The sequence below is a fragment of the Elaeis guineensis genome, chromosome 13 (assembly GCF_000442705.2).
Source record: "Elaeis guineensis isolate ETL-2024a chromosome 13, EG11, whole genome shotgun sequence".
NCBI classification, from domain to species: Eukaryota; Viridiplantae; Streptophyta; class Magnoliopsida; order Arecales; family Arecaceae; genus Elaeis; species Elaeis guineensis.
In genome coordinates, this window is record NC_026005.2 from 64612317 (window position 1) to 64684405 (window position 72089).

The following is a 72089-nucleotide window of genomic DNA, read 5'->3' on the forward strand; positions in this document are numbered from 1 at the left end:
ACCTAGAAAGACTCTTGATTCTATGCCAAACTTGGCCTCCTTATCAATTTGGGCCACCCCTTACTCTTTTCTCATGCACAAACTAGATGGGACACATGCCCTATCTTTTCCTTCCTCATCTTGTCGCACAAGATAAAGGGGCGCCAATAATTGGCACCCCTTTGGATCCAATCCAAATGGGCACGAGCTCATTTCCTCCACACTTTAATTCAGATGGGAGCCCAACTATTGATGCCCCATCTTCCATGCTTTTGACTTGGGTCTAATCCCCATCCCATAGGGATTCCAAGTCTCAAGAGGAATTGTATTTAACCATGTGCTAGCATGGTATTCTTAAACCCAATAGGACTTCACAAATTTTAATCCAATTAGAACCACATGAGCCCAATTACACAATCCTAGACCTATTCCATTTGTATGTGACTCCATAGCTTCAATTTTGTCTGGTAGTGAGATATATTATGATCTCCATCATCAATATCATTAAAACTCCTTTCAATAGATTGAAATACCTTCCAAGTCAATCAATTGAGAATTATTGATCATCTAAATAATTCTTATTGATCTCACAATCTACCAATGACACCTAGTAGTATGTAGTAGCAATCTAGTAGAACTGAAAGAATAAATCTCTAGGTGCAGTTACTGTGTGATTCGATTCTTCTATTATGAGTCTCGATGAGACAGAGGTTATGGATCACTCATCAAACCTCATCTCTGTCATATGTGAGATTCAATCGACTTGAGTTCTTTATGAAATCTTATGAAAACTTCTTTCCATTATTCACACTACCATGGCCATGGACTTCAAAACTTAGTGTCATGAATCATATAGGACTTTTTCTTATCTACCAAAGTTGATAGATCTTATTTCGATGCACACCCTATTCCTACAATGAACCTATTATAGCCAACATACATCTCAAGATTTTGTATGGCTAGGAGACCGAGTTATAGTATAGTCAAACTACAGTAATCTCATTGTAAATAGCTAAGGCACCGCACATTAAAGAACTATTCACACTACTGCAGCATTGAGTATGTCACTGATGAGAAGGTAGATATCCAAGTGACTACTCATGTTGGTCACGCTTGGTACCTTTGTTCTCTAACAACCATCTGTACTCTTGCTTTAATGTCTCCACACTGTAGATTCGAGACCCATCTATTCTAAAAAAAAATAATCTATGCACCAATCTATTCAAATCAATCATCATCTCTGTGATGATCTAACGATCAGGAGTAATTTGTGAATTAATCATTAATGACACATGTCTCAAATTCTTAATTCTTAAGAATATATGTTATTATTGTTATTAATTCATTGGATGATTCATAGACACATTACACAATATGAATGAAAAAATCAATCCAATTTTATTTCATTAATAAGTCAAAATTACAAATTATGCCCTTAGAAAGATTATATGTGTTGGTCTAATTTGCTTCTGGGGCATATATCTAACAATTTTTCACTTACACTAAAGCCAATTGGCCACAAATCTAAGTCCCATCTTCTCAAGATAGACTTCGATTTTTTGCTAGCTCAGTTGCTTAGTCAGTGGGTCAGCCACGTTGTCAATGGTGTCAACTCTCTATACCTTCATGTACTTCTTTTCGAGGTAATCACGGATAAGATGAAATATCACTCAATGTACTTAGACTTCTGGTGAGATTTCGGCTCTTTAGCTAGGGCTATGGCACCGTTGTTATCATAATAGAGTGGAATGGTATCTGATAGCATCACATTCAGCTCTGCGATAAATTTTTTGAATCAGAATGCCTCCTTTGCAGCTTTCGATGTCGTGATGTACTCAACTTCTATAGTGGAATCTACTATGACAAGCTGTTTGAAATTTTTTCATCTCACAGTACCATTATTGCATAAGAAAATACTATCTAATATCGACTTTCGATTATCAAATCAGTCATAAAGTCTGAATCAGTATATCTTTGCACCCTCAACTTTTCTCCTCCAAAGAGGAAAAAATATATCCTTAGTCCTTCTCAAGTACTTAAGGATATATTTTACAGATATTCAGTGCTCTTCATCTAGATTATACTGATATCTATTTGTGACACTCATGGCATGAGCTATATCAGGTCGTGTACATATCATGACATACATCAGATTCCTTATAATCGAAGCATAAGGGATCTTGATCATGCATTCAATCTCTTCCGATGTATTCAGGCACATCTTCTTGGAGAGATGAATTCCATGCCTAAAGAGCATAAGTCTCTCTTGGAGTTTTTCATGCCAAACTTTTTCAGCACCTCTTCTATATACATCCTCTATGAAAGGTCTAGCATCCTTTTAGATCTATCTCTATACATCTTAATCTTCAAAATAAAGGATGCCTCCTCAAGATCCTTCATTGAGATTTTCTTAGACAATCATAACTTGACTGAGGTCAATATGAAAATATTATTCTCAATCAAGAGAATATCATCCATGTACAGTACGAAAAAAGTGACAGTACTCTTACTGATCTTTTTGAATACACATGATTCTTCCTCATTTTTGATGAAATCAACTGATTTGATTACATCATTAAAATAGATGTTCCAGCCCCAAGATAGTTGCTTAAGTCCATAAATGGATCTTTGCAGCTTGCAAACTTTATGATCTTCATCACTGGACGTGAAATTCAAAGGCTACTTTATATAGATATTTTTCTTAAGATATCTATTTAGGAAAGTAGTTTTCACATCTATTTATCATATCTCATAATCATGATATGCTACAATGGAAAGTAATATTCGAATGGACTTTAGCATAGCTACTGACGAAAAGGTATTCTGATAGCAATGCCTTCATGTTGATTATAATCTTTAGCCACAAATCTTGCTTTAAAGGTCTCTACCTTTCCATCCGAACCAATCTTTCTCTTGTAGATCTATTTACACCTAATAGATTCAATATCATCTGATGGATCTACTAAGGTCCAGATTTAGTTTGAGTGCATTGAGTCAATCTTTGACTTCATTATCTCTAACCATTCTTTGAAATCGTTATCTGATATTGTCTCGTCATAGGTCTTGGAGTCATCTCCATGTACCCCATTTTCAATGAGGAACATTTTCTCTACATTTTCTGTGATAATACCTAAATATCTCTTAAGAGGATAAAAAATCCTACTAGATCTACGAGGTGAAGGAGGAGATGCATGTATTGACTCTAGTTGAATAGGTTCCACAGTTTTTGAAACTCGTTGCTCTTCAGAGATTTTTTTTTCGAGTCCAATCTATCTCCTAATACCTCCATCTTGGATAAGCTATTTTTCAAGAAAGATGACATGTTGGCTCGCAATCATATTATGATCCTATGCGAGATAGAAATAATATCCTAAAGACTCTTTAAGATATCCTATAAAATGAGCTTTCAAAGATTTGGCCTCTAACTTGTCCATCTGTTGTCTTTTTTGACATGGGTTGGACATCCCCAAATTCTGAGGTGATCCAGACTTAATTTTTTACCATATCATATCTCATACTATATGGTGAAATGATTTTAGAGAAAATCTTATTCAACAAATAATTTGCTGTAAGTAAACTATGATCCCAAAGAAATATAGAAAGATTGATGAAGCTCATCATGGACCGAACCATATCTAATAGGATTTAATTTTTCTATTTTGAAATCTCATTGAGTTGAAGCATTCTAGGTGGAGTCCATTATGAGACTATGCTATATTCTTTGAGATAACTGAGAAATTATCTATTAAGGTATTCACCTCCTCGATTTGATCGAAGAACCTTTAGAGATTTTTTAGTTTACTTCTCTGCTTTATTTCTGAATTTTTTGAACCTTTTAAAGGCTTCAAACTTATGTATCATAAGATACACATACCTGTACTGTGAATGAGCATCGATAAAGGTAATGAAGTAGAGATAATCTCTTTTGGCCGATACATCAAATGGGCCACACATATTAATGTGTACCAGAATAAGTATTTCAGTGATCCTTTTCTCTTATCCTATAAAAGACAGCTTAGTCATCTTTCCTTAAAGACAAGATTCACGATCGGATATAATTCAAAAATCAATGAGCCTAATAGCCCATCTTTCTTCAATCTGTTAATTCTTTCTTCTCCTATATGACCTATCCTAATGTGCCACATATACTTTATGTCAATTTCATCTCTTGATCTTTTAGATCCTATGGCACTCACTTCCTGCTCGATAACATTCACAGACACATCAACATGTAACTGATAGAGAATATTTATTAAAAAATCACTTCCAATCATTTTATTTCTAAAGTAAATGGTATAGTAGTCCTTTTGATAATTAATTACATAGTTGTCTTGTGCTAAACAAGAAATAGAAATCAAATTTCTACTAGCAGTAGGTACATAATAACAGTCCCTAAGAATTAAACTAACGTCAGATAATAATTGCAGAGGATAGATCCCCACAGCCACAATAGCAACTCTTGCCCTATTTTTGACTTGTAGGGTCATTTCTCCTTCTCTCAGCCTTCTACTATCCTCAAGACTCTGCATAAAAGTGCTCAAATAAGCACTAAAACCAGAGTCTATAATCCAACTGGATGTAGAAGAAACCACAAAGTTAGTTTTGATAATGAGCAGATCAGACATACCTTCAGAAGGTGTGCCATCCTTATTCTTCAGGTTTGCCAGGTAAGTAGGGTAGTTCCTCTTCTAGTGGCCGTCATTGTTACAGTGCAAATACTTTTCTTTCTATGCAGCCTTCTTCTTGGGAACTTCCTTCTTCGACCTATTCTCCACTTTCTACTTCTTCATGAACTTTTTTTCTTCTCAATAGATTTTCTCTTGGAAGATGAAGTTCGCTTCACAGCTAGAATAGTACCCCTTAAATTCTTCAAAGTCCTTTCAGTAGTAACCAGTATATTCAACAACTCGATCTTAGTGCACTGAGTCTTATTCATATGGTAATTTACAATAAACTATGCATATGAATCAGTAAGAGACTACAAGATCAGATCAATTTGTAATTTCTTATCCATGGATATACCAAGCTTCTCAAGCTCTTCCATGTCCTTGATCATTGTCAAACAATGCTCATGGATAGGCTGTTCATCATGCATCTTCGTCTTGGAGAGTCTCTTGGATACTTCGTAGTGAGCTGCATGGCTCTGCTCACCATACAATTCTTGTAGTATACCCCTAACAGTCTTCATATCCTCATGCTGGCATTGAAGTTTATTAGACATAGATGCCAGCACGCAGCACCAGACCTTATTGTCATCGTCCCACCACTTTTCATGAAATGCCCTCTGATCAGGGGTCGGACGAGCTGATAGGGAGAGAATTTTTTGGTCAAGTATATAGTTTAGCTTCTCATAACTTAAGACTATCTTCAAGTTTTGGAGCCGATCTTTGAAATTAGGCCCAATCAATTGGTTGGTCTCTAGGATTAGAGCAGGGTTGGAAGCAGATATTTTCTAATGAGAGAAGAAGATTCTAGTTAGATTTTGTATTTTACTTCTTTCAATTTATTTTAAGACTTTATTTTGAAAATAAACTTGACTTCCACTATTTTCTCGGATCTCCTACACTCTTCGAATGGAGAAACAAAAATCTCTACAATTAGGATTGCAAGTGGATATGCGGTCTCGCCGATTGGCACATCACATCATCTGACAGTTATTGGTGATATGTCAATCAATGAGTGGATAACTCTTGTCCAATATTTTTTAAGCAAATTACAGTGGCCACCTGTCTCTAAGTTCTGAAGCCTCATCTGACAGTTATTGACCTCATTCCTTAGTTAGTCAGACTCACTGTTCTTATGAAAGTGAAGCCGTCATTAGAACCCTCACCTAATAGTTATTAGGTCCAACCCCATCTCCATCCCATAGCATCTCATGCTTAATAGAGTGATTGCATCTTTTCGATGCAACTAAATCACTGTATTCAGTCGAGAATAATCAATATTAGGAAGGGCTCGCACATCTACAATGGTAAAAAATCGTTCAACTTAATATTTATGAGGAGATTTAATTTAGGTCTTCTTTAGGTTTCAATTATTTATTTACATCGCATGTAAATTCACAATTACATTAGATCTACTAAAAAGATCGTATCTTGGTTCACCAAGATCGGACTTGTGGTGCATTGCGGATGTGGTGAACTCAATACTAAGCACTCCAAAATAGAATTAGATCAACCAAAGTGGCCAGATAAGTGAAGATTTGTGGGAGGCTTCCCATGCAGATGCAACAGTCTTAATTAAGTAACCACCTTTCAATGCACTTGTCTTAGACACCAATAAGTTAACCTATTCCAAATCGGGCTTGACCTTTGGTTCCTCACCACAGATTGTGAAATTGCATCCATCTATATGTATATTCATGATACACCTTACACCAAGGGTTGTAGTGACTCAATGCGATCACTATATATATTAATGAAAACATAATGCAATTATCTCATAATCAGATTTAATTTAATTAAGTCTTTTTTTTCTCAAAAAGATGACTTTTAATTAAAGAATCTTATCACTTATCATCCTCAGACAATCTTAATATAACTTACATTATGTCATGATAACCTTATGTCAGGATGAACTTAGACTAATCCAAAGCTTATCAATTAGATCTCTAATCTAAAATTTCAGATCCAATCTAAATTTTAGATATTTGATTAAGGATTTTATCTCTTATCATCTTAGGACAATCTTTCAGCATACTCCAATCCAAGAGCTATCGATTCTCCTCACCCGAGATAATAAATAAGGATTTGGATATTTATGTCAGGATGATCTGAGATTAATCTCAAGCTAATCAATTAAATTTTGATTTTTTAATTAAAATTTTTGATCTAAAATTTTAGATCTAATCTGAATTTTAGATTTAAGCATAAAAATTAAAATTAATTAAATAAAAAATTAGATCTAATCTAAAATTTAGATTTAATTAAAAATAAAAATTTTAGATCTAATCTAAATTTCAAATCTAATTAATAAATAAAAAATTTCAAATCTAATCTGAATATGAGATCTAATGGAAGCATAAAAATTTAGATCTAATCTGAATTTTAGATCTTAAGAGTATGATATATACAACCTAGCTCTGATACCGGTTGAAGAAAATTCTAGAGCATGCATGCTAGATCAACATAAATTTTTATACAGCGAAAGATATCTAATCTAACATGCATCTTTGAGATCACATCTCATAAAGCTAAGTCTATCATGTCCTTAAGATCAAAACACAAAATAAACTAACTTAACCATGAAGATCAAATCTTTATCTTAGTGCGGGTAGATATTCACCGTCATTTGATGATCATGGATATCTTTTCAAGTTCGTTGCAGAGCCACATACGTGTTCGACCTCTACAGGTATCCATGAAAAAGATCTAAGATACTCCTCTTGATTTTTTTTTTCAAAAAATTAGCATGCACCTTGCAGAAAGTGAAGAGAAGAAGAAGAGAGAATCCCTTCTCTCTTGGCGTGGAGGTGGGATGCCCAACCAACCTTCAGCATGGAGATAGGTGGGATGCCCAACCTTTGGGTGTGAGGGAGAGAGAGAGGAAGGGGCATGAGGCTCGGGAGAGGAGGTGCCTTTTGGTTCTCCAAAGTTAGGATTTAGAGATCTCATCTCAAGAAGTTTAAATAGACCCAAAAGGATTCCTAATAGGTTTTAGACTATGACTCATTCAAAGCCTTAACCTAGAAGGACTCTTGATTCCTTGCCAAACTGGGCCTCCTTATCAATTTGGGCAGCCCCCTCCCTCTTTTCTCACACACAAACTAGATGGGGCGTATGCCACATGCTTTGCCCCGACTCCACTTGAGTGAACGATCAAAATCGGAAGGCAAAGAGCGGTGGTGGCTGCAAACATGGAGCAGCACCCCCTCGGGCTGGCCAGTTGCCGTGGCCCACCATCTCTCTCCCTCGATACAAAATTGCAGCCCTACTCTCACCGTCCTTCCCATTGCCGCCACCCTCACCCAACCTCTCACCCGCCGGAGTCTTCTGGACCGCACCATCTCTCTCTCTCACTAATACAAAACCCTAGCCCCACTCTCACTGTCTCTATCATCACCACCACCCTCAACCGGCCTCTCGCCCATCGTAGTCTCCAGGACCACACCAACGACGTCAGAGAGGGAGCATATAGGGAGGAGGAAGGAAGGCGTGGGGCCCAGCTAGAAGAGAAGAAGGGGAAGAGAGGAAAGGCCTATATCTAAGGCTTTGGAGTCTAATGGTTTATGACGCGCTGAAAAATTCTTTGTGCACCGCAATTTCTCATGACGCGCCAGGAGAAGCTATGATTAAGAGGCTGACAAATGAAAATAAATAAGTAAAAAAAAATAATAAATAAAACTAAAAACATTTATAAGCTTTCATGCATCATTAATAATTAACAATCTTGCTTGCCAATACCTTAGATAAAAGATACAAATGTGATTTTATATTAAAAAAGAAAATGCCAATTCCTATTCAGGACTATGTATTTACATTTGCTACATATAAAATGGGGAAACAAGTTGTACTAAACCTGCACGCTTGTGGTAGTGAAATGTTTTCACAAGCAATGTAGAACACCATTTCAATTTTGATGCATGGCCTCTCTGGACTGGATACAGGAACTATATGTGTATCTATATATGTAATCAGAAATGCATCCTGTTGCAGTCAAGTGCTCGGATTCGATTTTCCATCACATGGGTCTTGAAGCATAAGAATATATAAAGAAAAAAAAATTTGAAGATCCAGACCTGTTGATTTCCCCTGCACAAATTACAAAGCAAAAAAAAAAAAGAAAAAAAAATTGAAACCCCACGCGCTATGCATATGAGGCAGAGGGGGAGGAAGACTGTTTAAAAGGATGTTGGAGGGACGGGGAGCAGTGGGGCTTTCCCGGCTCTTCACTTCAAACAAACAACAGACCCTTTTTCTGGTTAGGTTGAGATCATGTATGCTTTAACATGCTTAAACTTTTTTTTTTGGAGAATGCTACTTCATATTGGTCTCACTACAAAAAATATCATTTTTTACAATGAATTTATTTACGACAGAAATATATTTCATCGCAAATAAAGATATTTACGATGAAAACCAAAATTCATCGCTAATAAATATTTATTTATGATGAAAATTATTTTTCATCGCAAATAGATGTATATTTACAATAAAAAGAAATTCATCATAATTACACATTATTTACGACAAAATTAATCATCGCAAATAATAAAATATTTATTTTAATTTTAAGTTTTCAAATATTAGCAACAAAAATAGTTTCATCATAAATAATAGAAGTATTTGCAATGAAAATTAAATTTTCATCGCAAATACTCTTTATTTATGATGAAAATTTTTCATCACTAATATTTGAAAAAAAATAAAAAATTTTAAAAATTCAACAATTAAAGATTACTTGCAATGAAACATTTACGTTATGAATAATAAAGTATTGGTGACGAAAACTTAATTTTCATCACAAATATTTAATTATTTACAGCAAAAATTTTCATCTCTAATACGTAAAAAAAATAAAAAATTTAAAAAATTCAAAAATTAAAAATTATTTGTGACAAAAATTATGCATAAATTATGAAGTATTGGTGATAAAAATTAAATTATTTATAATAAAAATTTTTCATCTCTAATACATGAGAAAAAATAAAAAATTTTAAAAATTTAAAAATTACTGATTAGTTGCGACGAAAATATTACGTCATAAATAATGAGTATTTATGATAATTGCTTATTATTTACGATGAACAAGACTTTTCTATCGTAAATAAATTTTATTTACAACTAAATTTTTTCGTCAGTAATAAGACAAGAAAAATTAAAAATTTCATATTTTTAGATATTTACGATGTAAATTTGTGTCACAAATAATTCAACTATTCACGATGAAATTTGATTTTATGTTGCAAATAAAAGTTATTACCGATAAAAATTTCATCGTTAATACATTAAAAAGTTAGATAAATCAAAAACTTAAAACATAAAAATTATTTACGATGAAAAGATTAATGTCGTAGATCATCAGAATATTTGCGATGGAATACTAAATTTTCATCGAAAAATGTTGAGAAATTATGATGAATTTTTGCATTGCTAATAATTAAGAAATTAAAAAAAATATAAAATTTTAAAAAGTTAGGTATTTGTGACTTAAGAACAAGTTTCATCGTTAATAATCGACTTTTAACGACAAAATTTTTTAGTTGCAAATAATTAAAAGATAAAAAATTAAAATAAATTACCAAATATTTATGATGAAAATATTTTTATCGCTAATAATTTCAGTATTAGCGACGCAAAACTATATTTCCGTCGTCAATAGTTAATTTCTTAAAGAATAAAAAATAAAGATAATTTGTGATGGAAACTATTCATCATGAATAATGAATTATTTGTGATGATAAATCATAATATCATCATAAATCATTGGTTATTTATGACAAAAATTTTTCGTCGCTAATAGTTAAAAAATATAAAATTTTAAATTTGAAAAAACTAAAGTATTAGCGACTTAGAAGGAGTTTCCGTCGTTAGAAGTGGTTTTAGCGATGTAAAATTTCGTTGCTAATGTTTAAAAAATTTTTAAATCTTCATTAAGTTTTCATATTGAAGGATATATATTATAATAATTTTTTTTATATTTATAAAAAATTATAAGATAATTTTAAAAATAATATGTTCAAAATAAAGAAATCTTGGTGCAAATGGTGGGGCACATGAAAAGTCGTATATAATGTAACTTCAACCAAAAAATATTCATGCATCTAGTTATGTAAATATGTTACCATTAGACTCTTGAAATTTATATAGGAATCTTTACTTGATTTCTTTCATATATGAGCTCTGCAAGCTGGGGAACGTAGTGCTCTAGTAAATTACATAATTTGATTTCGATGATAATCGGTATTTACATAATTTGATTTTGATACCACATGACTGATCAAATGGGTAGGATTAATTTAGATTTCCAACTAAAAGAATAATCGCAAAATCAGATCAAATTTAGAACAACTCCAAACCATAATAAGATTAAATTAGAAGTGTTTTGGACTTCTGAGCAGATCTAAGACATATGCAATCAAAGAACAACTCACTAATCCCCATTAATGCTCTCATCTTCGGATACTTGTGGATCTTCGAAGGAAAATAGAGAAAATGACCGCATCACTGACGACAGTGGACTTGACGACCTAAGCTATTATGAAGCATCGATTTCCACTGACTCGATAGTCATCGGTTCCATCTCCGCTAAACCCAGCAGCTGGAGCTTGGGGGGAAGGGAGGCAGGGGCGGCAGCGGTGGCGGAGTGGCAGACAAACCCTAGGGAGTGGACACGGTTTGGTCTTGTTCCAGGAGTAGGCATTGAGTGTGAGATTGGGATTGTTGCTTCGTACCAAGAATGTATACACACATATATACACACACACACATATACATACATATCTATATCTATATATATATACACACACACATATATACATATTATTATTGCATTATCCAAATTAAGAGATGAATGAAAAATGAATGGAAAAAAATAATATGGGGAACAAGACATATTTTAAATTTTTTATTTAAAAAAATTCTTCTTTGAATGAGAAAATTTTTTTTGTTGATTATTAGCAATGAAAAATAATTTTCATCGCTAATTATGTAATTCATGATGAAATAATATTTTTCATCATAAATAATAATTTCTCGGGGCATTACTTTTCCAGCGAGAATTTTTTTTTTGGCAGGAACTATTAGCGATGGAAATCTTTTAATTTTTTATCACTAATAAGCTAACTAGTGATGAAAATTTTATTTTCATCGAAAATAATAATTTTCAGGGCGTGAATTTTTTCAGTGAAAATTTTTTTATGGCAGGAACTATTAGCGATGGAACTTAGTTTTCATCGTAAAAAATTATTCATTCAAATTATTGATGATGAAAAGAATTATTAGCGATGAAAATTTTCATTGCTAATACCCTGCATACTGTCAAGTCCCATCGGAAAACCATTTTTCTTCCTCTTCCCCCTCGGGCATTTTCTCTTCACGCGCATGTCTCAAGCTCCTTCCCCTCCAGCGTCGCCTTTGGCATCCCGAGCTCCTTCCCCTTTGGCATCCCCTCTGGCATCCCCCGTGCCCATCCCGACCTCCTCCGCCGCCACCGATGGTAAGTATCTTTTTTTTGGGGGGGGGTGTGCCGCGGCTGGCATGCTGCGGCCAGAGGCTGGCGGCCACGTAGGGCCTGCGGGCTACTGCATGCCGCGGTCGGCATGCTGGGACAGCAGCCCGTAGCCGCATGGGGCCTGCGGGCCTGCAGGCCGTCGCGTGCCGCAGCTAGCTGCCTGGGCCGGAATGGCGGCCCGCGGCCGCATGGGGCCTGCGGGCCGCCACGTGCCGTAGCCGGCATGTCGGGACGGTGGCCCGCAGCTGTGTGGGGCTGCATGCCACGACCGCATGCTGGGACGATCGCCTAGCCGGGATGGCAGCCCGTGGCTGCATGGGGCCTGGGGGCCGTCGCATGCCGCAGTCGGCGTGCTGGGATGGCCGCTTGGGTCAGGACGGCGGCCCACGGATGCATGGGGCCTGCAAGCCGCCGCGTGCCATGGCCGGTGTGCCGGCACGGCCGCCTGGTCGGGATGACGGCCCGCGACCGCGTGGGGCCTGCGGGCTACGTGTCGGGGACGGTAAATTTGAAGCGACTGCATGGGCCTGCGGGCTTGCATGTCAGGCCTGGATGGGGCCGGTCTGGTCGGGTCCGGTCAGGCTGGTGCGGGTTAGGTTGGGCTGGGGCGAGTCGGGTGGAGCTAGGTCAGGTTGGGTCGGTGGAGCCGAGGTGGGTCGGGCTAGGGCCAGTGATGGTGGAGCTGGGGCGGGGCAGGTCGGGCTGGGACTGGTCAGGTGGAGTCGGGTCAGGTTGGGGCTGGTCGGGTGGAGTTGGGTCGGGTCGGGCTGGGTCCAAAAGGCTGGGGCAAGTCGGGTGGAGTCGAGTTGGGTCAGGCTGGGGTGGGTCGGGTGGAGCTAGGGCGAGTCGGGTCGAGTCGGGTCAGATCGGGTCCGTGCCGAGCCAGGCTAGGGCACTCGAATTATTATGATTGTTGCATATTATTATAATTATTGCATATTATTTTTTAGTATTACTGCTGAAGTTAGTTAATTATTTAACTGATTATTTTTTCACTAACACAATGCACATTGCTGTTACTTGTTATAATTAAATTATTTTATGTATTATTTTATATGCTGCTGAAATGATAAATAAAAAAGATATTTCTATTTTAAAAAAAAATTCTATTGAAATTTTTGATCAAGAAATTTCAATACGAAGTTATTCGTTTTTGATAAATTAGAAATTCATCTTCGAATGCACGTTCAGAGATGGTATTTAAATTACTTTGAGCCGTAGATTCTCATTCAAGTTTCGATCTTCATCGAGATCAAAACTTCGATATCCCATATTCGGGCTTTTAAAAAAATAATATTATTATTATTGTTAGTAGTTGATATTTCATTTCATTATGTGGTATTCAATAGTTATTTGTCTATTGTTCTCCGAGTATGTGATGGATAGGGTGCGTGGGCACCATATTCACATCATATACTTGGAGAACTATGGGAGATGCTGTCGAAATTTTTATAAAAATGAGATAAAATATCTACTAATAATAATAATGAGATTATTACTTTTCTGAAAGAGATAGGGTCACACCTGTTAGTAATGAATTGAAAAGGATGGGTTCATACATTTTTACATCATAAAGGGATAGGGCCACACATTTTCTGTGTTAATGTTCAGTCTGCTTGTCTTTTTTAATATGTGTTATTTTGTATGAAGTGATCCGGATGTGGATCTGAGTCTGAATTTTGGCTGGAATTCAAAACGTGATTCTGTTCGAAATTCAGATCAGGATCCTGAATACCACGAAACTTTTTTTGATTATTAATGATTTTTTGTTTATTGTTAGATGAATATCAACAAAAGTTGGATGAATGTTAGAGAAATTTTTTTGCCTGAATACCGAAAAAGAGTTCGAGATTTTATTGATTTTGCATGGCATAAGGCTGACAGTGCTAGTCGAATAAAGTATCCATGTAAGAGATGTGTTAATATGGTATATCATCACATAACACTTGTTGAGGAGTATTTGCTACAATATGGTATGGATGAGAAGTATACTTCTTAGACATGGCATGGAAAGGATGATCCGAATAAGGTGGTGTGCGGTGATGACAATACTGAAGATGATAGTGATGCTAATGGACCTGTCGAGCATACGGGTATAGGAGAATTGTTACATGATTTACATCAAGGTGCTTATTCGAATGTATAGATGAATACTGCTGCATCTGAAAATAATTCTGATCATGAACATAATATCCAGCTTGAGGTAGAAAGAACCTCTGAACAATTTGCAAAGCTTGTAAGGGATGCACGAGAGCCACTTTATCCAAATTGTACAAAGTTTTTAAAGTTAGATTTTTTGATAAAATTGCTTCATATCAAAACTGTGAACCGATGGAGTCAGAAGTCATTTGATCAAATTTTAACATTGATTAAAGCAGCTCTGCCCAATGGAGAGAGATTGCCAAAATCATATTCTGAAGCAAAAATATACATGCGAAAAATTGGAATTGGCTATACTCCTATACATGCCTGCAAAAATGACTGCATATTATTTTATAAGGATAATGAACAAGCAACTGAATGTCTGAATTATGGTGAGCCTAGATACAAAATCGATAATAGGAAAGGAAAAAAGATACCTCAAAAGATTTTGAGATATTTTTCATTGATTCCAAGACTTCAAAGATTATATATGTCTATAAAGACAGCTGAAGAAATAAAATGGCATTATGAGCAGCGGATTTCAGAGGAGGATATACTTAGCCACCCGACCAACTCTTTAGTGTGGAAAGACTTTGATGCAAAGTATCCATACTTTATGAGTGACCCGCGCAATATCAGGCTTGATCTAGCGATAGATGAATTTAATCCTTTTAGCAATATGAGTATCTCTTACAGTATGTGGCCTGTGATACTAGTTGTATATAATGTATCACCTTGGAAGTGCATGAAAGAACCATTTATTTTTATGTCACTATTGATTCCAGATTCGAAAGCACCAGATAATGAAATTGATGTATATCTATAATCTTTGATTGATGATCTGAAGGAGTTATAGAAAAATGGAGTTCAGACATATGATTCTGTGAGTCGAAGTAATTTTAAGTTGCATGCTTCGATATTATGGACTATAAATGATTTTTCGGCATATAAAATTTTTTTGGATGGAGTACCAAAGGATATCTAGCATGTCCAATATGCAATAGGGATGCATCCTTCTTACATGTAAAGCATGGATGGAAAATATGTTTCATAGGTCATCGGTGGTTTCTTCCTACTAATCATTCTTGGAGGACCTATTATAATCAATTCTTTGATGGTAAATCCGATCGATGTCCGCCACCCAAAGAGTTAAGTGGATTAAAAATTTTAGAACAACTTGAAGTCATTGAAAATATTCGATTTGAAAAAATATCGGATACTCGCAAGCGGAAGCGTACTAAAGCTGAACTGAATTGGACAAAGCAAAGCATCTTTTTTGAATTATCGTATTAGAAGCAGCTACTACTTCATCATAATCTAGATGTAATGCACATTGAAAAGAATATTTATGATAATATCATTGGTACTATCTTGAATATTTTAAAAAAATTAAAAGATGGTACAAAAACTCGTCTTGATCTATAGAAATGAGAATTCGACCAGAGTTGCATTTAGTTCGTCGAGATGAGAGATTTTTTATGCCACCCGCATGTTATTCATTGTTTGGAGAGGAAAAGAAGAATTTCTGTGGATGGTTCAAAACTGTAAAATTTTCTGATGCATACGCTTCAAACGTATTGCGGTGTGTTGGAAACAACAATGGTAATATCTCTAGCATGAAAAGTCATGACTCCCATGTGATGATGCAACGTTTGCTTCCTATGATCATGCATGGCTATTTGGGTGGTGATGTTCAAACCACATTAATTGAGCTGGGAGTGTTCTTTCGAGAACTATGTTGTCGAAAATTGAAGATTAACTTACTTAAGAGATCAGAGAAGGATATCGTACTCATTTTTTATAAGTTAGAAAAAAAATTTTCACCATCATTTTTTGATATTATGGTGCATCTGGCTGTCTATCTTCCAAAAGAAGCTCTTTTAGCCGGATCGATATATTATCGATGGATGTATTCTATTGAAAGATAAAGAAGTTATACGTATTTTGTCATATCAGTTATAAGATATAAATATATTTCTAAAATTAAAATTTATTTTTATTTGTAGATTCTTGTGCACCTTAAAAAAGTATGTGCATAATAAAGCAAGGCCTGAAGGCTCTATAGCGGAAGCATATGTAGCTACTGAGTTTGTCACATTCTGCTCAATATATTTTTATGATATCGAAACAAGATTCAATCGTGCAGATCGTAATACAGACCATGAATAGGGTGACAATAAACTGACGTTATCTATATTTAAACAAACGGCTCGACCTATTAGTGCAAGAAAATTTAAATTTATAGATGTGAACGAGCTATCCAAGGTACACTTTTACGTTCTAAATAATTATAAAGAAATTAAAGATTTTATTGAGTAAGTATCATCTTACGATATTGTTTAATGATCAAAAAATTTTTTTATGTCGGTGTAAAATTAAAAATTGTAACTTCTTACAGTGAGCACAAGAGTATACTACGTAGAGAGAATAATATGGATTCTGATGATCGACATAGGAAAAAATTTATAAAATAATTTGGTGATCTTGTAAGTTGCATTAGTGATACATTATTTATTTACTTATAAATAATATTATTTCAATCAACATAATTTTTTATTTTATGATGCAGATGAAATATAAGTATTTCAATAAAGAAGTGGGTGCAACCGATGAGTTGCACGATTTAGCTTATAGTCCCGATTGAAGGGTTTATCACTACACATCCTGTATCATTAGAGGAATAAGATTTTACACAAGAGAGCTTGAAATGCAACGACGGACCCAGAATAGTGGAATTGCTACAGCAAGATATAAAATAGAAGAAAAGATTGATTATTATGATGTACTGGTAGATATCATAGAACTGAAGTATGGGTCCAGTAATTCTGTATTTTTGTTTCAGTATGAATGGTAGGATATTAGTAATAAAAAGATCGAGATTCATGTCGATTTATAATTTATCAGTATAAATCTTGCACGAACATGGTACCAAAATGAGCCGTATATATTAGCAACTCAAGCGAAACAAGTAATATATTTGAAGGACCTAAAATATCGAGGTAATTGGCATGTCGTACAAAAAATAATACCTATAGGCATATATGACATACCAACTCGATTAGAGATAGATGAAATTTTAGATTTACATAAAAAGAAAGCTTTTCAGCAAGAAGAACAAATATCAGCCAAATTTTTGGTTGATGAAGAACTTGTAACGACACCTTTGAATAGGGCTGATCTCCCATCCAACGAAGTTGAAGCTGATTTTGTATCTAATCTGGATGAGTCGGAGGGCGACGATCAGTTCATAAATGACGATGAGATAGAAGATGATACATATATCGATTACTGTGATTCAGATGAGGATCTACACATCAAGGAAGATACGAATATTGATGAGTAGATCTTTATTTTTTGTTCAATTTTGTGTTGCAATAATGGTATGTGATATAATTATATTCATTAGAATGTTATTTAAATTTTATTATTATTATATAATATTATATTTATTTACATCTCAATTCTTGCAGATATAGCACCAGGAGATAGACGATGATGGTCGCGTTCACAGTTACCTGCAGACATCTCGGAGGGTGAGGCACCTTCACCGATCTCCATTGCCTCACCGACTCCAGTGTCAGAGGGTCCTGCACTGACAGGTCCCAGTGAGCCGACTACGAGTGAGCCGGGTCCTAATGAGGCAGGTCCCAGTGGTATTAATCATTACACTTTATATATAATCAAATTTGATTCTTTTATTTGGGTCATACTAATGATTTATTTATTGTTATTTCAGATCAGTCTATATCAGTGGTCAGGCGAGGACCAGGTCCATCGAAGAACCTTGCTTTAGAGCATTGGAGACGTGAGCACCCGGGACAGCGTCTCCGGATAGAGATACCGGCCGGCTACACCAGACCCATTAGGGGATGGTGTGAGCCATGGCAGATTGAGCTGGGCATCATATGCCCCAGCTATGCCCCGGTGACGCTCTTCGATTAGCATCATGTTGTTTCGCTCAGAGACAGATTTTCTACATCCACTTACAGATAAAATAAATTATATTATGAATATTTAATTTGTATAGTATTCTTCTAATATTTGTTATTGACAGTGTTTTGACATCATCAATTTCGAGGATGATTGTGTGAGGCGAGCGATTGATACCTATCTATCTTTACGTTTCAAGGATTATCGCATTACATACATCAGCATTGATATCGGGTGGTGCAAGCTTATGGGCAGGAGGCAGCACGGCTGCAGCCCTACGACAGCATCATCATGGACGATTGGACTACCATATGCCGGCATTACGAGGATCCAGCATATCAGATTATACATCTAAATTTTTTTTAGATTTTAATGACTTAATCATTTATTCTTAAATTATATTTATTATCTACTAATTTTACTGCTAATTTTACAGAGACGATGTGCCCAAAATGCGGTGAACCAGACAAGACAGACTGTGCTGCATTGTGGGGGTTCGAGATCATTTGCTCGCCACATAAAGCACATAGTATATATTTTTTAAATTTCTAATTATGATATATTTCTCTAATTATTTAAATTCTTTTAAATAATTTTTAAATTGCAAAGAGATGCTGAGAGTGGTAAGCTTCCTGGTAGGATCGATATCTACCAACGAACCCACCAGCGACGGTCGGAGGAGTGGATGATGGGGAGCTAGGAGCTCTTTGTAAATTTTTTTAATTAATTTTTATTTATAATTTTATCTTTATTAAAAAATTAAAATAATTCTAATTTTTATTTTTAGGATCGTATGACCGACATGAGATTCCAGCCTATCCCTGAGGGCTCAACCGCACCCACAGATGATGAGATCTGTGATCGGATGCTCAATACGAGATCCTGTTATATTAGGGGTTTAGGATATGGGATTACTGCTCCTTCATCTTCATGATCATCTAGGGCTGAGATCCATTTTACATGCCAGGCTCGGTTGATGGAGGTGCAGAGGTAGGCTGTCAAGGATCGACAGCAGGCTGAGCAGCGAGCTCAGGAGCTGGCTGCATGCATCGACTAGTATCACAGCTCCAGATCCAGATGATGGAGCGGATGGCACACATGGAGCTGACGATCCAGATGCTGAGCCAGCAGCAGGCCAGTCCGAGCTCCGTCGAATATTCCCCATCCCCACTTTGTTCTCCACATGCTGATATGTGATGGCTCTTTGATGTATTTTTTTTAAACTCTTATAATTTTAATTTGATATAATAAAATAATAAAATTTATTTATCATTTTATTATGTAAATATTTTATTCAAATTTCTTAATTTATAAAAAAATATTATACATATAACATAAAAAAATATATCCAAATTAAAAAAAATAATTAGCGATGGAATTATTACCGATGAAATATTCATCGCAAAAAAATTACAAAAATGATTTAATTTTTTAAAAAAATATATAATTAACAACAATGAAAAATTTTTCATCGTAAATAATTATTAGCAACATAAAATTTCATCAAAAAAATATTTATTTACAACATAAATATTAGTCGCTAAAGTTTTTTAATTTTTATTTTTTAATTAAATAAAATTTTTGGCGATGAAAAATTTTCGTCGCTAAAAAGTTCTAAATAATAGCGACGAATATGTTTTCATCGCTATTAATTTGTTATTTATTAGTGACTGTTATTTTCATCACAAATTATTTTTTTATGAATAATTTTTTTTATTTTTAATTTTTTACGATAAAAATATTTCGTAGCAAATTATTTTTATTGCGATGAAAAAAAATTTCGTCGTAAAATATTATCAACGACGGTATTTTTTGTGATGAAATTTTAGTAATGAAATTTTCATCGCTAATTATTATTAGCGATGAATTTGACTTATTAGCGATGAAAATTTTTCGTAGCTAATAACTTATTTTCTTGTTGTATCTATCAAATTTAGAAACAAGGTTTTGTGGCGAGACAATTTTTCAAGAGGAATGGTGAAACTATATTGGTATCTCATGATAAATTATTGTTGTTTAGGTTTGCTCTAATTATTTTTCATTAAAGAATCTAAAAGTTAAGAGTGGCAACTATGCCTTGATATAGTATTTAGGATGGAATCTTTTCAGGTTACCATTTAAGCCGATCACTTGGATTGTCTTCTTTGTTGATCAAATCATCTTGGATCTGAACACAAATATGGAGCTAGGCCACAAAAGACTCATGGAAAATCCCAAATTTAAAAAAAAAATAAAATAACTTATAAATAGCTTATAATCCATATCATGCATAAAATATATATATTTTTTATTACTTTAATTATTTTTGAAATATATATAGAATGGATATTAATTCATAAATCCAATTTTTGGAAGATCCGGAATTGTTGATTTTTCATGTACGGATCATAAAGCAAAAAAAATATATATTTTTTTGAAAACCGGACCCTTCAATTTTATTGATACGAATCACAAAGCAATAAAAAAAATCAATATATATATATATATATACATTAAAATGCATGTCTCTACATTAGCAGGGCCTCCATTTGACAATACGTAAAAATGTAAAGCCTCCTTCGCCCACGCCGCAGTGCTCGCGGAAGCTCCCTCACAATGCTCGCGGAAAAGTTCAGAGGATTAATTATTGTCCTGTTCCGATTTGGGATCTTGCTCTCTTAAATGGAAGAATCATGTTCTTTGCTCAATCTTCTCTCTCAATCTCTCTCTAATCAGTCTACAGTTTGTTCTATTCAGATCTGTGGTCTTGCTCTCTTAATCAGATTTAGGGTTATTGTTTAAAGCGTTCATAGTTTTTGTTTAGGATTTGATGAACTATGGCTTCGTGAGCATCAGTTGTAGCCTCTGACCTTCGATCTTTGAAATGTGCTTTAGATCATCTGAGAATTTTGAAAGGTTCAGAAGAATCTTTAAAATCCAATGGCATTGTTTACAAGGATGTTGGAGGGACGGCGAGCAATGGGGCTAATTTCCCAGCTCTTCGCTTCAAGCAAACAACGAACCTTTTTTCTGGTTAAGTTGAGATCATGTATGCTTTAAGATGCTTAAACTTTTCTTTTGGAGAATGCTACCGCACATTGGTCTGTCGAACTTAGGAACAAGATTTTGTGGTGAAACAATTTTTCAAGAGGAATGGAAAAACTATATTGGTAGCTCATGAAAAATTACTGTTGTTTAGGCTTGCTCTGATTATTTTTCATTAGAGAACCTAAAAGTTAATGGTGGCAACTATGCCTTGATATAGTATTTAGGATAGAATCTTTTTAGGTTACCATTTAAATCAATTACTTGGATTGTCTTCTTTGTCAATCAAATCATTTTGGATCTGATCACAAATATGAACCTAAGTTGCAAGTGACCCATGAAGAACCCCAAATTTAGAAAAAAAATAAAAAAAACTTATAAATAGCTTATAATCCATACAATGCACAAAATATTTTTTATTATTTTAATTATTTTTAAATATATATAGAATAGATATTAATAAATTAATAAAATAAAATATTTTTTAAAATAAAATTGCATCTCGTAAATTGCAGAGGGTTATAAACTAGTAGTAGAAGAGAGTTAAGAGCGAGAAGGGCTCGAATTGGCATTTTAAGAGACTTATTTGAGTTTTCCTACTCCTCTTGATTTATAGAGGGAGATCAAAGGCTATTCCCACCATCAACAATAGCTATTATCAGGAGAATCATGCGAATCACACTAACTATGATCTTGCCCTACTTTTAAAATGCGAGCTAGGCAAGCTATTGCCTGGCTCTTAAGTTGAACCATCCCCTTGATTGTGAGTATCATATCTGTCCAATAGTGATCACGATAAGTATAACTATCTTTGAGAGTTGCAACCTAGCCAGTTTCGGGTGGCACTTCCACCATATATGTGGCCAATGTGATCCACCATGTACGTGGCCAAGATGATCAAGTTAGTGCCTGCCGATCTCAACGACCTCGGATTATGCTGAGATCAAAGGGAATATTTTCAAATCATTTGCCCCCTACTCTTGAGTCTGACTAATTGTGGAGGTTGCACAAAGGGAGTAGGAGCCACTAACCAGGGCCACCCCAATGTCTGAGCTGAGCCATCCGTGATAAATACTTTTTAAGAAGGCATCGCAGTGGCCCAAGGTGCCGCATGTCACGATTCCAATTGTCCAAACAAACCATCTCATTGATTTGAGCCCCTCATTTTCCCGATCCATGACAATCTGATTCCACCAATCTTAAGCTACCATGCGACAACTATCAATGGTGGCTAGAAGAACTATTGCTTGAACTGACATGGGGGTTGGCAAGGCCGAATATTCACCAAAACAGCTTTTTGTGCTGTGAAGTGATTTACCTCATATCTTGATCAAAGTAAAGGTCCTTCCTTTCTTGTTAGGAGATCAGCTCGGATTTAGCCTATCTCTCCAATACGAGCTCCACTTCTAAGGATTGTTGGTAGGATTATTTTCCACCTCAATTGATCAAGATCGGATTGGTCTTAGCTCGACCCATATTATGGGACCATAGCCTCTATCCAGTTTTCCAAAAGACAATTGCCCAAGAGAAGGTGGTTTTATTAGTCTTTATTAAGAGTATAGAATCATATGATAAGCATATAGATGGGTCTGAGGGGCTTCGCATCTGAGTTGACCCACATGAACCAGATCAACCTCAAGCAATAGGCTATGCGGTCAGTCTTATTTCCTCCAAACCAAGAAGGGATAGGTCAACCCCCAAAGATGTTGCCAAATCACACAGCCACCTTCGGACCAACAAACCCTCTTTGGGTCCTACCGGATGTGCATTGCAATATGGCCAACAATCCCCCCCCCACAACAACACCCAAGGGTCCTACCAGATTTTGAACCGACAACCTCACTTTGATACCACTGATTGGACTGTAGCCTCTAGCCAATTTTCTAAAAGGCAATTATCTAAGAGAAGTTTATTAGTCTTTATTAAGGGAAAAGAACGCCACAATAAGCATATGGGCAGGCCCAAGAGGCTTCACATCTGAGTTGATCCATATTAAGCAAGATCAACCTCAAACGGTAGGTTTGTTGGTAAGTCCCATTTAATCCATATCAAGAAGGGACAGGTTGACACTCCGAGTCGACCCCTAAGGATGTTGCCAAATCACATAGCCACCCCCCAGCTAGTAACCCCTCCTTTGGTCTTATCGGATGTGTATTGGAATATGGCCAACACAACTCCATATAAGGAGCACGTCATCTTTTGGCTCTGTTGACTCTATGATTAATTTTGATGATTATCAAATTTTAAGCAATTATGATTCTAAAATTATGTATTTCAAAGATGGATGTAAGATTTTTCAGATGCTTAAAATGATGAATTCATCCATGAAAAAAATCTCCTAAAGGAAGCTAAGTCCAAGCAATTCCAAGAGAAATTTTCAAGTTTCTGACTTGGAGAAGTTGAACCTAGATGGTTAGGAGCTGACCCCATAATTGAAATAGACAGAAAATAGAAGAATTTTAAGTTTCAAGAAGTATAGGAGTCAACCCTAGAAAAAAAAAGAGTCGACTCTGATATGGTTGGAGTAGATTAGCACGTCTTTGAGTCGATTCATGATAGATAAGAGTCGACTCTCTCAGAGAAAATAGAAAACTATAATTTTGAATCTCTAGTTCAAATCGGGAATAATCCCTCAAAAAATCTCTCGTAAAAATAATTTTCAAAGAATTTTTTGAGGAAATATTTTCGATCAAAATTTTTTGACTAAGACTCATTTATGAGGAAAATATTTCTCAAAAAATCTCTCACAAAAATAATTTCTAAGAAACTTTTTCAGAAAAAGTTTTTTGTCAAAATTTTTCTCCTAAGAACTCATTTATGAGAGACAAATCACTCAAAAATTTTCTCATAAAAATAATTTTTGAGGGATTTTTTGAGAAAATATTTTTCATCAAAATTTTTTAAATAAGAACTCATTAATGAGGAAAAAATTCTTAAGAAATTTTCTCATAAAAATAATTTTTGAGGGATTTTTTGAGGGAATATTTTTTATTGAAATTTTTTTCTAAGAACTCATTTATGAGGGAACAATCCCTTCAAAAATCTGTCACAAAAATAATTTTGGAGAGATTTTTTAAGAAAATATTTTTCGATCAAAATTTTTTGACTAAGACTTATTTATGAGGGAAAAATCCCAAAAAAAATCTTCAAAAAAATAATTTCCAAGAAATTTTTTGAGAAAATATTTTTCATCAAAATTTTTCTCTTAAGAACTCATTTGTGAGGGATAAATCCCTCAAAAAATCCCTCACAAAATATTTTTATGAAGGATTTTTTGAGAATAATTTTTTTCTTGGAAAATTTCAATAGTTAGTATTTTTTGTTAGAAAATCCCTCGAAATTGCGAGTGTTTTTTTTTCTTTTGAAAATTTTCTTGATAAATAATCTTTTTTTAATAGTGATTGATCCCTGAAGAGATTGAGTCGACCCTCGGATGGATCAAGTTGACTCATGAAGATGATGAGCCAACTCTCTTAGAAAAGATAGAATATAAGATTTTCAAATCCCGAGGTTGAGTCAACTATCATTGGTTTGGGAGGAGTTAGCCAAACTGATCCAAGCACTCACTTCTATGAGAGAGGATGTTCGTGATCGGGACCAACCATCTAGAGACATTAGGCCATCCTCTCCTTTTAGTTAGCCTGGACCCACATCTTAGGATGCTAGGATTCATTTCTTAGAGCCTTAGTGTGATCCTAGCAATCCATCTTTGGCATCTGTAGGATATAGCCTCCATATATCTTGTATGCTTTTTATGTTTATATCCTTTTTGTAATCACATTTTGATCATCAATGAAAATTTGATCCTTTTTGCACTATAACAAAAATGACCATTAGCAGTATTTTTAAGTACCACTATAGACTAAAAAAAGTATCGTAAATATCTTTAGCATCATTTTTATGATATTTTTTTATGTGCTATCTTAAGATGGTGTCAGTAATTAATTATCGGTATTTAAAAAAATATATCGATAAATTTTTTTTTTATTTTAGTAGCATATATAAGTGCCTTTAAAATTTTAATACCAGTATTTTTTATATATCGATAAAAATTATCAAAAAATAAACTATATGTTCTAAAATTAGAACAAAGATAGGATTCGAATCAATGATCTTTTATTTGAATAGCAAGCTCTTAACCACCAACCTATAACTTATAATATTAACATATAAGTATAGTTTATTAACTTATAAACATACATTCATGTCATTAAATAAGTAATGTTAAGAATATATATGTATAATAACATATTTTATGAGATCAGTATAACTAAATCAAGTTTTATATAAAATTAATAATTTAAAATTTAGCTATAATTTTTTAAAATTCTATAAATTATGATATTATTTATTGGTATATTTGTTAAATGCTATAAAATATAAATTTATAGTAGCATTTATAATAAAGTACCATAAAATATAAACTTATAGCAGAATTTATAATAAAATACCATAAAATATAAATTTATAGCAGTACTTATGATAAAATGCCACTAATAAAAAAATATTTCTTAAAAGATAGTTGTTATTTTTTTCAAAATACAATAAAAAGGAAGATTTTAACAGCATAGAATAAGAAATGTCATAAGTAATTTGCCGCTAAAAATCATTTTTGTTATAGTATTAGAAATTCAGTGGGTTTTATGTTTATACTTATATATTTGTTTGATTGAAAATATGCTTTGCTTATAAAACTAAGGGGGAGCAAAATATGTTCTTGTCAAGTTTACTTCTTTAAAATTAAATGAATATGCATGATTTGAAAGAAAAAGAAGAAAATTAAGAAAAAATAATTTTTGGTATTTACTATTAAAAATAGGATGAGATATCATCATTAAAAAGAGAAATCATTATTCAAACCAACAAGAGAGATTATTGAAAAACATTTGTATATTGATTTATTTGAATATTTCCATTGCTTTGCCTATTTGATCTATTTTGAGAAATTATTATTGATATTAAAAAAGAAATCATTGATAAATATTCATATTTTTGCATGATCCTGTCATCATTTCTATTGATGTTTCGCTCCATAGGTTTCTTTTCGACAAATGAATTCAAAATTTGCTCTTCTTAAATTTTTTATTGGTATCAAGAAAATTTTTTGAGAAAGTTGCTATTTGGTTTGAATTTCCAAACAATTGGCATCAAGAAAAACTTTTAAGAAAATTGCTATTTGGTTCAAATTTCAAAATAATTGGTATCAAAAAATTTTTTTTGAAAAGTTGTTACAATTAAATATCCTCAAAGAAATGAACTCAATTTTTTTTTTCAGGTAGTATCAGACAACCTACTATTGCCCTATACCTATTTGCTTTATCTCTTGGCAAAATGAAAAGAATATTTTTGTCTCAAGTATATTTTGCTCTGATACCATATTTTGTTTTGATACATTCGTGATATGATTTCAGAATTTAATTGATTAATACTTATTAAGAAAAAGAAGAGATGAATTTCATAATATCTTTATGCTTGACTTTGATATTTTTAATTCTTTATTCTGAAAAGCACTATCCTTTTTCAATCTTTGAAGTTTAAAGTAATTCTGCAATTGAATTTGAGAATTTATTTTATGCATTAACCTTATTCAAAAAGGGAGAGATGTGTTTTTAAATATATATTGTTCAAAAGAAGAAAAAATCCTTTTAAATCTATATTGTTCCAAAATTGAATCTAAATTTGCTGCAAACTTTCAAAAAGGGAAAAGTTTTAAAAAGGGTGAGAAGTTATAAAATCTGAAGTTTGAATCCAGATTAAATTTGAAAGGGAGTCAATTTAAATCAGATTCATAAAATTGAATGTGTGTATATTTGAATTTGAGTTGATTTTGATGATATTTTTTCTTTTCCTTGTGCTTTTGGATGCTATCAAAAATAGGGAGATGGTGTATGTTGAGTTTATGCTTTAGCTGATCACATGCTTGAAATGCTCATTTGCTCACTCAAAAATCATATGAATTGAGTATATATGTTAGATGTATGCATTCTTGAATATCATGTATCAAATATTTAAAATCTAAATTTAAGATAAATTAAACATAGATTGAAGCATTAATAAAATATATGCCTATAAGTGTTTAGCTATTCACTTCATGATTTAGATTAATAAATTAATTGAAACATATTATATATTTTTATTGTGAATATACTGAAAATTTTATCATCATCATGAAGGAGAAGATTATTAATCCTATGATTGATTTTAATAATTATCAAACTTTGAATAATTATGATTCTAATCATGTATTTTAAGGATGGTTGTAGGATTTTTCAGGTGCTTGAAATAAAAAATTAATCCATGGGATAAATCTCCTAAAGGAAGCTAAGTCAAAGCAAATCAAAGAAGAATTTTCAAATTCCTCACTTAGAGAAGTCGACCCTAGAAGGTTAGAAGCTGAACCATGAACCAAAACAGGTACAAAATAGAAGGATTTTAAGTTTCAAAAAATTCAAGAGTTAACCTCAGAAGAAGAGTCAATTTTGACATGTATAGTTGGAGCAGACTGGCATGTACTTGAGTCAACTCATGATAGGCAAGAGTTGACTCTCTCAGAGAAAATAAAAAGCTATATTTTTAAATCCCTAGTTCGAGTTGATCTCTAAAAAGCTCGAGTCGATCCCTGGACAGTTTGAGTTAACTCATGAAGATGGCGAGCCAACTTTATCAGGAAAGACAAAACATGAGATTTTCAGACCCTAAGGTTGAGTCAACTCCTGAAGTAGTCGAGTCGACTCATGAACAGCTTAAGTCAACTCTTAGAAAATTCGAGTAGATTCATGATGCAGAAAAATTGTAATGATTAGTTTTTATATACTTCTCCAATGGATATTTCTCCACTCCAATGGTTAGTTGAAGCCTTCCAATGGTCAAATCTCCCTCTCCAGGCACTTTCAAGCTTATTAAAGGCTAGAGAAATATTTGGAAAGTAAGATGAAGGGGATTAAAAAGTGAAACATTCAAATTTGTGAGTGCATCATTGAATATTCATAAGAAGAAGAAAAAAGAAAAAAGTTGTGCATAGAATTTAGTGGGCTTACACAAATAATCTTCTCCATCATCAATAACATCCTCCTAAGCATCAAAGAAGAGAAAGTTTAAGATTCAAAGAGAAATCTTGCAACATCTTCATCAAGCATTAAAGACTTTCTATTTTCTGTTTTGATTGTGTCGAAACTTTTATTCATTATATCTTATTTTTTTTACAAGTTTTTTCAAGATGAAAGAAACTTGGGTTAAGTCTATCCCAGTCCAGAATTAGATTTGTAAGATTTTGGTTGAGGATTTTGCAAAACCAACTGGGTTTAATTGTGATCCTAGAAAATAAGTGTATAAGATTTTGGTTGGTAATCCTATAAAACTAACTAGATTTGATTGTAAGTCTAGGTAAAACAATCACACCGTAATCAAATTGATTATAGTAGAATTTTCAAGAAAACCTTAGAGAGTGAATGCAGATGCGAGGTTGCACTGAACCACTATAAATTTATATTGTTTGTATTATATTTTGTTTTCCTTACTTTACTTTCTTACTTTATTTTCATTATCTTAATTCCACTGTTGCTCATAATATGCACCTTACAATCATTTAAATTAGCTTAAATTGAAGCGCATAATTATCTTAAATTTAGATTTAGTAAAAATTTATAAAGAATCCAATTCACCCTCTCTCTTAAGTTGCTAACCTTTCTAGGCAATAGGCTCAACTCGTGTCTAGCATGAGAAGTAGTGGGGTCCCTCTCTAAGTTATCCCCTCCACTTAGCCAAGATCAGCCTCTGCTCAGGTCATAGCTCATATGAGGGGTGCATCATCTTCTCACATCTAGCATGAGGAGCATTAGAGTTTCTTTTTGAGTTATCCCCTCTATTTGGCCAAGGCCGACCTCTGCTCAACTCATACCTCATATGAGGAGTGCATCATCTTCGACTCAACTCACATCTAGCATGAGGAGCATCAGAGTCCCTCTCTAGGTTATCCCTTCTTTATCTAGCCAAGGTCAGCCTTCAATCGGCTCACATCTTGAATGAGGAGCGCATCATCTTGGGCTTGCCTACATGTAGCATGAGGATTGTCGGGTCCCTCTCATGGTTATCCTCGCTTTCACTTGACTCTTATCTCATATGGGGAGACATCATCTTTGGCTCAACCTACATCTAGTAGAGAATGTTAGGGTCCCTCTTCGGGTTATCACTCCATCGGGCCAAGGTTAGCCTCTGCTTGACTCGTATGAGGAGCTCATTATCTTTGACTCGATCCATTTTTTGTATAAGGCGTGTTGGGGTCCCTCATCGGGTTATGCCACTTTCATCTAGCCAATATTGGCCTCCATTTGACTCATATAAGGAGCGCATCATCTTTGGCTCGATTTTGATTAGTGGGTTCAATATATTTTGACTTAAGGGAGTTAAAGGAATGTCAGACTAAGAGAATTTTTATTTAACATAATCAAAGGGTACAACTTACATCACTAGTAGTAAATTTATAAGTTTTTTGAGCTCCAAGTTCAAGGTACTGAAGTCCCATCTATGTGACGAATTCGATAAGCTTCGATCACACAATTTTGTCAACCTAGTATAGGCCTTCTTAGTTTTGCAATAACTTCCCTCATTGTCCAAGTTGAGACACTTTAGCTCTCCATAAGATGAGGTGCACCAATAGTTTCACTTTAACCCACTTCATGAAATAATTGATGGCGATAAGAAAAAATTTCTTTTGCATTGATTCCATAAGAAGGTGCCGAGAATGTCCATCCTCTACTGTGCGAAGGGCCATAGAGTGGTGATTGGTGTTGGGAGAACTGACGGCCAACATTGGATACTTGCATTCTACTAGCACTAATCACATCTGTGTACGAGATCAGCCACATCTTATTGTAGGGTCGGCCAGTAGTATTCTTGTTGAGATATCTTATGGGATAGCAACTTATCCCCTAAGTGATTGCCCATCACACTCCGAACCTAGCACTCCGATTGGATATGTGATGGCTATACACTCTCTAGGACAAAATCTTAAAGAATATGCAAGGCCTATAAAATTTTTTACAATACCTCTATATCCATAAATAAATAATCTACTTTTATAATAATGAGCAAAATTTATATAATTATAAATTTAATTTCTTTTATCATCTGATTGGATATCAATAATACTCTATCTATTCATCCATTCATCTATGATCCCAAACCGTAGCCTATCATGAAAATCCTGCAACTCTGAAAAGAAAAAGAGACGCGGACGGGGTCAGCTTTATAGTCCAATAAGAATCTTCACACATTCACACCAGTATAATAATATAATTTAAAAATAATAATAAACATAAAGCATGAAATCTCATATCAAATATTCAGAATAATGCAAATATTCATATAAACATGTGTCAAATATCTATCTTGTCAAAAGAAATGCATCACCATACATCAACAAATGAAATATTTTATTCAAAATCAATTTTATATCTTGTCATCTGTTTCTCTTATCACATATCTAATTTTCTTAAACCTTTTCTCTTTCCAACTTTGGACTAAACCAAGATCATGCGACGATCTTTATTCAGATCAAATTTTTATAATCTTTCTTGGATCAAATTTTTGTGATCTTTCTCAGATCAAGTTCTTATGATTTTTCTTGGATCAAATTCTTCATAATTTTTTTTGGATCACATTCCTACACACAAGCCCATGGCAGCTATCCAAGCATAAGCTCCTGATCAACTGTTCCTCGATCTTTATTGGATTGAATTTCCATACATAACCTCATGAAGGTTGTTCCACATGATGAGGCTAGTCCAAATCATATCATTTCCATCTAATTATTATATATTGATTTTATTAAATCACTGTTAGCTCACAGTGTGATCAAGGTAAGTATATTATACCCATATAAGCATACCATCGATCACTAATACACATATGTAGTCGATAAATAATGTATTCATGCTGAAAAATCATACAAGAAACGATAGTGTCTCCAACATGAAAAATCCATTAGCATGAATCCAGCGATGCAAAATTAAGGATATAAATCCAATGATAAAAAGAACATATTTAATGGTGATTATGTATAGATATTCTTACCTCTATCGATGATTGAGCCAAATATAGAAATCGATAAACTCCTTAATCTACAAACTCGAAATCAAGATATTTTGCTTGATACCTTCTTGTACAAATAATTATATCTCTATATGATTAGAGTTAAACATAAAAAAAAAATCATAGATGATTAGGGATAGTAAAAAATTATGGTGAAAGATCCTAATATCAGAAATTCAGGATCCCTCCTAGGATCAACTAAGATCTGGATTTATCTAAATTTCTGGATACTCCATTGATCCATAAGACTCTTAGAGAGAGAAACCCATGAAGAGAAAAAAATTTAGGAAGAAAAAATTTTAGAGAGAGAAAATAGATAGAGAAACTTGTAGAGAGAGAAAATGAAGAGAAGGTAGAGAGAGGAGATAGAGAAGAGAGACAACTTTCTCTTTTCTTTTTATTTTTCTTTCTTTTTCTTTTTCCCTCCTCTCTTTTCCCATTTTCTTGTTCGTGAAAATATGGGAAGGGAAAAACATGAGGTCGGTCACTTCATGGCTGAGAACCTCATCAACAGTAACCCCCAACAACTCCGATTGGGTGGCTCTGGCCTTCGACGATCTGAGCAAGCCATCTTCGACAACAGCGGCCGGTCCAGCGGAAGAAAAATCAATAAAAAAAGATGGAAGATTTGGTGTTCATGAAATCGACGACCGACGATGAAATCTATCGGCTAACGGCCACATTCGGCCATCAAATGCCTTGTGGGGTTCGAAAAAGAGAGGAGGATGGAAAAGAAGGGGTCCTTACCTTGTCTCCATGGAGAAATCGATGGTGATTCATCAAGGAACACATGACAGAGAATGGTAAAAATTGCACAGCCTCCCTAGTGATTGGCTGCAAATGTGGGCAATGCATTGAGTAGGATGGGAGGTGGGATTTATAGATAGGAGATCGAGGGTCTTTGCTAGAGTTTCATCTACCCTAGACTCCCTTTTTTGGTCAAAATCGAAGAGAAGAAGGACTCCTTCGAAAGTCCTCTTCTTCCGACTCACACACTCAGCACATGAGATTTTTTTTTTGTTCTTCTGGATGAGTTATTACATTCTTCCCCCTTAAAATAATTTCATCCTCAAAATTAGTATACTATAAAGTCGAAACCTTGAGGGTACAAACTTCTTATCTTATCCTCGAGCCCCTAGGTAGCTTTCTTCACTTAAAATAAAATTTCTATCCTCCATCATTACATCCTTTGAATTAGAACAAATCCTTTTGATTAGATTTAAGTGATTTAAACCACCACACTTTCATTGTGCACGCTGATCTAAATCCATCGAATTTATAGAGTTTTGCTAAATAACCTCCAAACCAATAAGATTAGCCCAAGTGTTATATTTTGTTATTTTTCTTACATCTCTCTCCCCACACCTCGAAAGCTTGAGTGATGAGATAGCTCTGCACCTCAAAACTATTCTCAGCCATCGGGTCATCTGCTCTTTCCTTTTCCTCTGGATTGTAGTTCATCCCTCATGGAGATCTCTCCCTCGCTCGTGTACTTGAGCCCATTCTATTCAATACTGCTTTCTTTACTCGACTTATCTAATAGTCCCATTGCATATGGACTCGACTAAATTTATCAATCTCTCAAATTATAACCCAAGATCCCAGTTATCCATTGAAATCCAAATTCTATAAATCACCTTAGTCACAATCCTTAGCAATCATAACTGTATGCTCAATATCCATTTACAATCCCTAGAGATGATAACCTTAAGCTCTGATACTATTCTATCACACTCTATTGATCATAACCTAAATTTTGATATCACTCATGTTTACAATCCCTAGTAATCTTAAATCTAAGCTCTGATACGACTCTGTCACATCCAGAACCCGATATTCAGATTGGATACGTGATGGCTGCACAATCTTAAGACAAAATCTTAAAGAATATGCAAGGTCTATAAAATTTCTTACAACATTTCAATATCCATAAATAATAATGATCTACTTTTATAACAATGAGTAAAATTTATACAATTACAAATTCAATTTTTTCTATCATCCGATTGGATATTAATAACGCTCTATCTATTCATCCGTTTACCTGTGACCCCAAACATAGCCTATCTAAGCATCCTACAACTCTAAAAAGAAAAAAAGAAGTGGAGGGTGAGCTTTATAGTTCAATAAGAGTTTCCACATATCCACATCAGTATAATAATACAATTTGAAAATAGTAATAAGCATAAAGCATGAAATCTTATATCAAATATCCAGAATAATGCAAACATCCATATAAATATGTGTCAAATATCTATCTTGTCAAAAGAGATACATCACCATATGTCAACAAGTGAAACTTTTTATTCAGTATTAATTTTATATCTTGTCATTTGTTTCTCTTATCACATATCCAATTTTCTTAAACCTTTTCTCTTTTCAACTTTGGACTAAACCAAGATAATGCGACGATCTTTATTCGGATCAAATTTTCATGATTTTTTTTGGATCAAATTTTTATGATCTTCCTCGGATCAAGTTCTTATGATCTTTTTTGGATCAAATTTTTTATGATCTTTCTCGGATAACATTCCTATGCATAAGCCCATAGGGGCTATCCCAAACATAAGCTTCTAGCCAGCTGTTTCTCAATCTTTATCGGATCGAATTCCCACACATAAGCTCATGGAGGTTGTTCCACATGAAGAGACTAGTCCAAATCATATCATTTTCATCCGATTATTATATATATATTGATTTTATTAAATTATTTTAGCTTACAGTGTGATCAAGATAAGTATATCATACTTATGTAATCGTATCATCAATCATTGAAACATATATATAGTCGATAAATAATATACTCATGCTGAAAAATCATACGAGCAATGATAGTATCTCCAACATAAAAAATCCATCAACATGAATATAGCAATATAAAACCAACAATACAAATCCAACAGTAAAAATAGCATATATAATGATGATTATGTATAGAGATTTTTATCTCTACCAATGATTGAACCAAATATAGAAATCGATAAACTCCTCAATCTATGAACTCGGAATCAAGGTATTTCACTCGAACCTTCTTGTACAAATAATTGTATCTCTACATGATCAAGTTAAACATAAAAAAATCATAGATGATTAGGAATAGTAGAAAATTACAGTGAAAGATTCTAATATTTGAAATCTAGGACCCCTCCTAGGATCAACTAAGATCTGGGTTTATCTAAATACTTGGAGCATCCACTGATCCATAAGACTCCTAGAAAGAAAAATTCATGAAGAGAAAAAATTTTAGAGAGAGAAAGTAGAAAGAGAAACTGATGGAGAGAGAAAGTGGAGAGAAGATAAAGAGAGGAGAGAAAGAAGAGAAAGAAGAGAAAGAAAATTCTTTTTTTTTCTTTTTTTTCTTTTCTTTTTCTTTTCTTTTTCTTTTCTTTTTCTTTTTCTCCTCTCTCTTTACTCATTTTCTTGTTTATGAAAATAGGGGAAGGGAAAAACATGAGGTCGACCACTTCAGGGCTGGGAACCTCATCAACGGCAACCCCCAATAACTCTGACTAGGTGGCTCTAACCTTCGACAACCTGAGCAAGGCCATCTTCGACAACGTTGGTCGATCCAGCGAAAGGAAAATCAACAAAAAAAAGGGAGAGGTTTGGTGTCCATGAAATCCAACTGTCGGTGGCTAAATCTAGCCATCAAATACCTCATGGGGGTTCAGAAAAGAGAGGAGGAAGGAAAAGAAGGTATCCTTGCCTTATCTCCGATGCGAAATCAATGGTGATTCATCAAGGAACACACAATGAAGAATGCTAGAAATTGCGCGGCCTCGTTAGTGATTGGCTGTGGATTTGGGCGATGCATTAAGGCATATGGAGGGGGGATTTATAGATGACAGATCTAGGGTCTTTGCCGGAGTTTCATCCACCCTAGACTCCCTTTCCTGATCGAAATTGAAGAGAAGGACTCCTTTTCTTTGGACTCACATGCTTAGATTGTGAGATTTTTTTTTTTGTTCTTCCGAGCAGGTTACTACATTGTCATAGATGCCTTTATGGACTTTCCAAAGCACATGATCCACCTTGGATGGGCGCAAACACTTGAGCATGGGCAGGGAGTAAAAATCTTATACAACTTGTCATCATTGTGGACATAACGGGACACTTGGTACTTCAATTTCCTAACTTTATTTTGCTCGATCAAGAGCATTCTTTTTCTTAGACATTCAATGATAGGATCAATCCAGCTCAACTCTGAACTCGCATCACCGCTACCTGCTCCTCAATACTTGACTTCTCTAGGACCTCAAAATAAGAGCTTTTCTTGAGGTCACAAGCTCCATAGGTGGTGAGCTTTGATAACAGGTCGGCCCTAGTATTCTCTGACATCGAGATTTGCTGGATGTCAAGGCTCATAAAGGCAAGGAGAGGTCTTTGACCCTTTGTAGATATCTAATCATGGTAGGCTCCTATGCTTCATATTCACCTCATACTTGTCCAATGAGAAGCTACAAGTTCCTATAGACCTTTGGATGTTGTACTTCTAGCTCCTTGGTGATCTTGAGCCTAGTAACAAGAACCTAATGTTCTATCTTGTTATTCGAGGTTTCAAACTTAAACCGAAGGACATATTGGGCTACAACCCCCTTCGAATAGTTGAGGATTAATCTAGCCCTGGATCTCACATGCCAGAGGATCCGTCCACATGCAAGCTCCAAAACTCGTTAAGCACCTACTCCCTTGGCTCAACTTGGGGCATGTCCTCCTTTGGAATGGTGCATTCCAAGATGAAGTCAACGAGCACCTATGCCTTAGTTGCTGGCTGAGGATGGTACCTTTTGTCAAACTCCTTAAGCTCAAATGCCCATTTAGCAAGCCAACCCAAAGTTTCAAGTTAGTGGAGGACTGTCCTCATTGATTGATTTGTCAACACAGCTATTGTGTGAGCTTAAAAATATGGGTGTAGCTTCCTCATTAAGATCACAAGGGCATACACGATTCTTTCTAACTTCAAGTACCTAGTTTTCGCATCATAAAGGACTCTGCTAATGCAGTAGATAGACTTTCTACAACATCCTTTCCTAGCAGATGAGCGCAAGTTAACCACCATCGACAAGACTGCGAGGTACAAATATAGCACCTCACTTGGTTTAGGTTTGCTAAAGACTGATGGTGAGTCGAGGTACTGCTTAAATTCATCGAAGGCAACTTGACATTCCTCAGACTGCTAAACACTTTTGCTTTTTTAAGGACCTTGAAGAATGGTAGGCTCTTCTTTGTTGACCTGGACATGAATCTACTAAGGGCGACTATAATCTTTATCAGGTGCAGCACCTTCTTGATGGTTCTTGGTGGTGTCATCTTCCACAGTGCCTGAAGTTCCTCTGGATTCACCTTGATCTCTTATTGCAACACCATGAAACTAAAGAACTTACTAAGTGTGACTTTGAAGGTGCATTTAATCAGATTGAACTTCTTTTGGAATGATCGAAGCATTGCAAATACTTCCCCAAGATCAACAATGTGGTGGCCTGTAGCTTAACTTTTAACCAACATATCATCCACATGGACCCACATGTTTCTTCCAATTTTCTCCTTGAAGACTTTGTTCACCGGTCTATAATAGGTTGTGCCTACATTTTTCAAGTAAAATGACATGATCCTATAACAAAAATGACCTTTATCAATAGTAAAGGTGGTCTTTTCTTTATGTTCAGGTGCTATACGAATCTGGTTGTAGCCTGACATGCCTTATTGAGCTCAATATAGTCGATGTAGAGACAATACTTGTCATTCACCTTCTTGATGAGGACTACGTTAGCAATCCACTTGAGGTAGCTCACTTTCTGAATGAAGTTAGCCTTCACGAGTTTGTCCACTTTGTCGTTGATTGCCTTTTATCATTTTGGGGCAAAGCTCCTCTTCTTCCATTAGATCGATCGGTGTCCTAGATCCACATTCAATGGATGTACCATTACCTCCAAGTTATGCCTAGTGTGTTCGATGTCAATCAAGCAAAAACATCTACATTTGATTGGAGGACCAACGTGAGCTATTATGGGGTTACCCTATTCAAGTGTGAGCCAATCTGGATGATTTTGGTTGTGTCACCTTCCTCGAGAGATACCAAGATGAGGTCTTTGATCGGTTCTTCTCTCTATTCTTTCAACTCATCTCATACTTTAAGTCCCTCAATAGGTAGAGCCTTTGTAAGATTTTTTTCTTGGAGGGTCACCATATAGCACTACCTCACTAGGGCCTGATCCCTATTCACATCCCCGACCCCATTTTTCATTGGAAATCTCATTAATAGGTGGTATGCTGACACAATAACTTGAAATGCATTTAGCCCTAGTCAGCCTAATATGGCATTATAGGCTGATGGGACCTTCATGACCAGGAAGCTAAGTTGCATGGTAGATTGTTGTGGTATCCAACCTACTGTTACTGGTAAGGTTACAATACACCATGGAAACAGCATCCCCCAAAAACCCATGAGGAAAGAATTAAGTTGCCTTAGTCGATCTTAGTGCAATCCTATTCTCAAGAAAGTATTATAAAATAAAATATCAATTGAACTTCTATTATCTACCAAGACACTTTATACATGGTAAGTTATAGTTAATAAAGACACTACAACCGCATCATTATGCTAAGACTAGACTCCTTAGAGATCGGCATTGGAAAAGATTATCACATCCTCTATTTTCTACCTCTTCAAAGCATCTTCCTCCTCTCCTTGGTTGTAGCCTTAGGTCAGGCTGTCGATCTATCATCAAAAATGGTGCTAATGACATCCACTATGGATCAGTTGTCAAGATTTTCTTCAAGTTGCTGCAACTCGACTTGGACCTTGTTCCAATTCTGTCACCCATCCACATACCGCCTAACTCATCCATGCCTGATGAATGCCTTGATTCTGTCTCAGAGCTTCACGCACTCTTTTATGTCGTGGCTGTGAATTAGTAGTATTTTTTGATGTTCCATTTGTAGTTCGGGGTTAGCATCTTCCATGGTCATGGTAAATCATCTTGGCCTTTGATTTCCATCAAGATTTGAGAATGTAGCGCATTGAAGAGATTATAAGTTTCAAATTTTTGAGGTACAGTTCGAGATTGGTGACCATGAGGAGTCCTAAATTGATGGTTGCAAGGATGAGCTCTAGATCATGTGAGTTCTTCCCACCTCCGTGGTTGTCATGTTTTGATTCGCCTTTCTTTCCCATGCTTTCTTCTTTGCCGTGCTTTCTTTAATCGGTGACCATGCTTTCTTTCCCATGCATTTTGATTTATGTACTTCTCTGCCAAGGCCAACATCTTAGCAAAGTCCTTTAGTTGTCTCTTTTCTAGGGAGAAGAGGAATGGGTTGTTTTAAATGAACTAAAGAAAAAATTGAAAAAAACTTGCTAATTTTCTTTTTAATACAACCATCGACTCTATCTGATATTTTCTAAAGGATAAGTTCTATAAAAAGATATTGAACCTGTGGATCTATTTCTTATTTTTGTGGAATAATGTAGATTTCAGACCGAGAAGGAAAGGAATATAGAAATAGAATAAGGGTCCTTTTAGGATAAAAATGAAAAAAAAAAAAAGAAAGCCTTGGTCTCCCTCCCATATATTTCATCCGGAATTGCAAATCTATTAATATTAAAGGTTCTTCTTTGGAGGTTTACAGTTTATTTGTTCAAGAAAAATGGATCCTTCATGATTGATCATCCCGAACAATCTTTTTAAGATGTAAATAAGTCTTAAGCAAACTTATTTATTCATCTTTTTTAGAAATATATTTCATTCATTGGATAGAATATAGAGTTAAATAAATTGGATTCTTACCAAGCCTTCTCCGAACAAATACTTATCTATATATAGATAGATAGAAAGTATGTATTATTACATATCGGTATACACACACTGATTGAACCAACTAATTGGTCCAAGTCATAAACTTCTAGGATGGCGGTTTTAAAGCAGCTCACATACTTCTTGAGAGATTTTTCTTCCTTCTGCTTGATATTGACTACCATGGTGCTATCTTCAGTTGCTGATGAAATGCATCACAAATTCCCAACTAAGTTATTCGAAGGAGTGGATTGAGCTTGGTTGAAGGCTCAAGTATCATTATTGGGCTACTTTCCAAAGAATGGATAGAAAAATGTGATAGAGGATGTCATCAATTGTATGTTGGAGGAGTATGGGAGCCTTAAAGCTCTCTAAGTGGTCGATGGAGTTGGTGGTCCTATCGTAAGACTCCAATTGAGGTATTTTGAATTGAGGTAGGATCGGCTTATCCATAATTCTTTTGTTAAATGATGGTTTGGCATGGAAATTAGGCTCACCATTTTGGGGCTGAGTTTAGCCGTGAAGTGCTTCAATTCATCGATGCATCTCCTGAAGCTTCCAATCTATGTCATCGTCCCAGATGGTGTGATGATCTAGGCATCGAGGTGGGGAATGTCCCAAGATAAAGTTCTTGCCCTATCACAAAGTTGAGGAGCACCTCTAATGTCCATGCTTAGGGTTCCCAAATTGACTATGCTAGCTAGGGTGCTTCAGCCCCGAGCAATGGAAATGAGAGTGGTGATCTAGAGGTTGAACTACAGCACATTGCACAATGCCAAGTTGTGGCTAAGTTGCAGCCACCAGTTGCATTGCTCGAACCGTGATGGCTAAAGTTTGTACTCATTTGATGAATAGATTGAGCCACTCAAGGGTCATTACTAATATTTGTTGAAGTGGAGATGGTGCCTCAGCTAGTTCCGATGTGGCAAGTTTCGATAGGGCACCATTAGAGCGGTGCAAAGCATTAGATGCCCCCTATGTGACCTCGTGATGAACTCTCTTCTGAATTGGGTTGCAGGCCCTCCTAGTGCCAATTTGCTACTATCGATTAATAAGCTGAGGATGAGGTCAGAGCAATCTATGAGGGCTAGCAGTTCAGCGATGAGGCAGACACCAAAAAAGGAGATGCAAACCTATAAAACAAGTCCTTGCCTAGAAATTATTCCTGTGGAGATCCTCCGATGCTCAAGTCAATCGATGATCAGAGAATAATAAAAGAGAATTAAGAGGGAGAGGGGCTCGAATTGGTGTTTTGATAGACTTATTTGGAGTCCTTTTCTCTACTCAATTTATAGAGGGTGATCAAAGGCCATTCCCACAATCGACGGTGGCCACTACCAAGGAAATTGTGTAAATAACACTAATTGTGATCTCGCCCAACATTTTGAATGCGGACAAGGTAGGTTGTTTCCTGGCTATCGAGTTGAGCTATCCCCTTGATGATTTTGAGCGCCATATCTATTCTGCAATGATCACGACAAGTATAATTACCTTCTGGAATGCAACATTGCCATATTTGGGCAGCACTTCTACCTGCCCATGGTAAGGTTGGAACTGGGCTCGAGCGATCCGAGGCCCATTAGGCTGGGCCGACTTTGGGCCAGGCTTTGGGCTCGGCCTGAAATAGTTCAGGCCAGATTTGAACCTCAATATAGGGCCCATTTATCTTTCGGATCGGGCTTGAGCATATCTTTGACCCGACCCAATCTCGACCTGGGCCCGAGCCCGAATCTCAGCCCGATCAATAGCCTGAAAAATCCTATTAAAAGCCAAATAGCCCAATCAAGCCTAATTCTAAATGAGTTTAACCCAATCAATAGTTTGAGTCCAATCTTGGCCAATTAGAACTCACCTTAAAATTTTAAAATGATTCATCCGTTCGGTTGCTTAAAATCTCTTCTCCACCCGATGCACTCATCTTTCAATCTTCTCCCATCACTCTCTTCGCCCTAGCTTCATCCGTCCACTGCCAGTCTCATCCATCCGCCGTCCTTATTCATTCGTGGCCCAAAAACTACCCCAACCCACCCTCATCCAATTCTTGGGAGATTGGCAGAGCAGAGAGCACCACGCGATCCATCCTCCGATGGCATTCGATCCTCTGACATCCATCCTCCATGCAGTCTTCACCTTCGTCGGCTGGCTCTCCATCGCCGTGCCCTCCAATGGCATCCGATCCCTCCTGGAGTTCAAAAACGACATCCACACCGACCCCCCTCCAACGTCATCGACTCTTGGAAGCACCCACCGAAAGGATCCTCCACCTGCCCTTGCGACTAAGGCAAGATCTCCTGTGATGACTCCAGCACCATGATCTCTCTCACCCTCGACGGCCTCAACCTCACCGATAGGATCTCCTACGATGACTTCACAAACTCTTCCTTTCCGACAGAGGGGAGGAGAGGGCCGGTGATCGGGGAGGGAGGCAGCAAAGCGTATGGAAGTTTTGTGAGAGAGAGAGAGGGGGGAAGGAGAGAGAAACAAGGGAAAGAGGGAGGGGGTTGGGCCGGATCTCGGGCTTGGGCTGGCTTGATTGGGTTCGGGCTGGGCTTGGGCTTGGGCTGGGGCTCAGGTTGGGCTCGGACCTTATGTTTTAAATTTTTTTCAGTTCTAAGCCCGACACAAAGTCTGAAAAAATATTTTGGGTCGGGCTCGAGTAGAGGTGTAGCCCAGTCCAACCCGACCTATTTCCAGCCCTACCCATGGCAGAGGTGATCAAGTCGGTGTTTGCCGATCTCAATGACCTCAGATTATGCCAACGTCAGAGGGCATACTTCTACATGAGCTAGTTATATGAGGCACAAGAATGAAGATGAGCAGCACATATAAGAGGAGAGACTACTCCACCCCAACTAAGGGTGCAAATGAGCCAAGTGGCTTGCTAGCTACTTGTGCTTGATTTGATTTAGCTATTATCAAGCTCAAGTAGCAAGATACTTAATTTGAAAGCTTGAAAATCTATTCAAATTTGTATATATTTTAATAATATTATTTTTATTTATAATATATATAAATATATATTATTCATAGGCTAAGGCTTGAATTCAAGCTTGAGTATATATGGTTCAGTTGATATTCAAGTCCAATTGATCTCAACTATTGTCTTTTTTTAATTGAGCCAATGTCAAGCTTGAAATATTAAGACAATCGATCTCGAATTAAGTTCCGAGTCCGAGTATTTTGAATCAGATTGAGATCAAGCTTCTAGCTATTTGAGTCTACTTGGCTTGATTGCATCCCTAAATAGTCCTAGCATCATATTTGATATAAGAGGAAATATTCGATACATCTACTAAATAAGAGGAAATACAAAAACGTATTAATCTAACAAGATCATATTCAATATATCTAGTGAATAAAAAGGACTTGAGGACATTTACATGATAACTTTGTCCACATCATCTTGTAAGGAAACTCAATAGAAAATAGGTTAGGAGCAACTAATGGAATTTTAATTATTAAGAGAATAATACATATACTTAATTCTAAGATGAAATGGTTATTTTTGCAAATACTAGGACTCTTGAAAATTTGGAGAAAAGTCCCTTTTTTGTTGAGACCATATTGTTTATAAATGATCCGTTTGAAAATTTATTTGGATGGTTATACCTTTGTCTTTGCATATACCTCTATTTGCATTTTGTATGCAATAATTAATATAAATATATGCATATTGAGAGCCCCTATTTTCAAGAGTTTCAAAGGTCTGATTTCCTTTCTTCAGTGCTACCTTTTTCTTTCCAAGAGATGGGGTTGGGGTTATAAAAACCTATCTTTTGAGTATGCACAGGAACAACTCCCAGGTCAGTTAAAGATCAGATGTTGGAACCTCATGGGTAAGGAGAAGGTAATAGAATTAAGGACTCGTTTTATTCTTAGGAAGATCTTTTCATTCCAAAAAGTTACTTTTTAAAAAATTATTTTTTAAAAAATTATTTTCTAAGAATATAATTTTAACATATTTGATTGACCATAGGAAAATGACTTATTATCGAGTAGCTTATATTTGGTTGAGCATCCATATTCCTGAAAAAAATCATATAAAATACCTATTTTATCCTTAAGAAATATTAGACGATACTTTTTTGCTTCTAAACTTAATATAAATATTAATATTATATTTAAATTAATATAAATATCATATCAATATATTATAATATAATATTAGATCATAATAATTTATTTTGTTAATATAATATTAATATATATTAATATTATATTAATATAGTATTAATATTTAATATAATAAATTTATTAATATAGATATAAATATAATATTAATAAAAAATATTATATTGATGTAAATATTAAAATATAATAAATATTAATATCAATATAAATATTATATTATATTTATATAAATGTTAGAATAATATTAATATAATATTATCACTATTCAGTATTTCATCATAACTATCCATTGATATTTTGCAAAATCATAGTCATGGACCTTCAAAAGATATTTTTGGAAAGAAAAATGCATCATTAATTTTCATTCCATAAGAAGTGCCAAAATCTACCTTTTCCACAGATTTTCACTTCTCATGAAATATGAAAAATATCTTTCCATGGAAAGAAGTTCTTCCACTCTTTTTTCTCTTAAACTCCAATCAAATAAGAAATCTTCTCTCTACTTTTCAGAAACTAGCTCTTCCCTCCTCCACTTCCCACAAACCAAATGAGTCCTAATTGAGAAATTCATAGACCTTGGTGGGATAGGAGAATTAATAAAGGGGAACCTGTTGCCCTCGATGAAAGTGGCATAACCTCTTTTCAAATGAATCGAAGAAGAGATTGCACCCAAATCCTAAGAACGGGAATCAAGTTTGTCAGAGCCTGGGTAAGCATTTTCTAGTTGGCACATTGGCCCCTTTTAATAGAGGGTAATTTTAGTGGAGACATACATATTGATGATATTTGGTATATCTATATATAAGATAAGTCAATGTCTCCTTAAAGATGCTCTATGGGAGTATTTCGTATGAAATGAGCACCCCCACGATAAAAAATGATATGCATGAAGATAATGAGATCATCATGTTTAATTACATCATGATGATTCTATATGGTAGTAATCCTAAATCATCTATACTCTTCAAATCGCCATCTAATCTAGTGTTGGGATATTTGACCTTAGAGGTCGGAAATCCAAGATCACCCCAAGACAGCAATCTTGGGCTAAAATTTGATGACGAGAATACCTCTCAGTCCAATAAAAAGATTAACATATCAATATACAGTTAATATATTATATCAATATTATATATATGATATTTTATTATATTGATATTATATATTATATTTATAACATATATTATATTGTAGTATATTATTAATCATATTATTTTTATATTATTATTCAATGTTAATATTAAATTATAGGTAAATATATGATTGCACTTTATATCAATATAATGAAATTATATATATTACTTCTATTTTCTTTATTTTTCAAATCAAAATAAATATTAATTTTAAAATAATATATTATAAGTAAAAATAAAAATATTAGTTTTGTAATAATTATTATTATATCTTTATTGGATTAATAATTTATATAAATATATTTTATTGAATATATTAGCAGTTAATATATTAATAAATATATTAATATTTATCATGATATATTTATATGATTGATAAATATATTTTATGGAATATAATAAAGATATTTTGATATTATATGATTAGTAATCTTGTATTTCCATGAAACATCATATAGATTAGTTGTGGAAACCTAAGGATGTTTAATCATTGGATCATTGCCTACCAAATGCAGTGATCTTAGATCACTGAAGATTAAAGCACATCTTATGAGATTCATGCCCACCCATTCCAAAGCTAATTCTGAATATATGAACATAGGCTTAGACCAGCATATAATTGTATGATCTCATTGATTGTACTGGCCTAACCTATAAATCTAATAGAACATTCAGATCAATCAGCTTTTGGTCAAGTCGGAGACCCTTCTATTGGAAAGGTGAATGTCATTGGTGAAAGAAGGCAGTACTTGACCGGAAAGTGCTTTGAAATAGCTCATTCTTCTCTTTTCTTCAACCGGCCCTCAACAGGAAGTGAACTACGACTTCTGTGTTGTATCTTCACTCTTTCATTAGAACTTCTCAACAGAATAGCGCGTGGAAAAATGGTGCAGAAATTCTCTGACGGTTTCCTTTCCCACCATCATCCTCCCAAACCCCGGCGCGGTTGCCGTCTCATTCCATTCCAAGCTTCTCCAAGTTCTTTATATATCGTGAATAATGATCTCAAACAAATCAGGAAGAGCAAACGATCGAGCAAGCAAGAGAGTATTCTAGTCTTAGAAGTGGTTTGAAAAATGATTGGATATATGGTGGGATTGCTTTGTCAAATCACCACCATTGGGATGGAGCCTCTTCTTCAGCTCTGCTTGATTGCTGTGGCATTGCAATCCATATTCCAGTATTGTTTGTTTCGGCTTGCAGATCAGGTACATCCTTTGTTAACGTAATACCGTGCAGTCTCACTCTATTTCCATGTTTCAGGAGAGGATCGACAGTAATTTTTTAAGGTGTTGTGTGCGATCCATTGAGTACAACTTCTTTAAGCTCATCTTTCTCTGTTCTTCTCCAGTTATGATGATGGTGATGGTGCTGGAAATTGAGGTGATGGAGGGATAGGGTAGAGGCCAGGGTGGTGGGTGATGGAGGTGGCGAAGCATGGGTCGGAGATTAAGAGAGAGAAGTTTAGGGGTAGTAGAGAGTGGAGGCAGGGTTGCCATTCAGGATATCCATATTGATATTGCTACCGTTATTTACAGTTATGGATCACTTGATAAGATTTTGGGAGATGTGTCAAGCCCGATACTGGTGAGTCAACGGCTACTAGAATCCTTGCACGACTCTTCCATCCAGGTAGACTATATCAAGACAAAACAACCCTAAGAATTACCACGTCTCACCACCGTGCACCCCTTCTCCAATCATCGCCATCCGATGAAGATCCAATGCAAACAACCTTCCCGCCACCCTAGGAAGAATCAAGGAAAACAAAAAATATCAAAGTCCAAAGGCTGGTAGGGAATTGATTCTCGATGCCTCACCTGTTGGTCTCAAAGATATCAAGGTTATGTTCAGTTGGGAGACCGGGGCTCTAAAATGGAAAAAAAAAATGAAAGGGTCCTATATCAGTGGCTTGGTTGGAGGAGTTCTATTCTTATTCCGATTTCAAAAGAAATAGGAATTATCTCAATTCTTCAAAATCTAATCTCTACTCTATCTTAGTATTCAAATTTTATTTTAATTTAACTTTTAATTATGATCGTGAACCAAATAAATCGGAAGATATTGTCATTTCAATTTCCATTTCAATCCATTCTAATTCTAATTCTGATTTTAATTTTAGTTATTAACCAAACACACCCTCAGTAGAAGAATTCTAAATAAAAATTCTAACCCTAACCTTAATTACAATATGAATTCGGTTCCCTCTGGTCATTATCTTTCTCAAAAGATAATAAAGGGAGATAGGATTCTTGAGGGTGAAGTTGGTAGTGGGGCACTCATGGGTGAGTTTGGGTCAGTGAGGATGGATTTTTTGAAGTTGATGTTAGTACGATTGTGTGGAGCAATGATGGTGAAGACAGTAATAGTGCCTAGGGGGGTCTAGAAGTTGGCAATCTTGAATAGAGGGAAAAAGAAAGGATTTTTTTTTTTTTGCCCCCTTCCTTTGCCTCTCTTTTTGATTGAGGTACAAATAAGTTAGGGTGTTAATTTGGCCACCATCAAGATTTTCTAATTAATATACCAAATGTAGGAATCAAATCAGATCAGATACTAGTATATTCATATATATTTTTATTGTATGAATATAAATATAAATATGAATATTAGTTGGATGCAAAAATTCATATCCATATTTATTTTAAATGAATATAAATATGAATTGAATACTATCACGTATGAATATAAATATAGATATAAATTAGATGACTAAATTTTATAACCATCGAAATAAGTAGTAGAAGAAATGAAGTGTGGGCTCAATTAACCATCAGATGGATCAATTATGACCCTAAAGTTGCATAAATTACATTATTTACCATGGACTTGTAGGCATCAATTATGATCCTCTTTTTTATTTTTATTTTTATTTCTTTTATTTTTTTTTTTTGGGTGTCCTTCTACAGCCAGCGGTACCACAAGAAGGCATTATTGATTTAGAGTCTGGAAACACAATAACGAGCAACACTCTTCCAGCTGGGCTTATGGAGACACAGGTATATGGATGTCCTATATATTTATTTTAATTTTTATCCATTATATGGTGTTATTGAATTTTCCTTTTGAATTGCATCATCTCTATCCGCTTTCCATTGGGTTTCTGCTCTGGCAACGAATATTAAGTTATACCAACAATATATTACCAAAAAATAAATATTACTGAAAAATTCATAAAAATACAAAATAAATTTACACCATGAATAGAGAGAGAGAGAGAGAGAGAGAGAGAGTTATGTTCAGATCCATAGATGATTTTGTCTTGAAACTCTCCATACTTAGATGAAAACAAAGATTGCAGGTGATTTTCCGTAAAGTCCTATCTTAGGTGACCATGTCTACGTTAAAATGCTAAAGTTTGCCCCTTAATTATCCTAGAAACATCGATATGCATCAGTTACTGATATGACAAAAAATAGGCACATCTACACCAAGCAATAGCCTATTTCATATGTTAGCATTATAGAGAAAATCATCATCAAATTTTCTACCATAATTTTTTTTTGAATTTTTTGCATGTATATCCTTCTAAATATGTAAATTATATAAATAACTCTTAAAGTTGCTATTTGCATGTATACCCTCTTAAAAAATTTATTTTAAATGTATACACTATTTTTTCTATTTTCATATATACTTATATCATCTGACACCATTAAAAACTAAAAAGTTTAAAATTAAGATAACTAAAATACCCTTGATAGACATGTCCAAAAAAATTTGTATATAAAGAAATACATGTAAATAACAACTTTATGAGGGTAGTCATATAATTTTGCATATTTAGAAGAGTACGGACTCAAAAAAAAAATCTATTAAAGAAATCAAAATACAATTGAGACATAACAAATCTTTCATGCCTTCATTAAATCGACAAGTCAAAAAAAAAAAAGATCAAATAACATTGTCAATTTTTACTTATTTAAGATTTTAACTTTATCAAGTTGGAATACTAAATGGATATTCTGGTAATTATATTATCATATTTTATTTTGATCTAATTATTATTATTGAGTCTATGATATCTATATTATCTTCATTATTTTTAGAATATTAAAATATATTAAATTTAAATTAATTATTAATGTTAAGATCAATGAAATAACTTTTAACAATTTATATATCATGTGTTGTTTATTTGTTGAGGCGAGAATTTTATAAAAATAATATGATTTCTTCTATAAATATTGATATCAATATGGGATCATGTAGAATAATAATATTATTTTTTTTGTCATCTTCCTCAATCAAAAGTGGCTAAATTATCTTCACTATAATTAACTTCTTATCATTTGAACATATGCCCCAATTTTTAATAGTTTTCTTGAGTGTATTACTTTCTATATATATAAGATTGCACAAATATCCTTATAAAATTATATATATATATATATATATATATATCCTTATAAAATTTTCTTTCTGTATATCTACTCATAAGAGTATTTTAATTATTTTAATTTAAACCATTAGATAATATAGTTACATATGCACAAAAAAAAAATATATGTAAAATAAATATTTTTATAAAGATATACATGCAAATAACAACTTTATGAGAAAATTCATGTAATTTCGTATATTTAAGAGGATATACATGAAAAAAAAAATCATTTTCTTTTTGTGGATCTTATTTACATAAAAGTTCATAAAAATTACCCTATAGAAAGCAGAGTAAAAATTTAATCCATCAAAAATTTTAAATTACACCACTATAGCTATGCAATGATTGCAGCTAGAGACCGGTGTCATTCATCATAATATTCTGGCAGACGGTAGTTTGGCTTCAAAAAAATTAAATATCTTTTTTGTGTTTTAGTTGAAAAAAAAATTAAATAATGTACCTGCCTTTGAAAGTGCCATTTATCAGCTCCACACCAAATACAGAACACTCATATAATAAAAAAAAAACTCAATGTTCCTCCTTGTAGGCTGTAGCAAGAAATAGATTGGATCACCTGTTCCCTAAAATGTGCACTTTTGCATTCTTTCAAAGTAGTCCATAAAAGAACCACAAAATCGGTTCTGATGCATTAGTACTCTTGAGATTCTCAACCAATTCTCGATTGCTGCCAAAGGACTTGAATTCTGAAATGGAACATAATCATCATAAGGAAATGCAATCAACTGTTTCCAGTAACCTCCCACATAGCTAACCATTCCCTTCTTCCCAACTCTTCTGATTAAGTTTAAGAATTGAGCACCTTCTTTCTGAAAATCAACACAGGATCTCCACCCACGCATTGTAGCTTGTGGACACTTAGAAGAAGATATAAAAGAGGAGACCTATTACATTGTATCAAAATCAGAAGCAAAAGCACTTTATTTGTTAAGTTCTTGTGCTAAATTTCAAACATAAATATCTATTGCTTTCCATCTTGAGTAATATTCCTCCTTTTTGAATGCTAGGAGCAACCAAGGATCACGAGAGATGATCAACAAACTCAAACATATACTGCCATAAAACAAGATGATGATCCAAAGGAATGTACAAAGACAGCACTAAAGGTTTCAATAGGCATAGGTGGGATCACTGGGAGCATGATTGGTGTTCTTGCTGGAAATGAACACAACAAATCAGATAGCCTTTTCATCAAAATCAGCAACTTGTTGCTATGGGCTAGTTTTGTGTTATCTGTGACCCTAATGGTACTGACACTTCTTAGCATCAAGCACAAACAATTAGTTATAATTGTCAAAATTGCCATGTATGCAACCATCATTTTACTGATCTTGACAGTGGTTGATGTCTTTATTGTATACGTGAAGAGTGGAAATATATGAGATTTTGTTCCACCATGCTTGGTGTTGGCTTTTGTAGTCTCATCTCCCAAAGAATGACGAGGACAGCACATGATTTGGAGCTAGGGGGCAGTTTCCTTTCAAAGAAGGTAGCCAACTAGATTTTGTTCCTTTTCGGATCATTTTATACCTGGACTTGTTAGAGAGAGAAATTCCGGATGTTTCTCAACAAGTGCACCTCCGTCGTCGTAGTTGCCGAGCAAGCTTTGTATCTTCTCTTTTTAGTCCACCCTCTGCAACTTCAAAATGCTCATAGAATTCTCAAGGATCCAGAAGAGACTTACAAAATTGTCCGAATGTTTAAGTGGAAGAGGAGCCTTTTAGACGGAATTGATTTTCATTTTTTTCTTTGTTTTTCAAGGTACGATGTAACTATTTTTTTAGACCCTTTGTAACCTCCATTGTATATATATTACTCTTTTCAATAATAGCTGCTTTCCCAGCCTCCTTCAACCATCAAAAAATATATATATACATACTCATTTGTATCATTTAACCCATCTTTTTACTCAGATCTTTGACCATATAAAGGGAGTACCTAACGACTAGAGCCATTCAAATATTTCATCAAACCATGGTGGTAATAAACTTCAAAACTATGATTCACGGTGGATGATGATGATGATGTTTCCCCTAAGCTAGAAATTTCTCATTAAGAATACCGATGAGCTAAAGAACTAAAACATATGATTCGATCAAAGACACATACTCCTAAGTTGACAAAACAGTTATCTGACCTGCTCTGTGGTAAAATTTGAGGTTAAGCAATATAAAAGTATGTTCTATATAATATAGAATCCCAAGCTAAACTGTGTACAAGTTAATTGATGGGAAGTCCAACTTAGTTGATAGTTGTTTCTTCAGTCGTCCTTTTTCTGAGAGGAAATTGGAAGTCTAATCAACAGATGAGGCAACAGAAACTGTAGAAGAGAATTGTTTTTATTCTTTTCTTCTTTCTTGAGGGAAAAAAATTGCTATTTCACTTACCTTGTCACCTTTATTTCACTTCATTGCGTTGAAATATATAATGGCCTCACCACCTCAGAAACAATTTTCCTGCGACTCTTCCAAAATCAAGCATGTTAAAAGCGACTAAACTATAAATGTATATGACAATTAAATGTCAGAAAGATAAAAGAATGCAAGTATAATGTATTTAATTTGATAAATTACTTAAATAGCATCTACAGGGTGCAGAGACATAATCCACTTAGCTTTTAGGGAAAATCATTTCAGCATCTGGAAGAGGTTCCATGAAAAGCTATAATCCTTAAAGAGAGGGCAGGAGCTTAGACTGCATGGATTGATTCATGAAATAATCTAACCTATGTATCTTATTGGTTGTCCTCTTCAATACTTCAACTTGTTCATGAAACAGCCAATAAGCATAAATTCTTTTTTTTTTTCGACTCTCCAATTAAAATAATTCATATTCACCGTCTGAAACCCTTAAGATGCATTCAATGCCTATAAAGCCACAGATCTCAATAATTTTCAGAGTTTCAACTCAGAGAAGCACGACTCTTCTTGGTCCAAGACTCATCATGCTTAAACTGCCAATCTGAATAAGTGATGCAAAACCATTGCCTATCATTACTACTGGAAGGGAAGCTCAGTACACTCTGTTTTACTTTTTCCATGTTTGCATTTTTCTTTTTCTTTTTCTTTTTATGGCATTTTGATTACAGTAAGAGACCTGATGCAATGGAATCTCCCTTTTTTTTAATGTCTAGCATACAAATACAAAGATGATAAAAGTACAATCTTCCACATATAGAGTAAAAGCCTACAAAATTCAGATGGGGGGAGAAGGAAAAGATTAAGCAAGTTAACACAGCAAACAAAACGAAGGTGCTAAAAGCCAACCATCCTTAGTTGATTGGCACCCCTCTCCACTTCAAAGAGGTCCACAGTTCGAAGACCAGTGACCTCTGCTGGTGGTACTCCCCATGTATTTCTCAAAAAAAAAAAAAATACTAAACAATTTAGTATTGAACAAAAATAAAGTCCCACTGAAATGTTCATAAGCTCATACCTGAATACATCATGTGCACAAAACATTGTACAAAATTGGTGCCAAATTTTCACATCAAGCAGCATGACATACTCAGTGACCATATTTATATCAGTTCAAAGTTGAAGACTAACACTTGCAAAAGATGAACCATTCATAACATGAAGTTTGGCACTGCCCATCGGACCTCTGGATTTTATGGATGATAGCATTTCGAGTGTATATCTCAATTTTACTTCCTCCTAGTTAGTTTAGTGTAGCAATCTTAAGTGCTCAAGTTGTCTTCTCAGATTGAATCCATTGTGATCACCTTCCTTTTCAGGGTTATTCATGTTCAAACTCTCAAATGATGGAGCAAGAAAATTCAGTCATTCAATGGGCTGTCAAAGATGACCCCAAGTGGTTGAGAGTAAATTTAATCCTCTTGCAATATTCCACAGCATTGTGCTCCCTTAAGATTCTGCTAAATCTGAATACAGCTTCTGTATAAGGAGCTTGAGGGCCCAGGGTAAATTGTCTGAAGACATCTAAGTCATGAATAATACCTGGTTTGGTAATGGTTACAGTTATCAGGCTTTCTACAAATCTTCGGTACATCTCTAGTTTTCAAGCAAGTGGTTTCCCTTGATTAGCATATTGTTACATTCCAGTTTTAAAAGGATTCTATACTAGTTAAGAACCAAAAAGTCTCGTATCTTAAGAAGGTCCATCACATATTTATTCTATGGAAAGACAACCAAGGATGAAGACACCATATGCCGAGGTAATGCCAAGCTTGCGCTAACATTGTTCTAGTGCTTGGCAAAAGCTGTCACTATGGCATGTCAAGCACAGGCATGCAGCTAATATCATGCCAATGTGATAGGCACTGTATATGTTGCATCATAACAGCTGTGGCAACTGGCACTTTGATCAATGAGGACAGTCTCCTTTTGGAATTTGCTCCATTTAAATATCAATAAAATAATGAAGTTGTCCGAATCTTCAATCCCAAATCTCCTTCACAAAGCTGCTTCAAGGTTTTCATCTCAATCTAGTCATCTCCACAAAGGACAGTATCATTTACATAGATAATAAGTATAATTAGCCATCATGATGTTTTCCAATAGTAAATCAAAAATGATTTGCTTGACTTCTTTTGAACTCAAAGAACAAACAGTGCTTGAATGAACTTGCCGAACAAGCAAAAGGGAATTTTGCTTTAGATGATAGATGGATCTCTTTAACCAGCAAGCCTGCATCTTTTGCTAGAGCAAATATAGGAGTATCCATATACAAGTTTTCACATAAACATCCATGTGAGAATGTCTAGCCTGAAAAAACGACAAAAAGGCAACTCCAGATTGCTAGCAATTCAAACCATAATATAGTTGCTAGCAACACGTTAGCTTTGTGTTTTCAGCTGATCCATCCTGTTTAAACTTGACAATATATGCCCAACAACATATTACACTACATTTCCTTAACACAGATGCACCAGCTCTTAGGCTTTATTCTTGTAAAGTGCCTCTTTTAGTTCTAAGAAACTTGATATGTACATTAAAATGATTCCAAACCTTGTGAAGAATCTTATACAAGACAAACAGCTTATATTATTCTTCATAAGATAGAGACAAGTCATTTGAGAATTATTATTGATTAAACTAACAAAATATTTAAAGTTTTTTGAACGAGAAACATGAGGCATCCATAAATTGCTATTCACCAACATGAAATATTCAGATTTAGATTTATAAAAGCATGGACTTTTAAAAACAGCCCTATGATGCTTGACATGCTTGTGACTCGCATAAAGTTACCGGCATGTGAGGATTACTAGGATTGTATAATAAAACGAATATGATGTATGCCCTAACAAACACTGCCATCTGACTAAGGCCTTCTCATGATAAAGATAAATAACCACCAAGATTGAAAAGAATGTAGAGTCCTCCTCATTAGGAGATATTGAAAATTTATGATCAGTAGGATAAAAAGTTACTTTGCAATTTAAAGACTTAGTTAACCACCATTAAAGATGACAAAAGACAAAACTTTTGGGACATTAGTCTGAACCTCCCCTTGACAAGAAACAGGAGAGAAGGCACCATCAGCCAGCATAACATATTTGCAAGAAGAAAAGTATTAGGATAGGAAAAAAACCAATGGCTTTAGTCTATGTGATGGCCCTTTATTTTTCATTCATATGCATTCACATTTCTTTTATATTTTATAATTGTTTTAAAAAAAATTATAACAACCCAAGACCTCACCCAAAGGACTATGCAGAAGGTATATATTATTTTTTTATATTTTATAATTATTTAAAAGAAAACTGTAACAATCCAAGACCTTATCCAAAAAGACTAGCCGGAAGATATTATTTGGATTCTTTGGCCTTGTATAAGCATTGAAAATCTTTCCAGTGAATAGGACTGGAACTGGGCTTAGACTGGCCCGAGGCCCATCGGGCCGGTCCAACTTTGGGTCAGGCTTCGGACAAGGCCCAAAATAGTTTAGGTCGAGTTTGGATCTAATTATAGGGCCCATTTCATCTTTTGGGCTAGACTCAAATATACCTTTGATCTGGCTCGGGCTCTAGCCCTCACCGCAGGCGGTCCGTCGCCTCTCGCTGAGGTTAGGGAGCCCTTCATGGTTGCCGCCCTCGGCAAAGATGCTGAGCTTCTCCATGAGAGCGGGTTTCTCTCCCAGCTTTGCCGGAACACTAGTCGGATTAAGATTCTCCATTCTTGTGCCTGAGATTGCTTCTCTAGTGGGTCTAGTGGCGATGCTGTGGGATGGGTTGGGGAGGAGGGTCCTATGCCCTATGCCGACCGTCGTCAATGGGAGGTGCTTCTCAGCCCTAGGCTTCTTCTCGGCTACCGTCTTCTTCTCTTTATCCTCTGCCTACTTCTCCGAAGTAGGCTTCTTCTCCGCCAGCTTCCCATTGAAATCGAGGTTAAGGGGAGGGTTTGAGCTTGGGTAATCCCAGCCCCTTGTGACTTGCATTTTCTTTTCCCCACTCACCCCCTTTTAGGCCTTTCACGACTCAAACCCTAACCCTAAGCCCAAAATCCCAGTTAAAGAAGGCAAGAAAGGCAAGCAACTACTCGAGAGAGGGACCAATTCAAGCTTCAATGGAGGAGGAGAGGCTCCACTCCTTGCGGGATAGCCCTAGATTTCCTCCGGGGGACCGCCCCCACATCTAACAGCATCAACGAAGCCATAGCCCCTGCCGGCCTTGTGGCCGCCCCCACCGATCCTTGACTAGTTCTGCACCATGCTCCGAGAGAGGGAGGAGGAGTTGTGGGAGGCCATCGGTGACGACCCACCCATGCCCCTTACCACTAGCGAGATCATTTGCTTCTACAAGGAGCTCCTCTCGGAGCTTACCTTCAACTCAAAGCCAATCAGGCATAATTTTTTTTTCGAACCGGCACAATCGGGTTCAAGCCTAACTCAGGCTGGGCTTGGGCTTGGATTTTGTAAAAATTTTCGGGCTTAAGCTTGGCTAGAAGCTCGAAAAAATTTTTGGACCAGACTCGGATAGGGGTGTGGCATGGCCCAACTCAACCCATTTCTAGCCCTACTAGCGAATAATCGATATAGAACTAAATACCCGCCCGCATGGGTCCTTACATACTTTCCTCGTTTAAACTCTAGTGCCATCATCAAGCTAAGAGTTTAAATCTATGTATTTTGTTCATAAACACCACGATAAGATTGTAGTTGACCCCCAAGATCCCCGTGTTGCAACCTCACCCAAAAGGGCCAGTCAATATATATTATTTTGATTCCTTGGTCCTGTATAACTATCCAAAATCTTTCCAGCGAATAACTGATATAGGACTAAATATACACCGGCATAGGTCCTCAAAAAAAAAAAAAAAAGGAAAGAATCTTACATTATCTACTAATAGATGTTAATTCTTAATTATAATTATTACCCACCATTTATCAGATTATCAACCTTTGCATTTTTCCCCTCATTAAACAAGTGTTCTAGCACCCTCAAGACAATTTTCTCTTTCTCAGCATACTTGTTGGATCAAATTCAGTTAGCAAAACAGGGGCAAAAACGAAGAGATGAAAATGGACAGAAATATCTCCAGTTATTCTCTAGATTAAGGCAAGCATAAGTTTGCAAGCAACAAGCTGAAAACATGTCAATTAAGTCCCTAATCAGAAAAGGCTAAACTATCAAACATTGCATATCTGAATACACCAGCAGAGAACACAGAAGACAAGAGCAAGTAAATACTAGCAATCATTCATACCATATCTTGCTTGTATGATCTCATCAACAAAATTCATTGAAGAAAAAGATTCCGAGCAAGTAAAGAACTTGAAGCTTATATGAGATGTGGTTTAAAATCCGAACGGAACCACTTCCCAGCCCTCCTCGGAAGAAAGCAAGAAAGCTGGATTCTGATGCCAACAAAGTATGGTATAAATAGAAGGTGTCAGCTTAACTTAGCTGGATCTCCGAAGGAACAGAAATTTCGCGTCCTTCGGAGAGTGCAGAAGGATGATTCGGAAATTTCTTGAAGGCTTCCCAGGTAGTCATCGAGACGTAGGTTTGGAGTCCTCCAAGGATGAAGTTTAGAATCCTTCCAAGTCAACAAAAGTTTGGGGGTCTAGGCTTTCCCTGAAACTGCTTGCACACCTAATTCATAGGATCCCACCTTCAAGCAAGCTGCCAAAATTCTTGACCGGGCGTGCGAACCCGTGAACCCGACATTAGTGGCATTTTTTTTATTGCCTTTCTTTTTGTGGGGTACACGGCATCAGTGGATTTGTGTCGGCATATTTGAGTATGGTGATCGATCATGTTAGATGCCCAATATGAGTTGAATCCATCTATGAGCCATATCGAATGGTAAATATTAAAAAATATAAAGACTTCTATAGCAACAATGATGTCTAGAAATTAGCTGGGGTTCTGGTGGAAGAGACGGTGCTGATTTTGAATAGTTGTGTGTTAGGTCATGTCACCACTCTAATAAATAGGGTGTATCCGTCAAGTCCAACTTAGTTGTTATGGTCAAATACTCTTGCCTGAACACGACACCAGGGGGGGTTGGGAACGAGAAAGTGCGCCTTAGTGCAATTGTTCGATTGCGTCAATATTCGGGTAATCTCTCAGGCATTTCATCGAATAGTTCGTGTACGAGTTTGGTGGTGTCTTCTTGATGGCTAGCAAGGGCAAGAACCCAAGCGATTGAAGCCAATCTTCACCAAAGAAGGGAGAAGGAGAGAGGTCCCGGGCTCAGGTGGCCCAGAGACTGCCGAGACAATGCCGATGGATGGTGCACAAGATCCCGCCGGAAGAAGTGAAGCAATTGCAACATTATTTCACCAAAGTTCTGGAGTTTCCGGAGGAGATCATGGAGGAATCGAGGAAATAATGGGAGAAACTCTCGGACTTGGTCCAGAGTCTTGGCCGGTGAGTCCCTATGGAGTGGATCGCTAAAGAATTTAAAGAAAGGGGGGAAGATACCATACGATCTGGAATCCTTTGCGCCGGCTGAGGATCATCACCTCGTTCGCTTTCGGTCTGAGGAGGACTGCGAGGGGATCCTAAGCACCGGTCCGTAGTTCATCGCCGGCCAGCTCCTGGCGGTGGAGCCGTGGATAGCGCATTTTGTCCCTGGGGTTAACATGGTGAGGAGATCTGTGATATGGGTCAGGCTGCCTGGTTTGCCAATGGAATATTGACGGCCAGAAACGCTTTTTGGGATTGCTTCAGAGGCAGGGAGACCGATGTCGATAGATGAGTTCACCGATCGCTGCTAGAAGACGGGATTTATGAGATTCCGAGCGGAAATCGATTCTTTGAAGCCTCTGAAACCGGGACTCTCGATTCTGGGGCATAAGGAAATTTTTTGGCAGCCTATTGTCTATGAAAACGTCCATGTTGTTTGCTATCAGTGGCCTGTTGGGTCAAGATTGTCGATTCCCCCAGGAGAGCCTGGAGACCGGTGGGAGGCCTCTTCAACTGGAGAACTTCTGTGCTACCCAATGAATGTAGAAGGAGACTTGGGAGGCGGGGAGGCGTCGGTGACTATCACCCGATCGCGGTTTGGACCCTGGGTTGCAGCGTCGAGGATTGAGCAGCCTCATGCGGCTACGGCTCCGACGAAGTCAGGGAAGGAGTCAGAATCTAACCCGGATTCTTCCGGTCCAAATTCATCACCGTCTCGCCCAAGTTCGCCGCGGGTGACGGAGAGTTCCCTGGCCTGCCACCGGACTCCGACGGGTGGCAAAAGCCCACAAAGTGCCCGTCGGCACTTGTCGTCGGGGAAGAGATCGGGAGATGGGGCATCGAGCCGAGTCAACTCGGCTGAAATGGTCTCCGGATTCCTACCACTCAGCGAGTGGGCCCGAATCAGGAAGCTATGGAGGTGGGCCAGGAGGCGAGCCCAAGCCCAAAGGGTCATTTCGTGGTTGAGGCTTCCAGGCGTTGCTGAAGTGGGTCAGGAACCCGGCCCGGCCTGACCAGCCTTAGGAGGCCCAGCAAATTGAGGCCCACACGTTAGCTTTAGTCTCACTTCGACGGGATGGTATGGGCCCGAGAAGTGGAACACTACTGGATGCCAAGAACTCTGACTGACTGCTGTGTGCCCCGGCACTGGCCGAACTGAAGGGGAGAAACCCAGCTCCGGCCCCTCACCTACATCGCAGTCGAGGTCCCCTAGAGCTGTCGGGGACGGCACAGCCTTTGCAGCCCCTTCGCCTACCTCCGACTTGCCTGGAAGCACGGAACTGATGGCCGGGATTGTGGCGAGGCAAAACCCCCATCTGATCCCATTGAGATGGGGTCCTATCGTGGCCAGGAGAAGGCCTCTTGCGATATCCGATCGAGAGACGCATGGTCAGGGTTGTTATCGCCCCCGATCAAGGGCAACCCCAATCCAAATATGCCAAAAGCTTCAGTTTGGGGGGGTGTCAGGGGAGCTAAGGAGACGACAGAAGAGCCCCTGTGGGCGATGAAGCCGTGTGGGCCGACTTAAAATGGCCCTTCAAGGGATGGGGGGATCATCTTGGGCCCGAAAAGGGGTAGGAGTTGACTTTGGTGTCGAGTGTGTCCTTGGCTAAGGGATACAGAGATCCCTCCCGTACCCATCATTGATCCCAATGACGGTGCTCTTTTAGCCTTCCACTCAACTTTTAGAAATTTAGAGAGTAGAATCTAGAGAGTTTAGAGAGTTCGTACACTCTAGTAGGGTGGTGGATCTCGATTTTCTTAGTCTGTGATTCACCTAGTGCAATAATCTTCTGAGAGGAGGTAGGGTGAGGGAGCGTATAGACAAGGCCTTTGTAATAGTCAGTTGGATCTAGGATCATCCCAAACACTTGATCCGCCACCTGTTGAGGATTGCATTTGATCATTGCCCAATCCTATTCACCACCGACATTGTTGCTTCACATTGGATCTCCTTTTGATTTGAGAAGTTTGGCTCTCCTACTCTCAATCTTGAAATATTTTGAGGTAGATGCGAAGATTGTCAATGCGTGACAGTGCTAGGTACCGAGTAACTTGAAAGCTTGAGCTGACAAGGAGATGGCTATAGCAGTAGAACAAGGTCAAGGTGGGCAACATTTTCAAGAGGCTTGAGGATGTGATAGTAGCCATCACTGACATCTAGGAGTGGGAGGATCGAGAGGGGGGACTTGCAGAGGCTAACCTTACTGACTTGCAAGGTAAGCTTTTCAAACACTAGTCTTTTTTGAGACAGCAGGAGATTTTTTGGAGAAAAAAATCTAGGAATAGTTGTTAAGGGAGGGGGATACAAAAACAAGATTTTTCCATCAAACCACTATTGTTTGAAACCATAGGAATCGAATCTGGGTGATTAAGGACATTGATAGGCAGTGGGTAGAGGATGAGGAGGAGATCCAATAGAGGATTGTATGCATCTTTAGGTTAAGGTGAATGGCATCCATTGATAGGGAGAGTACCTTTACGCCTCCTCCGCACTGTAGTATGGTCATAGAGCAAGAGAATAGGGTTCTCCTTGATTCCATTTAAGAGGAGGTGTGCAGTGTGGTTTGGTCTATAGTGGAGGATAAAGCCCTGAGGCTGCATGGCTTTCCTTGCTTTTCTTTAGGCAATATTGGCCCATTATTCAAGCTGAGGTGGTGGCTGCGATGCTGAAGTTCTTCATTACCAGCTTGATGCTTGGAAATAGACCATCATTGCCCTAATACCAAAGTGGCAAGATGCCTCAGAGCTGGGACATTTCAAATCCATCAGCTTATGCACAACTCTGTATAAAGTCTATGCAAAGCTCTTGGTGGGTAGAATGAAGCCGATCCTTTCTTGATTGATCAGCTTAGAGAAGAAAGCATTTGTTGGCGGTCACAGCATCTTCGATAATGTCCTTATCGCCTAGGAGTTCATGCATGATCTTCATCATGCGTCCGTCCGCCGTAGCCTTATGGCGATCAAGCTGGGCATGAAGCAGATCTATGGTCGCATAAGTTAGCAATTTTTGGAGAGGGCATTGTTGGAGTTTGGCTTTTATCCTCGCTGGATCGATTGGATTATGACGTGTGTCTCTAGCCCTACCTTTTTGCTATCCTCATCAATGACATGCCATCAATTTTTTTCACTGTTCGATCAAGCTACAGCAAAGTTGCCTCCTATCCCCCTACCTTTTCATTCTTTGTACTGACTGTCTCTTGCGAGCTTTGTGATTTGTGTCTCGGGGGTTGGTATTGGATCGTTATATGTCAACTCCTAGGGCTTTATCGATCTCCCATCTACTCTTTACATACAATTGCTTATTGATGGGCTGGTCCTCACATAGAAATGCCACTTGCGTCAGTAAGATCTTGGAGGAGTACTGTCTTATTTTAGGCCAAAAGATGAGTCTCCTCAAGTTTGTCGTTCACTTTAGCCTGAAGACATCTCCCCAAGTGTGACGTGGCATCAAAGGCATCCTGGGGGTCACTGAGCATAGTGGGAGGCTGCAGTACCTAGGTGCCGATTGAGGAGGGTGGAGTGCGGAATGGTGGAGTGGATGATTCAGGAGTGGTTGGAGGGCTGGTAGGCCAAAGCTCTCTTGATGATAGGCAAAGTCACCTTGATGAGGTGAGTTCTCACTTTTATCTCCATTTATCTTCTCTCCAACACAATCCTAACCAAGATCCTAGTGTCTAAGCTTGAGCGGCTTTTTCGAAGCTTTTTATGGGTTTCACGCCCCAGAGGACATAGGGTAGACCTGATAGCATGGGATGTCTTGTGTTAGCCACTACAAGAAGGTGGTCTCGCTATCCAGACTCTGATTTCTAGGTGGGAGGCTCTGATCGCCCACCATGCGACCAGGTTTCTTTTGGACTCGGATTGTTTATGGGGCACAGTGATGAGGGCCAGGTATGGACCTTGGTCTACAAATGGCAAGATTAAGTTGAGGGGCTGCTCTTTCTTATGGAGGGAGGTGTGTGCTCATGCCCCTAATGTGATTCCTCAGATGAGGTGGCTTGTGGAGGACGGTCGATCAATGAACCTCTTAGGCGACCTATGGATTGCCGACTTGCCATTGTGTCAATGGCCAACATTCATTAGCACTGACGTGGATGAGTCAAGGGGGTATCTGATGTCCTCCATTCGGATGGCAGAGGATGGGATCAAGAGGTGGTGACTCGGCTCCTCATTTGGTGGAGCGAGTGAAGTCCATGGCGATTCTACTTTGCAACAACCAAGACATCAAAATATGGAGATCTTTGAGCACCTCGAGGGTGGTGTCAAGGGACTTGTATTGGATTTATTAGAAAAAATCTACTAGATGCTAGGACATTGGATGGATTTGGAGGATTGAAGTGCATTCGAGAGTTTGTCTCCTCATTTGGAAAGTTGCTTAGGGCAGGCTTCTAACCATGTCTGTCTTGAGAGGTAGAGGCATGGATCTTTAGCTGGCTTGTCTATCCTATGGATATGAGGAGATTGTAGAGTACACCCTGCTCTTATGCCTGAGAGCCAAGCTATTAATTCCTAAATTGATTTTAATGATAACAAAAGTATTTGAGTATACATTGTTAAGTAATTAATGTTGTTTATAAGGATGTGTAGTTTCAAATTTCAAGTGCTCACAATTTTCAAATATTTTTCGATAACTAAATGAAGAACCATCACTCAAAAACTCAGTGAAGAAACTCTAAACTAGACACACCTTACAAAGAATATTAATGAGGATTAAATCAAGTTTAGAAAGTAAGTCTAGCCTAAAAATTAAATTAGAGAAAAAAAGTTATCTAAGAACTCATGGCACATTTGGCACGTCAGTTGAGTCGATCTAGCAGAAATCTAAGTCGATCCAGTCTTAGAAGGCAGCAAAAGATAGAAGACTAAATTTTTAAGCTATATTCACCAAGTCAACCTAGAAGATTTGTGAGTTGACCCAGTGAAGAACTGAGCCGACTTAGAGAATGTTGAGTCGACCCAATGACTGTAACAGTTAGTTTTTCAGAACTTTAATTTTTTGCCCAAAATGACTCCCAATGGTTAGTTTTTGTCCCTAACGGCTATTTGAAGGGCTCCAACGATCAAAGCTCATTCTCAAGCCTATTCCAAGCCTATAAAAAGCTAGAGAATCATGTGGGAAGAGAGATTAAGTGGATAAAAAAGGAAAACATTTAGATTGAGTAAGCTTCATTGAAAATCATTGAAAAGAGAAGAAAAGAGAGGATTTAGCACACTGTTTTGAGAACCTTCAAAGAGTGATCTTCTCCAATGTCTTTTTCATCCTCTTAAGTATCAATTGAAGAAGAAATCAAGTATCAATAGGCAAATGACCAGCTTGTTCTTCGTGCTCAAAAGAGTTTTATTTTTATTTCTTTTTTTGTGCTGAAATTTCTTATATTATATTTTGTTTCTTTACAAGTTTCTTTGGAAGAAAAAAACTTGGAGATTAGGTCCATCTAAGTCCGAAATTAGACTTGTTAGATTTTGGTTGGTAAGTCTGTAAAATTAACTGGATTGATAGTGAGCTCAAAAAACTATCGATGTAAAATTATGGTTGGTGATTTTAAAAAATCAACTGAGTTTGTTTGTGGTCTCGAAAAAACAAACATACTATAATCAAGAAGATTATAATAAAATTTTCAAAGAGAGCTTGGAGAGTGGACGTAGGTGCGAGTTGCACCAAACCATTATAAAATTTTTGTGTATTTATGTTGTACTTTCTTTCATTTATCTTTCTTGCATTCAATACTTGCTTTGCATTGCTCTTACTCTTGCATTATTTCATTCATATATCAATTTCGCTGTTGCATATTGCCTTTCATTTTATAAGCACTCAAATTAGCTTAATTTGAAGCACATATTTGCTTAGAGTTTAATTTGATTAAAATATTTAAAGAACTCAATTCACCCCTCCTCTTGGGTTGCTTCCTCTGAACAACAAATGGTATCAAAGTGGGTGCTCTATTATTAGTTGTTGATCTAACGATCTTAGAGTAAAAGATCATGGCAATTTCGATTGAATCCTTATTTGTCGAAGGACAGTAACTTCTAGACCACCACTATTGAATGGCACTAATTACACATATTGAAAAACTAGAATGAAAATCTTTATACAAACTCTAGATTATGATATATAGAGAATCATAACTAGAGGATCACACACATCCATAATTAAAATAAATAGAGTGCTCCTCAAACTCGAAAAGGATTGGAATGTAAATGACAAAAGATGGCTCAATTAAATACTAAAGTCATCAATGTACTTTATTATTCATTAGATGTATATAAATTTAATAAAATATCAACTTGCACATCGGCTAAAGAGATTTGGGATAGATTAGAAGTAACTCATGAGGAAACAAGCCAAGTTAAGAAATCTAAAATTAATTTACTTGTTTATAAATATGAAATATTTAAAATGAAACTATATTAGTTTATTTCTAATATGTTTTCAAGATTTACAAATATTATTAATATTTTTAATGGTCTTGGCAAAACATATACTAACCATGAACTTGTTTGCAAAATCTTGAGAAGTTTGTCAAAGACTTAGAAAGTCAAAATGACAGCCATACAAGAAGCTAAAGACCTTAGTAAGCTATTCTTGAAAAAGCTAATTAGTTCACTCAGGACTCATGAGTTGAACATATATCAAAAGGAAGAAGAAGAAGAGCCAAAGAAGAAAACCATTGCCTTCAAGTCAACTGCCAAATGTGAAGAAAGTGATGAGTCGGAGGTTGAAGGTGAAGAAGATGAGGAAATGGAGCTGTTGACAAAAAAATTTAAGAAGTTCTTCTTAAAGAAAAGCTTAAAGAAAAAGAAAGACAGAGAAGAAAGGAAAGAAAGTGTCATATGTTATAAATGTAACAAAAAGAGATACTATAAACTGGATTGTCCCCTACTTAAAAGGAACCCAAAAAAGAGCAAAAAGATAGCAATGATGGGTATTTGGAGAGAGAGCGACATTTCAAGCTCCAATGAAAAAGAAATAGAAGATGGAGTAGCAAATCTTTGCCTCATGGCTAATGACGATGAGGTAATCTTTGATGATTCTTTCGAATTTACATTTGATGAATTATATGAAGCCTTCAATGACTTAATAGATAAATTCAAAAATTTAAGGCTAAAAAATAAAGAGCTTAAAAGATCAAATCTTCTTTTAACTGATGAAAAGCATAATCTTTTAAGTGAAAAAGATCTTTTGAAAGAAATAAATTCTTTGACTAAAGAAAAAGATGTATTTTTTAAATCTGAAAAATTTTTAGTTGAAGAAAACATTAAGTTGAAAGAGTAATTCAAAAAATCAAAACTTTACATCGAAGAAAAAGAAAAACTCCTAAGATCTAAAAAATCTCTTTTAAAAAAAATACTAATTTAAGAAAAAAGATTGAAAATTTGAAGTCTATGCTTGAAAAGTTCACTTATAAATCTCAAAAGCTTTAAACAATATTAAACAATCAAAAGGCTATTTTTAATAAAGTAGGAATCAGTTATAATTCATTCAAAAAATAAAAAAAAAATGTGAAGATTATGTTCATCAAAGCTTCAACTGAAATTCATTCTATTAAATGCTTTAACGGCTACAAACTTGACCATAAAATTTCAGAATGTAATATTAAAAGAATTGGCCACATATTAATTAAACAGATTTGAGTTTCAAAAAGAACCCTATGCTCTAACCCCCATGGACCCAAGATGACTTGGGTACAAAAGTTTAGTAAATAATTTTTGTAGGAATATCAACCATCCAAGGATATGAAAAGAGTCAATTCTTAGAAATTGATGCTTTGGATGGATAGATGATGGTATTTGATAAAAACTAAACTTTTCTCTACATCGTACTATCAATATTTTTTGAATTTGTTTAGAGCAAGTGATTGATTTTGATAATTTATCTATATTTTGAATGATTGTTTTTTGATGATCTTATTCTTTGCTTTAGATATATTATTCATTACTAGTGTATATCTTTATTTTAAAATCTGAATGCTCTCTTAATCCATGGTATTTTGAAAGTTAAAATATAATAAGTTTTATAAGAAAATATTTGTATGCAAATCATATGAAATTATATATGTATCTTACAAAGTAAATTTTCATATCCTCATAAGTTATCTAATAATTGAAATATCAAAAAATTGCATGACCTAAGAACATCAAGAAAAGATAATTGTGCTTAATATGGTTGTTTTATATAATTGCTTCCTAGTTTGATCCTTAAGGATTTGATAATCTTTTATTGAACCTCATCCATTAAGCTTTCATCTAGATTCCTATTGATTTGATCTTATTTAATTTAATTGATTATCAAATCTCTACTGATTAATTTTTGATCCCCCAATTCAATTTGTATATCACTCTTGATCCTAAATTTGATTGAAAATCAATTAGTAATCAATTTAGGTTAAAATTCAATTTTTTGAAACTCCTTTGAACTGTTTCTGTATCCAGGAGTCGACTTTTGAAACAGAGGAGTTGACTCAAGTTCTAAATAGAAAATTAAAATAGTTTTGATTAGTTTCCCTAGCATTCTATTTTTGTTATATGTGCATGCTATACTTTTTGGACTTTTAAATGTTGTTATCATTGTAAACATCTTATGTAAACATCCTTGAAAGTTAATGAAAAGCTAATCTTTGAAAAATTTGGTGTCCACTTGAGTGAATGGTGTGTTTATTTGATATTTGAATCAATTGAATGCTTAATTTGATATATAGTTCACTCAATTGATGCTTAATTGTCTCACATGTTGCTTAATTTTTAAAATGGCTGTGTTTGCAAAAGTAAGGGGGAGAAAATACTAAAGAAAAAATAATTAGTTAATTGAAAATGCTTTTGAATTTGAAAAAAATTAATTTCTTGTTAAATATGCTTAATTTGAAAGAAAAAGGGGGAGAAGGGTTGAAAAGTAAAATTATCCAGCATTAATTATAAAAAATAGGTATAGAAAATATTACTAAAATAGTAAAAAAATATATTTTCTGGCATTTACTCTTAAAAATAGGGGGAGAGATGTTTGTGTGTTGAATATTATCTAGCTTTGATTAAGAATTTAAATTAATTTGTGTTAAAAAAATTGAATTTTGATCTTACATTCTCATCAATTACTTTGTAATCTTTTTAATTTGAGCCTTAATATGATTTTAATCATGATTTGATTGTTCAATTATTTTTTATAACAAAATGGAGTTAAATTTGAATTTAAACATACTCTTACTTCAAGAAATAAATTTTCAAATCCAATTCTGAAACAAATTTGCAAATCTAAATATGGTACTAAAATTTTGATATGCATTGAGAAATCTTCATAAATTATTTGTATCAAGATAATTTTTACTCAAAAAATAAATTTGAAATAGTGATTCTCATTTGCCTTGATATTGTATGTTAAAATCATTGATTTGCATGATACATTTTCGATACATGCCTTTTTCAAATTTAAATGACTAATTTTTGTTAAGAAAATGAAAGAATTAATATTGAAGTAAATGTTATACCTCATTTCACTGTTCAAATTTTGGAAAAACTCTATTTCTCTTGAAGCTTAAAAGTACTAATTTGAAAATCTAATTAAAGAATCATATTCATTCAGAAAGGAAGAAAGCTATTGGTAATTGATTTCAAGCTAAGTTTAAAAAGGAAAAAATATTGGAAGCATATTTTGAATCAAAAGATAAATTTTCGAAGAGGAGATGATTCATTTAAATTGATTTTTTAAATTTGATATATTTTTTAATTTGATACATTCTTAAATTCAATCTTATTGATTTTGATGATATTTTTTTATTCTTCCTATAAGCTTTTTGATACTATCAAAAAGGAAGAGAGGAATATTGAGTATATGCTTAAAGAATTAATACTTAAGAAACTCAAATGAATTTAATGCTTGAAAACTTAATAATCATTGATTTGAATTAAAATATTATTTTGATATGAGTTTATGAAATATGTGCAATGAACCAAAAGATTAATTGAGAACATTCATGAAGTACTCATTTATGTGTTTAATCTATACTTCATGATATATTTTGGCAAAATGCATTGAAACATATTATTTATTTTTATTGCGTATATACTCAAAATTTTGTCATCATTAAAAAGGAGAGATTGTTGACCCCTGAATTGATTTTGATGATAACAAAAGTATTTGAATATAAATTGTTAAGTTACTAATATTATTTATAAGGATGTGTAGTTTCAAATTTCAAGTGCTCAAAATTTTTAGATATTTTTTTGACAACTAAATGAAGAACCATCATTCAAGAACTCAGTGAAGAAACTCTAGACTAGACACACCTTACAAGGAATGTTAATGAGGATTAAATCAAGTTTAAAAGACAAGTCTAGTCTATAAATCAAATTAGAGAAGAAATGTTGTCTCAGAACTCATGGCACACTGACACGCCAGCTGAATCGATTCAGTAGAAATCTGAGTCGACTCAGTCTCAAAAGACAGCAAAAGACAGAAGGCTGAATTTTCAAGCTATGTTCACTGAGTCGACCCAGAGGGTTTGCGAGTTGACCCAATGAGGAACTGAGCCGACTCAGAGAAGGTTGAGTCGACCCAGTGATTGTAATGGTTAATTTTTCATAACTTCAACTTTTTATCCAAAACAACTCCCAACGGCTAGTTTTTGTTTTTAACGGCTATTTTAAGGACTCCAATGATCAAAACTCATTCTCAATTATATTCTAAGTCTGTAAAAAGTTAGAGAATCATTTAGAAAGAGAGATTGAGTGGATAAAAGAGAAAAATATTCAGATTGAGTGAGCTTCATTGAAAACCATTAGAAAAAGAAGAAAAGAGAGGATTTAGTGCATCATTTTGAGAGCCTTCAAAGAGTGATCTTCTCCAACATCTTCTTTATCATCTCAAGAAATCATTGAAGAAGAAATCAAGCATCAATGAGCACATGACCAGCTTCTTCTCTGCACTCAAAATAGTTCTATTTTTATTTTTCTTCTTGAGCTGAAATTTTTTATATTGTATTTTGTTTCTTACAAGTTTCTTTGAGAGAAAGAAACTTGGAGATTAGGCTCGTCCAAGTCCGAAATTAGATTTATTAGATTTTGGTTGGTGAGCCCGTAAAATTAACTGGGTTGATAGTGAGCCCGAAAAACTATTGATGTAAGATTGTGGTTGGTGATCCTAAAAAATCAATTGAATTTATTTGTGATCTCGAGAAAACAAACATACTATAATCAAGGAGATTATAGTAAAATTTTCAAAGAAAATTTGGAGAGTAGATGTAGGTGCGGATTGCATCAAATCATTATAAAATTTTTGTATATTTGTGTTGTACTTTCTTTTATTTATCTTTTTTGTGTTCAATACTTGCTTTGCATTGCTCTTACTCTTGCATTGTTTCATTCATATATCAATTCTGCTATTGCATATTGCCTTCACTTTATAAGCACTCAAATTAGCTTAATTTGAAGCACATATTTGCTTAGAGTTTAATTTGGCTAAATAATTTAAAGAATCCAATTCACCCTCTCTCTTAGATGGCTATCTCTGGACAATAAGTGGTATCAGAGTGGGTGCTCTATTATTAGTTGTTGACTTAACGGTCTTGGAGTAAAAGATCATGACAATCCGAGTTGGGTCCTCATTTACCGAAGGACAATCAACTTCTAGACCACCACTATTTAATGGCACCAATTATGCATATTGAAAAGCTAGAATGAAAATCTTTATACAAGCTCTAGTTTATGATATGTGGAGAATCATAACTAGAGGACTACACACACCCATAATTGAAGTAAATGGAGTGCTCTTTCATAAATCCAAAAAGGATTAAGATGTAAATAATAAAAAGATGGCTCAATTAAATACTAAAGCCATCAATATACTTTATTGTTTATTAGATGTGCATGAATTTAATAAAATATCAATTTGCACATTGGTTAAAAAGATTTGAGACATATTAGAAGTAACTTATGAGGGAATAAGCCAAGTTAAAGAATCTAAAATTAATTTGCTTATTTACAAATATGAATTGTTCAAAATAGAACCACATGAGTCTATTTCTGATATGTTCTCAAAATTTATGGATATTATTAATGCTTTAAATGATCTTGACAAAATATATATTAATCATGAACTTGTTTGTAAGGTCTTAAGAAGTTTGCCAAAGATTTGGGAAACCAAAATGATAGCTATACAATAAGCTAAAGACCTTAGTAAACTATCCTTGAAAGTGCTGAGCTACGGGTAGCTTAGGCTAGGATTATCTCTCTGTGGCATATCTTATAAGCTGATCAGTTGGTCATAGAGGGTGACTTTATGATTGTGGTGTCCTGATTCTAGACGTGTGTGAGGGGGTGTGCTACTTACCCCCTCCTTCAAGAATTGTGACTCTGTTTACTGGATGCACCGCTTTAATTATTAGACACATCTTTTAAGAGGCAAATACTGTAGTGAATTGGGTGGCAGCATTTTTAGTGGAGCACTCAGGAGATACTCTATGGATCGACTTGAGGTTGGCCCCATGATCCCTCAAGAATATTTTATTTTCTAATTTTTTTGGATGTGTTTAAATTATTTTTTACACACAAAAAAAAAAAAGAAAAAAAAAAAAAGAGAGAGAAGAAAAGAAGAAGAAGAAAAGCACGACACCAACCATACCCAACGTGAACCACTAACGGCCCTAACCGTGTCCACGTCTTGTTGGAATCCGTCCAGTTTGTATCATGTTAAAGCCAGACCCAACAGACATACCATATATCCAAATATAAATCCAGTGTATATAATGACCTTATACACCACGGTACATGGAAGAAGAAGCAGCTAACAAGTTGGATATCAATAGTAGTCAAGTGCTTATAAAGTTCTTTTTTTTTTTTTTTTTTTGATTGAGAAATCTCGTATTATGATGTTATGTCACATGTTTTATTTCTCAATTTACTCAATATACTAAAAATGTTAGCTCATGACTAACCTCATTAACATCATGCAAAAGAATTCTAGAACTAGAATTGAAGAAACATGGATTTTTTGGTTCCACTTTGTGATTTTTTCCACAATTTGTATAGGAAATATTTCTTGTACCTGTATATGATTAGGCAATGACTCGAATGTGGACTAAATCTCAATGCAAACCCAACCAGATATTTTGGATTTGAAATTTTGGACTCAAACATGGGTACATGATGCATCGTCAGGCTTACCCTTATAAACCTGAGGTCTAATTTTCAGATTCTTGGTCAAGCCAATAGGCTGAATGCCCACATTATTAATTGCATATAGGAAAATTAATAGCCTGGTCTGCAGGTAAAATTCTATATTTGCTAAGCCAGAGTTGATCTAAAATTTTTGGAACTCTTGAGCCCACATTTGCATTTGTGACCGAGAGTCACATGGTAGGAAACCAGAGGTCTAGTCTCTATCTAATACCATGGCTTCATGGAGACAGAAATTGTTGGACCTCTTGATCAGAAAGCAAACATATTGAGCAGATTTTGTTGTTACATCTCTTCACATACATGCAATTAGACACTCATGAATTTTTAACATAGTTTACATATGTAACATAACAAGTAAATGAAGCCAATGGGGCAATTGATTCAATGAAGACAAATACATAAAAAGACATACCCCACCAATAATCTAGTTTTACCTAACAAATAGAAATAGGTACTTATAAAACACTGCAAATATAAAAGGCATCCTATTAAACTATCGAGTGCTTATTTGGATAGTATCATCGTTCGCCACTGGAGCATGAGAGTACAGTTCTACTCGGTTAAAATCAACCCGCAGAAAGTGCAGCAGGTTTGGTAGAGAAGGTAGTGACGAGACCCCCTAATTAATATCTAAAGAAAGAAAAAATATATATTTTGTAGGTTCATAATAATTGAAAAAAAAAATAACTATTTGAATAGATAATTATTACAATGAAAGAGAGCTCATAGAAATTGCTTTCTCCATGGATTCTCTAACCAAATCTAGATGCTAGTTAGGACTCCACTCTTCTAGCAAATGTCATACATTTTATGCTCCATCTGCTGGCGAATTAGGTTAGGGCTTATTCTCCTAGAAGACGCGGCATTGCCCATTGCAGGACGAGAGCTATGTGATCAATTCGAGCCTCGCTTTCGAGGCCTAGTGGCTTGATATCTAAAGTAAAACAAGGAGAAGAATAATTGAAAGTAAACAAATAAAGATATTAGAAAAGAGAACAGAGAAATGAATAGTCCTCCATTCCAAATGCTCTGTATTTTATTGTTACTCTTTTTCTAGCAAAAAAAAAGAGCTTAATGATTAGCATGGTCTAATTAAAGCTTGTTGATCCGAAGTCTAGACATAATATACGAAAACATCAACCACTTTTTACACAAAATTGGAGTTATAAATAGAATGTACCATTAGCTCCTCTAGCCACAAAAAATCCTTAATTACTCGCTGAACAAAAAGAAAAAAAGGAAATGGATAATCAATT

General features: G+C 35.5%; 1 long non-coding RNA gene across 1 annotated transcript; it reads right to left on the minus strand.

Annotated features, from left to right (window-relative positions):
• Nucleotides 1-49165: 49165 nt before the first annotated feature.
• Nucleotides 49166-59001, minus strand: LOC140853216 (uncharacterized). Its single transcript, XR_012136202.1, has 2 exons — nucleotides 49591-59001; nucleotides 49166-49474 (listed from the first exon to the last, which is right to left on the minus strand). It is a non-coding gene; the product is annotated as an uncharacterized lncRNA (long non-coding RNA).
• Nucleotides 59002-72089: the final 13088 nt, after the last annotated feature.